At 38.1% G+C, this 72,089-nt stretch overlaps 3 protein-coding genes across 3 annotated transcripts; 2 read left to right on the top strand and 1 right to left on the bottom strand.

The window, feature by feature from the left end:
* The first annotated feature begins 53,248 nt into the window (after nt 1–53,248).
* On the top strand, nt 53,249–56,499 carry LOC113282465. The gene is made up of 3 exons (XM_026531474.1): nt 53,249–53,406; nt 54,864–54,931; nt 55,038–56,499. Exons 1-3 carry the CDS (start codon nt 53,289–53,291, stop codon nt 56,436–56,438), a joined length of 1,587 nt encoding a protein of 528 aa, XP_026387259.1. The 5' UTR covers nt 53,249–53,288; the 3' UTR covers nt 56,439–56,499.
* Nucleotides 56,500–57,793: 1,294 nt separating this feature from the next.
* Nucleotides 57,794–59,134, top strand: LOC113282464. The gene is made up of 3 exons (XM_026531473.1): nt 57,794–58,187; nt 58,306–58,351; nt 58,683–59,134. The coding sequence occupies exons 1-3, from the start codon at nt 57,815–57,817 to the stop codon at nt 58,810–58,812; spliced, it is 549 nt and encodes a 182-aa protein (XP_026387258.1). The 5' UTR covers nt 57,794–57,814; the 3' UTR covers nt 58,813–59,134.
* Nucleotides 59,135–59,246: 112 nt separating this feature from the next.
* Nucleotides 59,247–61,950, bottom strand: LOC113282462 (pentatricopeptide repeat-containing protein At3g46610-like). Its single transcript, XM_026531472.1, has one exon. It carries the CDS (start codon nt 61,610–61,612, stop codon nt 59,447–59,449), a length of 2,166 nt encoding a protein of 721 aa, XP_026387257.1. The 5' UTR covers nt 61,613–61,950; the 3' UTR covers nt 59,247–59,446.
* Nucleotides 61,951–72,089: the final 10,139 nt, after the last annotated feature.

The following is a 72,089-nucleotide window of genomic DNA, read 5'->3' as shown; positions in this document are numbered from 1 at the left end:
CCTAACATTTGAGCAAAGAAGAGTGATATTTACACTAACATAATACTAACAGTTATACTTAAACATGATCATAACCCTAAACAGTGACTAACAGTCTATCATTATCATAGCACAAGATTGAAATTGAAACTAAAATTAAAATCTAACATAACATGAAATTGAAATTAACCCTGACATGAAATTAAAACTAACCCTAACATGTTAAACCATAAAACACAGGAATTTAAACATCACACATGGAATTAAAAAATAACAATTGAAATTGAAATTGAAATTGAAAATTAAAACAAACCTAAATTGAAACTGGAACTAAATTGAATTAAAATTAAAATATCAAAACTGAAATTTAACCCTAATTGGTTACTTGGTTAATCCAAGAACAGTTTTCTACAACACCCCAGCTCTCAATTTATAGTTCTATACATTTTCCCCAAATCCCCCCCCAAAACAGTTGAGGCTAGGGTTAGGGATTACTCACCCAATTTGACACAACCACTCCAGTTTGATGTCGACCCATGCTTCTATTTGTCCTCCTCTACCTCTCCATGCCTTCAATTTCTCTCTAGCACACGTTAATCCATCAACCCATAAACTAGGGTTTAGGTTAGGTAATAAGTTGATGGGATAAAGGGCTAGAAGGATGGGGGAAGCTATCAATCGCGTGTAGGATGATAGGGTGGCAGTGTGTGAGCTCGAGGTGGTTGTGGCAGGGCGTTTGGTGGCGCGGCATGGAGAAGGTGGTGGAGGTGAGGCTGTTGCAGACGGAGGTGAGGGAAGATGGAGTCGATGGAGAAGAGATTAGGTGCTGTTTGGTTTAGGGTATAGGGTTCTGGGTACTCGGGTGTTGAGCGGGTGTAGCGAACTTTGATGAACAGCAAGTAAAGAGCGTTGGATGATCCCATATAGATTGAATCTAACGGCTACGATGGAGAGGTATGTGGTGACCGTTGGATTATGAGATACAACAAAATTGACGACACCAGATGGAGTTAGGTGTTGTAGTGTTAAGCGGAAGTATCTGGGTTTGATGCGCAGGCAAAGAAGCGATCGTTGGATTCAACTACAATCTAATCTGAAGGCTTGGAATTTAGGCGCTGTGGTGTTTGTCAGAGACTTCAGATTTTGATGATCTACGAAGGAGCGACCGTAGGATTTCGATGTAATCCCATCTAACGGATGAGAATGGAAGCGGGTATGTATATAGAAAATGGGTTTGGGTAAGGGTTTTGGGCCTTGGGTATGCCAAGCCCATATCTTCTTTAAGAACAATTCTTCCTTCTTGATCCCATTCCTAGCTTTTTGGACGTGCGCTCCATTCTTTGCGGCTTCCTTGCGTAATTCCTCCCGGCTTTTCACTACTTTTCTGCTCTTTTCGTTCCGCAATTCATCCAAACTTTATTTACAACCTAAAAATGCAAAATTAAGTGAGAAAAATATTTATTCTTGAAAACAATGAAAATACAGAATATGGGATAAAATGTAGAATTACTGCACAAAAGATGAGTTAAATGCCAACAAAAAGGGATAGATATATACATTATTTGGCACTCATCAAATACCCCCAAACCTGAATTTTACTTGTCCTCAAGTAAAACAAAACTAAGGAAATCCTACCTATACCACTGTCGCTGGTTTCTCGAATGCATTTAGCATATGCACTAAGCCTTTTAAACCACTAAGTGTCCCTAGTGGACGAGTTGAAGTCTCGTGAAGGTTTGCTTAGAACGTACCTACAAAGTTCTAGGTCAAAATATAAGCTCAGATTCCATCAAATGTGACATGTGCAAGTCAGTTAAGCTCACAGCAAAATGGAGATGTCAATCTAGCTATCAAGGCACAATCCTAGCACTGATAACAAATAAAGACATGTGATAAGAGTGTAAAGTGTATCTACACATGTGTAAAGAAAGATCTGAAGTTATGACTACTAATCACCAAGAGATAGTTTCTCAGGCTAAGAACCAAGGTCGAAATCTAGCTAGCTGTCCGGACTTTACGAGAATTGTGAATGAGTTGGAGGTATTTCACAATTACTCGCGTTGTACATCAATGGCATACACCCTCCTTGCTTATTACAATGAAACAACAAAATGACTATTTACATGACTCTTATTTACATTGACTACTCTCTTTTATTTTTGGAACAAGAGAGAATGGAATTGATAAATACTTGATTTTTTTGTATTTTTCTGATATTTTTTTTTCTGAATATACATCGTTTTTTTTTTTTTTTTTTTTTTTTTTTTTTTTTTTTTTTGAACAAGGAAACACTTTTGATACATAAGGAAAAAGAAACAAAAAAATTACATGACACTTTGCAAGAGGTAGCCCTTTTTGATGCACCCAGTTAAATTCGATGGTTGTCTTTCTTAATGTAACCTCCACCTTCTATCCCAACCAACCAAAGAACAAGCTAGTCAAGTTTCGTTCAGTATTCTAAAGTGATTGGCAATCGTGACTTCCTATCAAACACCTTGAAGATCGAGGCCATACATGTATTGGTAGATCGTGCGCGTGCAAATTTCTTATCACTATGTGAATTGTGCTAGAATCAGGGTGCCTAAATATCTAGACTAAGACTCCTAATAATTACATATTTGCACAAGAGTCAACATTTCAAGGTAAATGAGCTCCATTTTTATGATTTTTTAATTTTTTAATTTTTTTTTTATTTTTAATTTTGATTTTTCAATTTTATTTTATTTTTTTGGAATTTTTCAATTTTTTCAAAAAGATGGAGTTCTTGTTTTCAATTATAGCATGTTATCAAAGTATCTACTTTTCACCCCCAAACCTAAACTAAACATTGTCCTCAATGTTTCAAAATATGAACAAAATTATAATACAACATATGAAGAGGATCATGTTGAGTAGAGAAAAAGGAAAGAGAATACCCGATTTCGGCGAAAGCAATATTAGAACTCCGTTATTCAAGGCAAGAATCCAACATATGTCAGCCGAGATCATATTGGATTAGCAAAATATATACAAAAGGAACAAAAGGATTTTTTTAAAATTTTTATCTACTGGATTATATACAAAAAATTCACCATACACTAACAATCTAAAGAGTTGAGGATCAACCCAAAAGACAAAGTGTAGAGGTTTCAACAGCTTCACACAAATATAACAAGAAAGACACGCAAGTGAAACTGTGAAACAAAATGAGCTACCCCCAAACCTGGATTTTACAGAAGATATAATTTTGAAAACAAAATCGCGCAGTTTCGGGGGTTCATCATGCACAAGGTCTAGCTCGAAATGAACTGTGCTAGGGACGGGCAAACATGCTATTTCCAACTGTGGTTCCTCAAATGTATTATATTTGGATGAAAAATAGTCCAAGAGGACTTGGGAAGCACACAGTTCCAAACCTAGATTAGGCATTATCAGAAAAATTGGTTTTACAATATCGGTACAAACCAAATCTAGATTGGGTGGAGGGCCATCAGATTGTGACTTATGTAGAAGAATAGGCACATCATTATTAATCAAATCAAAATCTCCTAAATCATCTACACATGTCACATCATGCTTACAATCATCAATCACATTAGCAAGATCACAATCAGAGTCATCAACATCATTAACAGATTTATCCTCGTGTATCGGCTCATCAGGGGAAACATCACATGGAATACTAGAAGACATATCATGCATTAAGGTCGGGGCAGAGACGCCTAATGTATTTGAACCCAAAGGTTCCATAACATTTTCAGTATAGACATGTTCTTCTAACATAACATCATAGTCATCATCATCATCATGATAGGGATTTTGCAATCTAGGATAATTTTCAATCCTAAGGTCGGAGCTATTACAAGAATAAAACTCTAATTCATGGGGGTGACTCATATCGTGGTGTTGTTCCTGTTTCCCTAACGGATTCCCATTGATGGGTTTTCTCTGCAATCTCGGCTAAAAAATTCCATGCATCATCCACAGATTTATCAATAAACTCACCATTACACATTGAATCAACCATGGTTTGAGATTTAAAGTCTAGTCCCTCATAGAGGATGACGACAAGTCTCCACTTCTCAAATCCATGGTGCGGACATCACTCAACAATTCATTAAAACGTTCAAAATAGTGAAAAACAGTTTCCTCATCCAACTGGACAAAACAATTGATACTTTGACGAATAGCGATGGTCCTATGATGTGGAAAGAATTTTCTGAAAAATAGATCTGTGAGTTGGTCCCAAGTGTTGATTGATTGTGGTCTCAAACCGTAAAACCATGTTTTGGCCCTTTCTTTTAGAGAAAATGTGAACAAACGCAATTTCAGAGAGTCTTCGGCCTTATGATCAGGCTGCATAGTACAGCAAATTTGTTCAAACTCTTTTACATGAGTATAGGGGTTCTCAGAATCGAGCCCTCGAAATATAGGAAGTATTTGTATCATGCTTGCATTTATTTCAAAAAGGTCATTGGTTTGAGGTAAGACAATACATGATGATGGAATTTTTATTGTGGGACACATGTATTCATGGAGAGCATTAGGTTGGCCCATTTTGAAAAGACACAAAGCCCACTATTTGGTTTTAATGGGTTTTCAAAAATTTGGTTTTTTATGGGAAAATTTTGGTTTTGATGGGATATATTTGAAAAAGAAAATTTGGTTTAAAAATGGGAGCAAAGTAGAAATTTGGTTTTAAAATTGGGAGCAAAAGAAAATTTTGTTTTTTTTTTTTTTTTTTTTTTTTTTTTTTTTTTAAGAACAATAAAATGAAGAAAATAAAATTTGGTTTTTGAAATGGGAGCACGCCCACTGTTGGTTTTGTGTTTGCTTTGGCCCAGCTAGGTTGAAAACTTTTGGTGAAACTGAGTCCAAAATCTCGGCCTAGAATTTGGGTACTCGGCCCACTAACGAGTTCAACTAGCGTGATCGGTTACAAGCTCAGCTGGGTTTAAACCCAGAATACAAAATACAAGTCCAAATTAAAAAATAAAGAAAAACAAAAATTATTACAAGCCCACAAATTAAAAATGGAAGCCCACAGGTTGGGTTCTCTTAATGGGTTTAGGCTTACCTTTGAAGCACAGCCCAGCTGCTCAGTTTGGTTGCAAAAGCCCAGTTGGGCTTTGGATCATCCTAAGCTTTGGCTTCAACACTCAAGGCCCAGTTGGGCTTTGGTCTTTCTTCTCCTTCAGCAGCTTACAGCCCAGTTGGGCTTTCTCAGTTGCACATCCCAGTTGGGCTTGGTTCTCAGCAACAGAAACTGCAGCAGTAGCAGCAGGCTCGGCAGCAGCACAAGGAGCAGAAGGTCAGCAGCAGCAGCAGCAGGCTCGGCAGCAGCACCAGAAGGTAAACAGCAGCAGCTACAACTACCTGCACACTCAAATGTGTGTGATCAGTACACAAAAAAAAGACAGGCAAAGTGAGCAAAATTGAAGAACTGCAATGTAGTTGTTGCTACCATTAAGTCCCACAGGTGCTCATTCAATGGATTAATTCAACTCAGGAAGAGGCTACTTGGGAGGATGTTGCTACCATTAAGTCACACTTTCGCAACTTTGAGGACAAGGATAATTTCCAGCAGTAGGCAATGTCATAGTCTTTTAGCTTAGTGATGCATACTGTGGTCTGCCCTTATTAATTAAGTGTGTTCTCTTATAACTTGTTAGTCATTGGTCAGTTCAGTAGTTACAATTGCCCGATCAAATAGTGACATGTGTCGACTATCTGATCGTTGTTATTAGGTCTTCACTTCCCTTAAATGTGTAAGAACCTCTTTTGTTTTCATTAATGAAGAAATTATCTGCTGTTTAGCTTTGTAGTGTTAGCTTAGATCTAAATTCTCTAACTCTTGATTCCCAAATTGTACTGAGTACAATACACAACTCAAGTTCAGGGACTGGGTTCACGGACTTAAGTTCCCGGAAGGAGTTCACAAACTCCAGCTGATTTTCTCGGGTCGAGAACTTCCGCCAGTTCGCGGACTGGGTTCGCGAACTGAGTTCACGCCACTATTCCGGTTCTCTTGATCAACAAAGTTCGCAAACTTCGGTTCAAGGAATAAGGACTTATACATATATGTGTTTCCACAACAATGCTTATATCCACCGATGGTTATATAATATAAACTCTCATTTCAATCATTGAAACATTCTCAGAGGACGTTATATAGTTGTTATTCACAAACCATTTTTCATCAGAGCAATTTTCAAAGTGATTGAAACATAACATGACTTTCATCACTAGGTAAAGATGAATTTGGTTAAAGCGAAAGCTTACCAACACATATTTCGAGAAATAGATAGGCGAGATAAACTCGGCTCGAAATACCAAATGTGTATAATCAAAGTCTACATAGCAAAACGACTTTTGTCTCAAGATAGGAGATAAATAGACTTTTGAGTGATAGATAAGTTCAAGTCTCCACATACCTTTTAGTCGATGAAGATCAACCAGTTCCTTGAGTAGTCCTTCGTCTTGTATGATGATTTCCATGGAGTTCTTGAGCTCAACTACACTTTCTATCCTATTCCGAGACCTTAGCTATAGTAGACTAGAAATCAAGACTTATAGTTTCGATCAGTAACATTGACAAACATGCTTGAGATAGCAACGCATGCGAGTTCGACCGAGAAATGCTCTGACAATCTCCCCCTTTGTCAATTTTAGTGACAAAACTATCAATACATATGGAATACAGAAAATAAATAAATTAACTCATGTCTAATCTTCAACATTACTCGAAATCTTCGTCACTTCCAAGTACTCCAATGATCCCAAAGGTTGTAAGTTCAGCATCATCGTTGTTGAAAATCCGTAGCTATAACAACGAGAAAACCAGAGTTCTCAATCATTGTTATACAGTGTCATAGTATCATTATACAACGTCAAAGTTAAATTGTATCATAACTTCAACAACAATACTATGTGATATGTATCACTCCCCCTTAGTCAATACTCCATCTCACATGGAAACCACTCCCCCTTACATAATGATCCGAAAACCATATGTATTTGTAGTGTGAACTACATATTAATTCTCCCCCTTTTTGTCAATAAAATTGGCAAAGGTACAAGAACGGGATCCTAATAAAATTTTCGAAAGAGACATTTCTTGACCAAAAGAAAGTAAATATCAACTTATTTAGATGCAATCATAAAGCCGAAGCTAAATGCATTCATCAAGGAGTTTAAAGATACATAACCCCTATAATATTCCACAGCTGCACTCCCCACAAAAATTTGGCAATTAAGCACAAGTTCAATTAAGAACTCTCCCCCATAAAATGTCATTCCTGAAAGAACAACAAGAGCGACCTTAATTTCGAAAGAAAAGAAGGATTTATTTGGACATAACAAATCACATACAAGTATGAATTTGACTCCAAAATACTCAATTAAATTAACCACAAGAGAATTCATGATTAATTTAACCGAAAATGCTCAACATAAGTGAGCTTATGGAGACTCAAAAAATCAATTAGATTAATCACAAGAGAACCCATAATTAATCTAATCGGAATACACAACCAAACTAATCACAAAAAGTAATCAATTTAATTGGTCATGCTCGTCATAAGAAAACTTACGGAGCAACAACTAAATAACCAAACAAGATGACTAATTTAGTTGAATATGCTCGACATAAAGTACCTCAAGGAGCAACAACTAAGCCAAAACAATGACTCGGTCGATAGAGCTCAATATAAGACACCTTATAGAATAACACAGTATATACACAACAATTGTGGATCGGAGATCGACCTAATACCGTGGAATAAGCAAGGACTCATTCTATTTTCCATCACCATTTGCACAATGACATACAATAGACATAATCCTTGAAAACAAAAGATTTTAACCTATCTTCCATCAATAATTGACATAATAGGCTTAACTTTTGTATTTGTCAAAAGTCCATTCATTCTTTTATCAATATGTGCATATCGACATACGAAAGACTTTACTTTTGACAAGATACGGGACATTCAAGTTCACGGGCGCAAACACACATATCCCATAAACAATTGCAATATATAAAACTATAAAGATTAATACTGCAAAAATCATCTTCCAAACAATTTAGAATTTAAACAAATAAACCTAAAAACATGAAGATGGAAATATTGGACATAGCTATGTGTAATCACAATAATGGCTATTCCAAACTCTAGTTATTCTTCTAAACAAAACAAGAAAATAGAAGATTTACTAGGCAATAAGACCTTTGAAAAATTATTTATCGTCCCCGAACTCCTTGTCGTCAACAGCCATTGGGACATAAGGTTCGATAGGAGTTTATATCAATAAACCTTCTTGGATGATAATGTCGAATCAGGGCCTTCTGAATTTCATGAGTCTTAAACACAAAAGCCTTTATTTGTTGAATCTACTTTCGCATCTCTTTCAACACTTCAAGAACATCAGAGAACTTCTGAGAGTTTGAAGGAACGGCTCTTGGCTTCCTCATATTCCTTCTTTTTCTTTTCAATGTCGGAGCTAACGGAGATTTTTATTTTTCCTTCATGACTGATGGCTTAACAATCATATGAACATCTTTTCCATCAGAAGACATCATGCTTGGAGTATCCATAGACGTATGGGTTTGTGAGAGGAAACCACAATTTAAGCTCAACAAGTAGTCTTGAGATAAAAAAGAGGTTACAGAGAAGGAAAAAGGAATGTAGGGTTACGCAACCTTTTAACAGGTTCGTGTACGCACAACTCTGAACCCTAGAGAGAGTAGAATTATCGAAAATAATCCTTTCTTTTGTTGATAGACATGGGAAACAAAAAAACTAAGAAAAGAAGAAAAAAAAAATTCCTAAAGCCTAGGAGGTACAAAATCATTGTCTCTTTTGATCAGGCACATGAGACAAGATTTACAACAACAACATAATTAAGTTGCGTTGCGGTGAACAACAATTTGTCCACTATTTTCCTCTTGGGAGGAATCCACAGACCTCTGTCTATCAAAACGACTCGACCATATTTTCTTTTCCTTGGAAACTAACTTCTTAAACGAAGATAAAATCTTACATACCTCAACGGTCTTCTGAGCAAGTTTAAGCTTATTTTCTAATTGATTTGCTCTTCGTTGAAGTTTGTTGACGTGCCTCAATTGGTGTTTATACTTGTAACACTTTGAAAGTTCATGACCCCTTAGAGAACAATATGAGCACGTCAATCTTGGATAAAAGTCAGGCTTCAGAGGTGTGCATGCAGCTAGACACATAGTGGAACCTGAAACATTACAAATACAGTTTCCAAAGAATGGGTCAATTTTTTCTTCCAGATTAGTTGGATTTTCTTCTAAAAGAATATCAAGATTGATGTATGTATTGCTACAATTATCAAAATTAATATTTTCACCAAGAAGTGCAACACTTGATTTCTCGTCTTCATTAGAATCATAGTTGTCATACATTTCATCAAGAGTTGCAGCAAGACCTTTGTTCCCAGTGTATTTTCTACGATTTGGGCACTCGTTTGCAAAATGACCAAATCCCTTACACTTAAAGCACTGAGGAATATCCTCGTCATCAGTTTCATTTGTTTCCCTGTTTTTAGGAGGAATACGATTATGAGGTTTAACTGATGCTTTAGACTTATCTCTGGAGAACCGTTTACTTCTCTTCAACAGAAGATCCCTAAACTGTCTTGTGATCATCGAGACTGACTTTTCAAGATCTTCATCTGATGAATCTGTCTCAGAGTGATCATCTTCATAGATATACACTTTTTTACTTTTATCAAGTAATTTTGTGTCCTTTAGTGCTTTGAACGCAACATCCTTAGTTTTGGATGAATGTTCGTGATCAAAGATCTTAAGCTTCCAAACCAGCGTATTTCTGGAGATATTATCAAGGTTATTTCCCTCAACGATGGCATGCTTCTTAGAGTCGTATCTAGATGGCAGCGATCTGAAAATTTTCATCACAATGTCCTTTTCAAAAATAGTCTTACCCAATGAAAAAGATGCATTAACAATTTCGGACACTCTGTGATTAAACTCATCAAATGTATCCTCATCTGCCATACGAAGGTTTTCCCAATCGGAATTTAGGTTTTGAAGCCTAGCTTCCTTTTCACTGGAGTTACCTTCAAATACGGTTTCTAAGATATCCCAAGCTTCTTTAGACTTAGTGCAATTTGACACATGGTGCTGAAGATTTGGGGTAATGGCATGTATAATAGCATTCAAACCGTCAGAATTTTTCTTTGCAGCAAGTATCTCGGCAGGAGTGTATTCACCAATGTCCTTGGGAACGTTTACATTTCCAGCTGCCACAACGGGAGCATTATAGCCATTAACAACATATACCCATGATTGAAAATCACGGGCTTGAAGAAAAGCTCGCATAGCAATTTTCCACCGTAAGTAATTAGAGCCATTGAAGACTGGTGGTATGTTAATAGAGATAGCACCTCTGTCCATAGAGTCAGATCGCTACAAACACAGACTTGTAAGGTCTTAAACGTGTTTGCCTGCTCTGATACCAATTGAAAAAGCGGGGGTCTAACAACCACACCCAATATTTCGCTTAGCAAACTGTATGGAAAAACTCCAATATACTTTCTAGATAATCAACAAGACAGTCAGACTCAATCTAGATAAAAAGTATATCAAAGAGTTTATATCTCAATCTCTCGATTTGATAAATACTCACGCAAATAGAAATTTGCGAGTCTTTATCAAGTACTAGAGAGATAACTTGGATGGTACCAAAGACCAATATCCAAGTGTCAATCAATTTAAATCAACAACCAAAAGGTCGGATATTCTCATTGATTGAACAACGCCCAACCTGTGATATTTCAATTATATAACAAAATATAATGTGGAAAAGAAATAACACAGACACCAGAATTTTGTTAATAAGGAAACCGCAAATGCAGAAAAACCCCGGGACCTAGTCCAAATTGAACACGCACTGTATTAATCCGCTACAGACACTAGCCTACTCCAAACTAGCTTCGGTCTGGACTGTAGTTGAACCCCAATCAATCTCACATTGATCCAAGGTACAGTTATGCTCCTACGTCTCTGATCCCATCAGGATACTGCGCACTTGATTCCCTTAGCTGATCTCACCCACAACTAAGAGTTGCTACGACCCAAAGTCGAAGACTTTAATAAACAAATCTGTATCACACAGAAAAGTCTACGGTAATAGATAAATCTGTCTCCCACGAATATACCTACGAGTTTTGTTCCGTCTTTTGACAAATCAAGGTGAACATGAACCAATTGATAAAACCAGACTTATATACCCAAAGAACAGCTTAGTATTATCAATCACCTCACAATAGTCTTAATCGACACAGTGAAAAAAGATATTGTGGAATCACAAACGATTAAACGAACATGTTTGTGACTACTTTTCTATCTTTCCTATCGGAGATATCAATCTCAAGCCAATCGTTACGATTGTACTCAACACGATAGAATCAGCAAGATCAGATCACACAACTACGAGAAAGTAGTATCGGTCTGGCTTCACAATCCCAATGAAGTCTTTAAGTCGTTAACCTGGTTTAGAGAAGAAACCAACGGTTAAAGGAGAATCGACTCTAGCTTATGCAACTAGTATCACATGTAAGGTATGGGGATTAGGTTTCCCAGTTACTAGAGTTCTCCCTTATATAGTCTTTCAAATCAGGGTTTGCAATCAATGTTAGCTTGGTAACAAAGCATTCAATATTCACCGTTAGATGAAAACCTGATTAGATTCAAGCTAATATTTCTCAACCGTTAGATCGAAAACTTATCTTGTTGTACACAAATGAAATGCACGTTTCTAGGCTTGTGTAACCGTACCCAAACATGTACATTTGTTGGTTCAATAATAGTTAACCAAATGGTTAGCCATATGAGCAATTTCATATCAACCATATTCTTCTTCACCATAACTAGTTCAAATGACTCAAATGCACTAGTTAGAGGGTTGTTCAATTGCTTAGATCTTATGTAACTACATAAGACACAATCGAAGCAAAAACGGTTTGATTCACTCGAATCGGTTCATGAACTTTATATCCACGGTTTGCAAAAGCATTCCTTAGTTTATATAAACATTAGTTCAAGAACAACCGTCTTTAGATATAACCAACTCAAGTTCGCGGACTGGGTTCCCAGACTTAAGTTCCCCGAAGGAGTTCACAAACTCCAGCAGATTTTCTCGGGTCGAGAACTTCCGCCAGTTCGTGGACTGGGTTCGCGGACTGAGTTCACGGACTGAGTTCATGCCACTATTCCGGTTCTCTTGATAAACAAAGTTCGCAAACTTCGGTTCAAGAAATAAGGAATTATACATATATGTGTTTCCACAACAATGATGATATCCACCGATGGTTATATAATCTAAACTCTCATTTCAATTATTGAAACATTCTCAGAGGACGTTATATAGTTGTTATTCACAAACCATTTTTCGTCAGAGCAATTTTTCAAAGTGATTGAAACATAACATGACTTTCGTCACTAGGTAAAGATGAATTTGGTTCAAGCGAAATCTTACCAACACATATTTCGAGAAATAGATAGGCGAGATAAACTCGGCTCAAAATACCAAATGTGTATAATCAAAGTCTATATAGCAAAACGACTTTTGTCTCAAAATAGGAGATAAATAGACTTTTGAGTGATAGATAAGTTCAAGTATCCACATACCTTTTAGTCGATGAAGATCCACCAGTTCCTTGAGTAGTCCTTCGTCTTGTATGATGATTTCCACGGTGTTCTTGAGCTCAACTACACTTTCTATCCTAGTCCGAGACCTTAGCTATAGTAGACTAGAAATCAAGACTTATAGTTTTGATCACTAACATTGACAAACATGCTTGAGATAGCAACGCATGCGAGTTCGAATGAGCAATGCTCTAACATAAGGAATGCATACTTGCAAACCGTGGCTATAAAATTCATGAATTGATTCGAGTGAATCTAATCGTTTTTGCTTCAATTGTGTCTTGTATACTTCTATGAGATCTAAGCAATTGAACAACTCTCTAAATAGTTATCTTGAGTCATTGAACTAGTTATGGTGAAGATGAATATGGTTGATATGAAAGTTGTCATATGGATAACCATTTGGTTAATTAATGTTGAACCAACTAAGTGTACATGTTTGGGTACGGTTACACAAACCTAAATAAACGTGTATTTTATTTGTGTGTAACAAGCTAAGTTCGATCTAACGGTTCAAATATATTAGCTTGAATATAATCAGGTTTTCATCTAACGGTGAATATTGAATGCTTTATTACCAAGGTAACTTATATTGCAAACCCTGATTTGAAAGACTTCATAAAGGAGAATTATATCAACTGGGAAACTTAATCCCCACACCTTCTGTGTGATACTAGTTGTATTAGCTAGAGTCGATTCACCTTTAACCTTAGGTTTCTATCGAGACCCTGTAGGTTAACTACTTGAAGACTTGATTGGGATTGTGAAGTCAGTCCCAACTATTTTTTCTGTAGTTGCGTGATCTGATCTTGTTGTTTCTATCGTATTAAGTACAATCGTAAGATTGTCTTGAGATTGATTTCTCCGATAGGCAAGATATAAAAGAAGTCACAAACATCTTCGTCTCATCGTTTGTGATTCCGCATGCAGTATCTTCTTTCGCTAGTCGATTAAGATTATTGTGAGGTGATTGATAATTCTAGGTTGTTCTTCGGGAATATAAGTCCGGGTTATCAATTGGTTCCTGTTCACCTTGATTTATCAAAAGACGGAACAAAAACACGTAGGTATTTCTGTGGGAGACAGATTTATCTATTACCGTAGACTTTTCTGTGTGACACAGATTTGTTTATTAAAGTCTTCGACTTTGGGTCGTAGCAACTCTTAGTTGTGGGTGAGATCAGCTAAGGGAATCAAGTGCATAGTATCCTGCTGGGATCAGGGACGTAAGGAGCGCAACTGTACCTAGGATCAGTGTGATATTGATTGGGGTTCAACTACAGTCCATACCGAAGTTAGTTTGTAGTAGGCTAGTATCTGTAGCGGCTTAATACAGTGTATGGTCAATCTGGACTAGGTCTCGTGGATTTTCTACATTTGCGGTTTCCTCGTTAACAAAACTTCTGGTGTGTGTGTGTTATTTCTTTTCCGCATTATATTTGGTTATATAATTGAAATATCACAGGTTGTGTGTTTGGTCGATCAATTGGGAAATCCAACCTTTGGTTGTTGATTGAAATTGATTGTTCCTTGAACATTGGTCTTTGGTACCGTTCAAGTGATTTATCTTATATTCAATTAGACTCGCATATTTCTATTTGCTTGAGTAAGTATTGAATCGAGAAAGTGAGGGATAACACTTTGATATACTTTCATTAAGATTGATTCTGACTGTGTAGTTGATTCTCTTAAAAGTATATTGGAGTTTGTCCATACAAATTGCTAAGCGAAATATTGGGTGTGGTTGTTAGACCCCCGGTTTTGCAATTGGTATCAGAGTAGGAAAACACGTTTAAAGACCTTATAAGTCTGTATTTGTAGCGATCTGACTCTATGGACAAGAGTACTATCTCTGATAAACGCATCGCCAGAAATAAAATTTTTGTCTCGAATGTATCTATTAAAGAGAAAGATTCGTCAATCTCAAATATAGACGAACCTATTATTCTGAAGAGACAGACAGACACTGACATGTGTTATTCCGATTACCCTTGAAAAGAGTCTATATCTACTAATGAAAGGGAAACAGCTGAATAGAGTAAACTGATTCCAAATCTTATTAGAATCCAAGCTGATAGATTTAATCAATTGAAAAATCATGTCAATGTTCTTCTTGGTATAGTAAGAGACTGTAAATTCAAAGAAAATACTGAAGATCATTCTTCACGTATGTTACTCGAGGCAAGCCTCAAAAAAGATGCTTTGGAAATTGAACATCGCTTGAGTAAACTCTCAATTCAAGGATGTTCTAATCAGTCTAATATACCATGTACTTCTACCGCGACTGAAGAAGTTCTAGTTCCAAAAGTAAAACCAGAGTCCCTTCCTATCGGAAAAGATGTGTTAGTCACCTCCTCTAATCAAGGATGTTCCACATCACATGGAAGGAAGAAATCTCCAAACGAGGTTGTTAAGACTGCAATATATAATCACTCTTGTGATCAGAAAGTATGTTTCTTTTGCAAGGCAAAAGGTTCTGTTAAACGAAAGGGAAACTCTAGGTTAAATAAAAAATCCTTTATTCAACTTCAACACACCTTAGACTTAATTCTCAAAGGTGTAACTGAAATTCGTATGTCTAAAACAATTGGTTTTCGTACTTATCCTGTGTATGCTACCAGGAAAGTCAGTTCAATGAGTTCCTCGAATGCTCAGAAGCAGAACAGACGTCTTAACAAAAACCGTCTAAGAAAAGATCGGAATTTTTCCTTCTTCAAAAAGGGAGATAATGATACAGTTGATGTGAACAAGGTATCAGGAGAAAAGAGCAAAGATGATGATATAAGAAATAACCTAAAGGAGTTAATTGAAGGTTATAAAGAGATCGTCAACAGACTGTCAACTTCCTTCAGTCAGAATTCTTCTGGTAAGAACTCAAACCTTGTCTCGTATTATGATGACGGTAAGTTTTATGATAATTTCTCACATCAAAAATAATTTTTCCCTAGATTCGAAAGGAAAAAGAGACCCAACCGTAAGCAATGTTCATTTAATGAGATTAGAGCTCATACTTGTGTCAATTAATCAGAAGGATTGAAAACTTACTCATAAAAATCCTGTTGAGTAATATGTGTTAATAATCAGGTATACTATTGGCAAAATTGATTTCTGTTTAGTTGAGCTATTTTCTTATCGTCCATAGCTAAACTATTGTTTGCAGACAACTTTGCTTAAAGTTTTGGTTGTGTATGATGTTGTTCTTTTGTTTTTGTTGCAACTATGTTGTGTGCTCTAAATTATTTCTCTATGGAGATATAAAATTTATTGATCCAAAAGTCTTGTGATAATTTTCACATAGCAGAAATTTTGTCTTGTCGTAAAAAATACGATCGGTTGCGTACCTTTGTTGTTGGGTCAAGATTGTGTTCGTACGAGTACCCGTGTTACTGTCATGAATCAATTTTTAGAAACCCTAAAGTTACCTTCCCTAAGAAACCATTTAAATACCAAAACTCTTGAGTCTCGTACGCATACTGTTAGAGCACTGCTCGGTCAAACTCGCATGCGTTGTTATCTCAAGCATGTTTGTCAATGTTAGTGATCAAAACTATAAGTCTTGATTTCTATTCTCTTATAGCTAAGTCTCGGACTAGGATAGTAAGTGCAGTTGAGCTCAAGGACTTCATGGCGATTCATCATACAAGTAGAAGATCTACTCAAGGAACCGGTGGAACTTCTCGACAAAAAGGTATGTGGAGACTTGAACTTATCTGTCACTCAAAAGTCTATCTATTCTATCTCCTACTCTTTGAGACAAAAGTCGTATGCTATATATATAGACTAGATCATACACATTTGGTATTTCGAGCCGAGTATACCTCGCCTATCTATATCTCGAAATATGTGTTGGTAAGCTTTTCGCTTCGACCAAGTTTATCTTTACCTAGTGACAAAAGTCATGAATGTTTCAATCACTTTGAAAATTGCTTTGACGAGAAATAGTGTAACAACTATATAACGTCCTCTAAGAATGTTTCAATGATTGAAATGAGAGTTTAGATTAAATAACCAATGGATTCCTTGAACCGAAGTTTTCGAACTTTGTTGATCAAGAGAACCGGAAGTATGGCAAGTGCCAAGCCCGCGAACTTCCGAAGTTCTCAAACCCGAGAATTTTTGCTGGAGTTGACAAACTACTTGCATGCGCCAAGTCCGCGAACCCAGTCCGTGAACCGGCGTAATTCTCGAACCCGAGAATTTCTGCTGGAGTTTATAAACTCTATCCGGTGTCTTAAGTCCGCGAACCTAGTCTGCGAAATTGAGAAGGTTATATATCTAAAGATGATTTCTGAACTTAATCTTAAAAGACTAAGGAATGTGTTTGCAAACCGTGGCTATTAAAGTTCATGAACCGACTCGAGTGAATCAAATCATCTTTGCTTCAATTGTGTCTTGTGTAGTTTCATAAGATTTCCTTGCAATTGAACAACTCTCTTAACTAGTTCATTTGAGTCAATTGAACTAGTTATGGTGAAGAAGAACATGGTTGGTATGAAACACTCATATGGCTAACCTCTTTGGGTAGACTATTGTTGAACCAACAATGTACACGTTTGGGTGCGATTAACAATTAAACCTAGAAGCGTACAGTCATTTGTGTATGACAAGCTAAGTTTTTGATCTAACGGTTGAGAAATATTAGCTTGAATCTAAATCAGGTTTTCATCTAACGGTGAATATTGATTTCTTTGTAACTAACGCAAAACCCTTATTTGAAAGGATATATAAAGGAGACATCTAGTATTGTGCAAAACTGATCCCCACACCTTACGTGTGATACTAGTTTGCGTGCTAGAGTCGTTTCTCCTTTAACCTTGGTTTTTCTTCTTCTAAAACCAGGTTAACGACTTAAAGACTTCATTGGGATTGTGAAGCCAGACCGATACTACTTTTATCATAGTTGTGTGATCTGATCTTGCATCTTCTATCGTAACAGTACAATCATATTGATTGGCTTGAGATCGTGAGAGTTCTCCGATATGCAAGATGTAAAAAGTAATCACAAACACCTTCGTCTCATCGTTTGTGATTCCACGACATCTTTTTTCGCTACCATACGATTAAGATTGTTGTGAGGTGATTGATTAATCTAGGCTGTTCTTCGGGAATATAAGACCGGATTATCAATTGGTTCCTGTTTACCTTGATTATTATCAAAATACGGAACAAAAACTTTTAGGGTTTTTCTGTGGGAGACATATTGATCCTTTGATAGACTTGTCTGTGTGAGACAGATTTGTTTATTGTTAAAGCCTGCGATTTTGGTTCGTAGCAACTCTTAGTTGTGGGTGAGATATAGGGGTGTAAATATTACCCGAAAAAACTCAGCCTGCCCGTACCCGCCCAAGCCCGCCTGTACCTGAAATTGCCCAAAGCCTGTTATGGCCCGTTGCGGGCTACCTGGCCTGGCCTGGATTAATTTATTGGGCGGTCTCGGGCTTTGCGGTTAATTATGATTCCCGGCCTGATACCCGGCCTGGTGCCCAGCCTGAAAGGCTTCTATGTGCTATTAATCATTTAATATCCTCTTAAAAAGACTTAAAAGTTACAATTTTATAATTGTCAATTTTTTGTCAAGAAAAATAAAATATATAATTGTTTTTACTTATAATTAACCTTTTCAAAACATTAATGGTAATATATTTTCTTATTAGAAAGTTTATTGTACTCTAATTAATTATTTATTATAGCCTAAAATTAAAAATTTGTCAGTGTAATTTAAATATAAAATAATACTATCACTTTACTTACGATATGTGATGTTGGAAAGGAAAGGATATTGTATTTAATACCGTTCATTTGAAAATTTAAACTTAAAAAAAAAAATCAAAATAGTGGCCTGTCCGGCCCGATCTGGCCTGCCCGTATAAAAAGCGGGCTTTGGGCGGTCTTTGGGTAGCAAATTATCTACTTGTACCCGTCCTGTCCGGCCTGAATTTGTTTACGGGCTCATAAATATTAAGCCTGGCCTGCCCGGCCTGTCTTAGTTTTTGGGTCGGGCGGCCCGGCCTGCCCGAATTTACACCCCTAGTGAGATCAGCTAAGGGAATCAAGTGCGTAGTATCCTGCTGGGATCAGAGGCCTAGGGAGTACAACTGTACCTTGGATTAGTGGGAGACTGATTGGGGTTCAACTATAGTCCAGTCCGAAGTTAGCTTGGAGTAGGCTAGTGTCTGTAGCGGATTAATACAATGTGTATTCAATATGGACTAGGTCTCGGGGTTTTTCTGCATTTGCGGTTTCCTCGTTAACGAAATTCTGGTGTCTGTGTTATTTCAGTTTCCGCATTGTATTTTTTTATCTTTATAATTGAAATAATACAGGTTGTGCGTTAGATCAATCAATTGGAGAATCCGACCTAATGGTTGTTGATTGATATTGATTGACACTTGGATATTGGTCTTTGGTACCGTCCAAGTTATTCCTTGTATTTTATTAGTACTCGTAGTTTCTGTGTGAGGAAATCAAATCAAGAGAGAGATATAAACTCGTTGATATACTTTTACTTGATTGAGTCTTGTTGATTCTCTTAAAAGTACATTCGAGTTTGTCCATACAGATTGCTAAGCGAAATATTGGGTGGTGTTGTTAGACCCCCGCTTTTTCAATTGGTATCAGAGCAGGAAAACACGTTTAAGACCTTAGAAGTCTGTGTTTGTAGCGATCTGACTCTATGGACAGTAGTGCTATCTCAATAAATGCACCACCAGATCTAGGGATTTCAGAATTCTCTTCCATGACTGATTTAATAAAATCTGTAGAAGAAATTCTATCTAAATCTCCACTAGGTTTAAAATCCCTTGAAGTGTTTTCAGGGCTTGAAAAGAAGCTTGAGAGCTTATCGCTTGATGTTGAGTTATACCTCCATAAAGAGCAAGAATCTCTTGACATGCTAAATCAAGTTATGATGAATAATATTCATGTTGAGGTTGATATTGATTTACTAATCAGTGAGAGCAATGCTCGTCCTCTGCGTAATCCAATTAGTTGTGATAAACTAAACGAATTACAAGAGGAGTTTAAATCTCAATTATCTGAGTGTATCACCTCAAAGCATGAATTGATTCGTTGCTCAATTCCTGATACTTCCTATCAAGATAGTGGTATTGTCTTCTTTTATTAAGAATCTAGGACGTCTCTTTTTATCAAAAGAGTTTCCCTTCACAGTACTAAAAACTATCTGCAGAAACTGTTTTTTATAAGTTGGAAAACAAGAAATCAGAAACCCAAATCTTTTTGGGTTCTCTTGAAGTTCTTTGATAGACTTATAAAAACAGTTCCTTGGATGTTTCTCAACACTACAAGATTTAAGAGTTTTTGGAAAGAAACTCTTTCTTGGTGCCATGGTGAGCAAGACATTGTTCACCTCAACACAACTTGTTTGTGTTGAAAGCGCATCCTCACCAAGAAATGCCCTGCTATGTATACGGTGAGGGAAGCACAACAACTGGGGCGCACAGATTATATTTGGTAAGGATGTAGAATTCAATTGGACTTTTTTAAAAAGGTATGTCTATAAACTTGAGAAAGTGTTATGTTTTTATTACTTGTTTGAGTACATATAATGATCTATGTACCTTGTTTATCGTTCATTTCTACCCTAACTTGATCTGTGTTTAAGATTCTTAAATGTTTAGGTTTGAAAACATTAGTTAGGGATGTTTGAACTTCATGGTACACATACCAAGTATGCATAACATCATTTAAAACCAAAATCCAGGGGTTTAAGTTCGCAAACCCCGTCTGCATACTGCTCCAGGATACGAAAATTCGTTTGCAAACCCGTATGCATACTTGACGTCGATATTCAGTAAACTTGTTTTGGCCGTAAATTCTTCGTATGAACTCGGATTGACCTAATTATTTTTTCACTCTCTTCCTCTTTGAATTCTCTTCAAAATGGACATGAGAAACCTTGAATTTGGATGAGTTAAGATTGGTATTTTTCCTGTCTCTTGTTTTTGAGTATTTTGCTCCGTTTCGTTACACTTGTTCCACTTCTCTTGAACTTGGGAACTTGGATTCTTGGAGTACTACTCTTCTAAGCTAATTTGTAGCTTTTACAAGAATGTTGTTGGTGAAACACATAGAAGGAAGTTCAAGAATGGAAAGTAGTACGCAGTGCTACGGAATTCTTGAATATTCACAATCATCCTTTGTGAACTATGGTGCATAGTCGTTATTGACTTTGTATGTTCTTCTTTGTTAAGAAAATCTTTTTATACGCCTTTGGTAGCTATTATTGGTGTAAATCCATGCGAAAAAGATTGATTCTACCCTATAAGGACAAATCATCTTGTATGTGCATTACGAGTTTGTCTTTTTGCCTAGGAAACTTCTTATGAGAATTTATTCTTATTTATGAGAAGGATTACTAGAGTTTGGAATAGCCATTATTGTGATTACACATAGCTATGTCCAACGTTCTCATCTTCATGTTTTTAGATTTATTGGTTTAAATTCTAAATTTGGTTGGAAGATGATTTTTGCAGTATTTAATCTTTATGATTTGTTATATTGCAATTTGTTATGGGATATTGGTGTTTACGTCCGTGAACTATGTTGTCCCATATTTTGTCAAAATTAAAGTCGTTCATGATCGGTATTCGTTTATTGGTTTAAGAATGAATAGACTTTTGGCATATACAAAAGTTAAGCCTATGTTGTCAATCTTTGACGGAAGATAGGCTAAAATATTTTGTATCCAAGGATTATTGCTATTGTATATGCTTGTGCAAAAGAATGAATCCTTGTGTATTCCACGGTATTGATCTTCATTGATCCATCCTTTTTGTATTACCGTGAGACTCCGTAATGTGTCTTATGTTGACACGATACGACAAAGTTGATTATTTTTTATTAGCCTTGTTGGTTGTTCCGTAAGATACTTTATGTTGAGCATATTAGAACTAAATTAGTCATCTTGTTGGTTATTTAGTTATTACTTCACAAGTCTCTCTTGTGTTGAGTATATGAACGATTAAGCCAATCACTCTCTTGTATGGTTAACTTAGTCGTTGCTCCGTAAGTTTACTTAATTATGTTGAGCACAATGAATTAATTGATCACTTTTGTGTTTAATTTGATTATGCATTCCGATTAAATTAATCATGGGTTTACTTATGATTAATTTGATTGAGTTTTTGGATATAAAAATCATTCTCATGGTTTTGGTGTCCAATAAAATCCTTCTTTTCTCTTGAAATTAAGGTCGCTCGTTGTTGTTCTTTCGGGAATGACATCAAATGGGGAGAGTTATTTTGAACTTGTGCTTAATGGTCATATCTTGAGGGGTGTGCGGCTGTGGAATTTTAGAGAGGTTATCTTGTATCTTTAAACTCCTTGATGAATGCTGTTAGCTTCGGCTATATGATTGCATCTAAATAAGATGATGTGTGTTTCTTTCTCTCAGTCATGAAATGTCTCTTACGGAAATTTCATTACGATCCTGTTCTTGTACCTTTGCCAATTTTATTGACAAAAAGGGGGATAATTAATATGTTCACACTACAAATACATATGGTTTTCGGATCATTGTGTAAGGGGGAGTGGTTTTCATGTAAGATGGAGTATTGACTAAGGGGGAGTGATACATATCACCATAGTATTATTGTTGAAGTTGTGATACAATTGGATTTTGACACTATGTAATAATACTATGACACTGTATAACAATGATCGAGACTGATGCTTTCTCATTGTTATAGCTACGGATCTTCAACAACGGTGATGCTAAACTTACAACCTTTGGGATCATTGGAGTACTTGGAAGTGACGAAGATTACGAGGAATGTTGAAGATTATACATGTGGAATAGGATCTACTAAAGTTTCGTTATCTTTTTTGTATTCCATATGTATTGATAGTTTTGTCACTAAAATTGACAAAGAGGGAGATTGTTAGAGCACTGCTCGGTCAAACTCGCATGCGTTGCTATCTCAAGCATGTTTGTCAATGTTAGTGATCAAAACTATAAGTCTTGATTTCTAGTCTCTTATAGCTAAGTCTCGGACTAGGATAGTAAGTGTAGTTGAGCTCAAGGACTTCATGGCGATTCATCATACAAGTAGAAGATCTACTCAAGGAACCGGTTGAACTTCTCGACAAAAAGGTATGTGGAGACTTCAACTTATCTGTCACTCAAAAGTATATCTATTCTATCTCCCACTCTTTGAGACAAAAGGCGTATGCTATATATATAGACTAGATCATACACGTTTGGTATTTCGAGACGAGTATACCTCGCCTATCTATATCTCGAAATATGTGTTGGTGAGCTTTTCGCTTCGACCAAGTTTATCTTTACCTAGTGACGAAAGTCATGAATGTTTCAATCACTTTGAAAATTGCTTTGACGAGAAATAGTGTAACAACTATATAACGTCCTCTAAGAATGTTTCAATGATTGGAATGAGAGTTTAGATTACATAACCAATGGATTCCTTGAACCGAAGTTTTCGAACTTTGTTGATCAAGAGAACCGGAAGTATGGCAAGTGCCAAGTCCGCGAACTGCCGAAGTTCTCAAACCAGAGAATTTTTGCTGGAGTTGACAAACTACTTGCGTGAGCCAAGTCCGCGAACCCAGTCCGCGAACCGGCGTAGTTCTCGAACCCAAGAATTTCTGCTAGAGTTTGTAAACTCTATCTGGTGTCTTAAGTCCGAACCTAATCTGCGAACTTGAGAAGGTTATATATCTAAAGATGATTTCTCAACTTAATCTTAAAAGACTAAGGAATGCCTTTGCAAACCGTGGCTATTAAAGTTCATGAACCAATTCGAGTGAATCAAATCATCTTTGCTTCAATTGTGTCTTGTGTAGTTACATAAGATTTCCTTGCAATTGAACTACTCTCTTAACTAGTTCATTTGATTCAATTGAACTAGTTATGGTGAAGAAGAACATGGTTGGTATGAAACGCTCATATGGTTAACCTCTTTGGGTAGACTAAACCAACAATGTACACGTTTGGGTGCGGTTAACAATTAAACCTAGAAGCGTACAATCATTTGTGTATGACAAGCTAAGTTTTCGATATAACGGTTGAGAAATATTATCTTGAATCTAAATCAGGTTTTCATCTAACGGTGAATATTGATTGCTTTGTAACTAAGGCAAAACCCTGACTTGAAAGGCTATATAAAGAAGACATCTAGTATTGTGCAAAACTAATCCCCACACCTTACGTGTGATACTAGTTTGCATGCTAGATTCGTTTCTCCTTTAACCTTGGGTTTTCTTCTTCTAAAACCAGGTTAACGACTTAAAGACTTCATTGGGATTGTGAAGCCAGACCGATACTACTTTTATCGTAGTTGTGTGATCTGATTATCTTCTATCGTAACAGTATAATCATACTGATTGGCTTGAGATCGTGAGAGTTCTCCGATAGGTAAGTTATAAAAAGTACAAACACCTTCGTCTCATCGTTTGTGATTCCACGACATCTTGTTTCGCTACCATACGATTAAGATTGTTGTATGGTGATTGATTAATCTAGGATGTTCTTCGGGAATATAAGACCGGATTATCAATTGGTTCCTGTTCACCTTGATTATTATCAAAAGACGGAACAAAAACTTTTAGGGTTTTTCTGTGGGAGACAGATTGATCCTTTGATAGATTTGTCTGTGTGAGACAGATTTGTTTATTGTTAAAGCCTGCGATTTTGGGTCGTAGCAACTCTTAGTTGTGGGTGACATCAACTAAGGGAATCAAGTGCGCAGTATCCTGCTGGGATCAGAGGCGTAAGGAGTACAACTGTACCTTGGATCAGTGGGAAACTGATTGGGGTTCAACTATAGTCCAGTCCGAAGTTAGCTTGGAGTAGGCTAGTGTCTGTAGCGGCTTAATACAGTGTGTATTCAATATGGACTAGGTCCCGGGGTTTTTCTGCCTTTGCGGTTTCCTCGTTAATAAAATTTTGGTGTCTGTGTTATTTCAGTTTCCGCATTATATTGTTTTATCTTTATAATTGAAATAATACAGGTTGTGCGTTAGATCAATCAATTGGAGAATCCGACCTAAAATTTGTTGATTGATATTGATTGGCACTTGGATATTGGTCTTTGGTACCATCCAAGTTATTCCTTGTGTTGATTAGTACTCGCAGTTTTTGTTTGATGAAATCAAATCAAGAGAGAGATATAAACTCGTTGATATACTTTTAATTGATGATTGAATCTTGTTGATTCTCTTAAAAGTATATTCGAGTTTGTCCATACAGATTGCTAAGCGAAATATTGGGTGGTGTATTTAGACCCTCGTTTTTTCACATACTATGGAATATTTTTTTTGTGGTTTTTCAAGAATGTCTTCTTCTAACTCTAGCGGTTTTGCAAAAGGTTTTCTTGACAAAGGTATTGGTTTCGAATCCAAGGGAAGGAAGAAAATAACCCTAGTAGAATATGATCATCCTAATGCCTCATGTTACTATGCCTATACACATCAGGATGTTGAGAATGAGGATATGGTTTCCGCTGAACTAGTTCATGATTTTCTTAAATATCTTGAGGAAGCAAAATTGCAGCTCGCTGATACTTTGAAGAGTCTTGATGTGTTAAGAACTGAGTTGAAAAAGGTTACTTCTGACCTTGGTCTCATAAACACACATGTTAAAGATCTTCTCAATGAGGATATCTTCTCTGAAGAAGCAGTAGATGTTGTCAATCACAAGCTCAAAGACCTCAAGGCTCGTGAGGATTCTGAAACGTCTATTTGATTTCAGTTCGTGTTCGGTTTTGATGGTTTAAGAGTCTGTCCTTCTTCTTTAGCTTATTAATTTTATTTTGTCTAATAAATCTTCTGATGAGAATTTTATTTCTTGTGTTTTTTAAGAAGAATAGCTAGAGTTTGGAATAGCCATTATTGTGATTACAATAGTTATATCCAACGTTTTCATCTTTATTGTTTTTAGGTTTATTTGTTTAAATTCTAAAATTGTTTGGAAGATGATTTTTGCATTATTAATCTTTAGAGTGATGATAGACCCACCGAAGAACAACAGTGTGATGTGCATCGAGAGGGGATCGGACGGCCTCAATGTCACTCTCTCTGCATTGGGATAGGGGTGGGGCATGAGTGGGCCCCACCACCCTCTCACGCGGTGCTGCACTTCTTCGGTGTATCTATACTTTCCATAATCTTTATGGTTTTATATATTGCAATGTGTTAGGGATATGTGTGTTTGCGTCCGTGAACTATGATTGTCCCATACTTTGTCAAAATTTAAGTCTTTCACATGTCGATATGCAAGTATTGATAAAAGAATGAATGAACTTTTGACATTACAAAAGTTTTTAAGCCTATTATATATCATTATGCAAATATTAATGGAAGATAGGATGAACTTTTTTTTACGAGGATTATGTCTTTTATATGTCATTATGCAAATATCGATGGAAAATAGAAAGAATCCTTGTCTATTCCGTAGTACTGATCTTCCCTGATCCATATTTTTATGTATATACTGTGCGGCTCCATAAGTTCTCTTATCTTGAGCATTCCCGATTACATTAATCATGGGTTTTCTTGTGGTTAATTTAATTGAGTATTTTGGATTCAAATTCATATTCGTACCAACACATATTTCGAGAGATAGATAGGCGAGATAAACTCGGCTCGAAATTGCAAATGTGTATAATCAAAGTCTATATAGCAAAACGACTTTTGTCTCAAAATATGAGATAGAGTAGATAGACTTTTGAGTGATATATAAGTTCAAGTCTCCACATACCTTTTAGTCGATGAAGATCCACCAGTTCCTTGAGTAGTCCTTCGTCTTGTATGATGATCGTCATGAAGTTCTTGATCTCAACTACACTTTCTATCCTAGTCCGAGACTTAGCTATAGTATACTAGAAATCAAGACTTATAGTTTTGATCACTAACATTGACAAACATGCTTGAGATAGCAACGCATGCGAGTTCGACTGAGCAATGCTCTAATATTAACCAAACACAATAGGATTCACTTATCAAGTAAATAGGAATTAACGTTTGTGTAATTTACTTTAATTATAATAAAACAATTATAATGCGGAAATATAAAGTAAATGACACAACAAGATTTTGTTAACGAGGAAACCGCAAATGCAGAAAAACCCCGGGACCTTGTCCAGAATTCAATACTCTTAGAATTAAGGCGCTACACAAAATTACACCTAACTTCGTATAGTTGAGACCAAGAAACTAAACCTATAGTTCACCTAGTTTCGTCTGTATTCCCACGCCTCCAACCTTAGTCACGTACTTGGAACAATTCCTTTGGTTCGTATTCCAAACAGTAAAGGAACAATAAATCTGTTTGGTATCAAATCTATTCAACCAAGTAATATGAGTCGGACAAAGGCTCTTCTGTTTATCTTAACATAAACTCCTTCGTCAGGTTCTTAGATCTATCTTATATTCAATTACCGAAGTAATCTTTTAAGATTAAGCCAACAATACTATTAATCCGAAGAATTGTGTTGATGCCGATGTACTCAATTAATCAATCCAATCTATCACAAGAATAAACCGATTATTAATTGGATCCTCTTTTACCGAAACAAGTATTGTGCATACCAAAGATTATGAACTCACAAATCAGAAATCTTCAATATCTTCTTCGTCTTCAAATATTCTTAGATCTTCAATAATAACCTGCACACAATCACTTGAATCTCTTGTGATCAATCACACACAGAACGAAGTCTGTTAACAATGGATTGTCACAAGATCGTCTTTAGAACTAACAACAATCTAAAGATCCCTGTCGAAACTCTGAACTAGTATGAGTGAATCTTATATCAGAAGAGAAGATTCTCAAGCATAAACAAACTAGGTGCAATCAAATTTCAACCATCGTTAGTCAATCAAATCAATGAAAACAAAAGATAAACCGCAATTATCTATTTTACCACCAACGATACACGCTAGAGCTTCTCAATCCCAAAGAAGACTTTAAACTGAGCGGCCGTAAGAGATTTCTCTTAATTAGGTTACTCTCCTCTCTGAATAAGCGGCTACACCAATAACAACACAACAAAGAGGAAGCTTGTTGTTACGAAGGATTAGTTTGCTAGAAAGGAAAACTTCAAGTATTTATAGACAAGGAAGTTTGGACACCAAGGAATTTCCAAAACCGAAAATATTCTCAAGATATTCATTAAAGCACAAATTCGGTTTTCATAATTCCTGGAAATGCTCTGTCTAAAAATAATGATCGAAATCTCTCGGAAAATCTCTAATTAGTAAATGCATATTACTAATTCTTATTTCCCTACAAAATGAAGTTAAATACCTTAATTAAAAGATTCTTAACTTATATATGTTTCGATCCTGGGATTCTCTTCCCTTAGCTATTAAGGAATAACTTTGAACAATTAAATAATAAACATTCATAGCACGTGTTCAAAGTATGTCGACATCCTTACTTTGTAAGTTCTCTTTCATACTTACAACCTTGAAACCGATTTGCCACACTTCTAAACAAGTTTAGAATTGGTTTATCTGACTTTCAAGAACTATGCGATTGATCAAATAACATTCAATCACAATCATGGGTTTATCGGTTCTACCAAAACAAGTTTCGGTCCTACCTTCAATGTGAATACTGTGAATAGTCACACTATCTTTCCAAAATTCAGTTGACTAGGTACTAGGATCGGTTCCCCACATATATATGGTATCTAACTTATATGTGTTGCACATGTCCATAGGATCGGTTCCCCTTTGTCTAAAAACGTGTTCCATATGTTCGTAGGATCGGTTCCCCTTTCTGCTATAAACCTTGATGCACCTCATACAAGGATCGGTTCCCCTTTGTTATGTACTGCACCTCTTACTAGGATCGGTTCCCCTTTCCCATATTTGGTCAGACATAAAATCACAAACCCGATCATACCATCTCAGGTGATTACTTAAGATCGGTTTCACTAATAAAAGTCATACCAATACATAAGTCAGGCCTTTGTGAATAGTTCTACCAAGAACACAAACAAGTCATGAACGGTTATACTCAATCACACATATTGGTTGTTCATAAGATATGCAATGAATAACAAAACCAATAACGCCTGGAAATTTCCTTTTCTGTTCACAAACAAGTTTATGACTTACTTCCTTAGAACACATGTAAAACATTCTTCCCTAGGATGAAATCCTCACCTCATACTCATACATAATTACAATAGCATTCAAATGATTATGGCGATGTCTTATATACAAAGTTTAAGGGTTAAGCAATAAACCTCGTATTGTATTCCTTAATACTATATTTATCTAGAGTTCAAATATGCTTCACAGTTTTGTTTTCAATATGCACAATTTAAAAGATACGTTGGGGAATGAAACAGTTCAAGTCAAATATCACTAACCTCAAGTGGAAGGATGATTGTTGTCGTTGTAGATCCTTGCTTCTTCACATCTTCAAGACTTCACAATACTTGTAATGTCTCATATCCTAATACTTTCAAGCTAACCTATACGAAGTTGAATCTAGTACATAATCAAGCGACTCTTAACATGAGTTTTGATTCACTAAAATATGACAACCAAACTTGACATACCAACGCTTGGTGGGTTCAACCGAGCAATGATCTAACAAGAACTCTCTAACTAGAATAACATCTTTGAGCTTTGATAAAGGTCCAATACTATTCATTTTTGAAATACTTATACTTTAGTAATTAGGTCAAAATAGTGTTCACATTAAAACCAATATACCACTATATTTTAGCTCAAAATACATCGTTATGAGCTTCAAGATTTCGAAGTCCTAGACTGTAGTTGCTTAAAATCTAACTACTATATCTAAATAGAGATAAACTTACTACTAGGCTAAAACATAAGATACACTTGAGAAAGAACTTGTACTTCATTAATAGAATCTTCAATTTTGGGTCCAAAACTTTCAGGCTAAGATTACATATTTATAAGCTTAAGGGAGCACCTCATTAATGATTTGGTGCTCCACAAGGGATTATGTTAGCTAAGTTACATACAACCTAGAGTATTTCTAAACATTCTAGAATATTCTTAGACTGGACTTGGGAATGATGCCTTTACATAATACTAGCCTTATGGGTATAGAAGGATATGGAATATGGTACCCATATTTTGCATTTTTTTTCCTTTATTATCCTTAAAAGATGCTCGGGATGGGAGTAGATTACATATGGACATTTCATAGCGTTTGAGTTTTTCAATAGTTTACTCTTCTCCATCGGGTAATGTGTCTTTTCCCTTTTTAAGTTTTCTCCTTCTATTTCCACTTATGGCTCCCTCTTCTTTACCTTATGATATTCCTGTCTTGAGTAAGATTTGCTTTGATGATGTTAATGATGGTGATGGTGATGCATATGATATCGCTCCTTTGGAGAATTTTTATTCAATAGACAACGATTTAAAATTTGTCTAAGGACTGGTATTTCCTCTTTCCTTTTTCTCTCTCCCACTTTTTTTTCTCAACAATCTGAATCAAAAATCCTAACTATTTAATTACTTATTCCTGGTATTATAGAAGCTTCCGAGTCTTTCGATGGTCTAAATGGAACTTGATCTCACGATTTACCGCTTCATTCTGTTAGATACTGAAAAGGAGGGGGTCTAACAACCACACCCAATATTTCGCTTGACAATCTGTATGGAAAAACTCCAATATACTTTCAAGAGAATCAACTAGACATTCAGACTCAATCTTTAGAAAAGTATATCAAAGAGTTTGTATCTCAATTTCTCAATTCAATCCGCAATCAAACAAATAAGAATTTGCGAGCCCGATTGAATAAGAGAAATAACTTGGACGGTATCATAAACCAATATCCAAGTGTCAATCAATTCAATCAACAACCCAAAGTCCGGATTCAAGAACTGATTGAACTTAACGCGCAACCTGTGATATTTCAGTTATATAAACAAATATAATGCGGAAAATAAATAACACAGACACCAGAAATTTTGTTAATGAGGAAACCGCAAATGCAGATAAACCCCGGGACCTAGTCCATATTTTAATACCACATTGTATTAAGCCGCTACAGACACTAGCCTACTACCAATGAAATTCAGACTGGAATGTAGTTCATCCCTAGTCAATCTCACAATGATCAAGGTACAGTTGCGCTCCTTACGTCTCTGAACCCCAGCTGGATTCTATGCACTTGATTCCCTTAACTGATCTCACCCACAACTAAGAGTTGCTACGACCCAAATTCGAAGACTTGATAAAAAAATTTGTCTCACACATAAAAGTCTATTGAGATAGATAAATCTGTCTCCCACAGAAATACTTATAAGTTTTGTTCCGTCTTTTGATAAATCAAGGTGCACAGGAACCAATTGATAAACCAGACTTATATTCCTGAAAAACAGCCTAGTATTTTCAATCACCTCACAATAATCTTAATCGTATGGAAATGAAACAAGATATTGTGGAATCACAAACGATGAGACGAAGATGTCTGTGACTAGTTTTTATCTTGCATATCGGAGATTAAATCTCGAGCAAATCTTAGAGAAGATATTATTCAATACGATAGAAACCGGCAAGATCAGAACACGCAACTACAGAGAAAATAGTTGGGTCTGGCTTCACAATCCCAATGAAATCTTCAAGTCGTTAACCTACAGAGTTTTGGAAAAAACCTAAGGTTAAAGGAGAATCGACTCTATTTGCAACTAGTATCACACATGAGGTGTGGGGATTAGGTTTCCCAGTTGCTAGAGTTCTTCCTTATATAGTTTTCAAATCAGGGTTTGCAATCAATGTTACCTTGGTAACAAAGCATTCAATATTCACCGTTAGATGAAAACCCGATTAGACTCAAGTTAATATCTTTCAATCGTTAGATCGAACTTAGTTTGTTACACACAAATGAAATGTACCTTCATCTAGATATGAGTAACTGTACCTAAACGTGTACACCTTGTTGGATCAACAATAGTTAACCGAAGTTAGCCATATGACCACTTTCATATCAACCTTATTCATCTTAACCACAACTAGTTCAAATGACTCAAATGAAACTAGTTCTAGAGTTTTTCAATTGTTTATATTCTCCTAGAAGTATACAAGACACAATTGAAACAAAATCGGTTTGATTCACTCGAATCGATTCATAAATATTATAGCCAAGTTTTGCAAAAGATTGCATTCCTTATTTCATTAATGCATTGGTTCATGACATAACCGATTTTAGAACATAACTCACTCAAGTATGCAAACGGGTATGCATACTTAAGTAGCCGGACTTGGACTGTGTTTGACAGTACGCAAACGGGTACGCATACTGTCACACATCCAAACTTCAGTTGAAATCAGTAGGCGTACGGGTACGCATACCAAATTTCCCAGACTTTAACTGAGTTCGCAAGTACGCATACCAAGGCTCACGGACTTCATCTGACCTCGCCAGTACGCATACAGGTATACATATTACACCGGTCTTGGATCAATATATATGCAAGTACGCATACTATGTCTATAATCCAATTAAGGTTAAGTGTTCTTAACTCCATTTCAATCATTGAAACATTCTTAGAAGACGAAAATAGTTGTCTCACACAAACTATTATCTTCAAAGAAATTTTCAAGTGATCGAAATGTCAATACGAAATATTCCGAGTCTACATCAAATGACTGTCTCACACAAATCATGTAGGATGTTACCAGGTGATTTTCACATGATCATCTTTTGACTTTCATCAAGAATATAAGATGAACTTGGTTAAAGCGAAAGCCTGCCAACACATATTTCGAGAAATATGTAAGCGAGTTAAACTCGGCTCGAAATATCAAATGTGTATAAATCGAAAACTATATAGTTATACGACTTTTGTTTCAAGTAGGAGATAGAATAGAAATAGACTTTCCGAGTGATAGATGAGTTTTAGTCTCCACATACCTTTTGTTGATGAAGTTCCAAAAGCTCTCCTTAGTAGTTTTTCGTCTTCAATTGATGATCGTCGTGAAGTCTAAAGCTCAACTAGACAATCTATCCTAGTCCGAGACATCTCTATAAGTAGACTAGAAATCAAGACTTATAGTTTTGATCACTAAACTTGACAAACAAGCTTGAGATGGCAACGCTTGCGAGTTCGACCGAGCAGTGCTCTTACAGAACCTCTTCTAAGGTAGATGTCATGATTTTCGATCTTTGTTTTTCGCCTTCTCTTGCAGTAGTTGGTTTGAGTTCTTCTACTGTCATGGATGATATTTCCGTTAATGAGGCCCCTATAGCTGGTGATGATGTGGGTTATCCGCGTTCCTCTGAGATGACTTCTTATAACATTGGTGGTTCCGTTGATATTGATGATGATGTTGTGGAAATTTTTGCTGCTTTCGTTATCCCTTCGACTATTGGTGACGTTTCATTGCCTGCTCCGTTGACAGATGATGAGGGTCAGTTTATTACTGATCTTCTTGGCACTCAACGTACCTATCCCGCCCCTGGTGTTCGTCTTTTCATATTCATAGATACAAAGCTCTATAAATGATATTCGGTGGTGGACTCTGGATGTTGAGTCTGTTTTTTCGTTTAAGTATCTTTGCTCTAGTTTACTTGATCCTCGTGTGCTTAATTTCACATTCTCTTCCCAAATGGGTTTGATGGTGTATTCTCAAGCTGAATCCAGTATGCCTCTTTATTTATATGATCATGTGGATCCATTTGTTGTTTATGCTATCAGCCACCATCATGTGAATCGAGCGTATTTCCAGTATCATCGTAATTTTTTGAGCATTTTTCGTGAGTATCCAAGACATCAACGTGAAGGTCATCTTGGTTACTCCTTTAAGATGTTTAATGAGAAGATTGCGGATTCTCAGGCAGTGCCTTCTCATATTGGTGCTTCCCCCTGGATGATCTTTGTAGGTTCTCATTTGCCTTGTTTAAGATGCTTTTACGCTATCACTAAGTATGGTGATGAGAGTGCTCAGCGAAAGCAGATCTTCATCGTTTGTCCTTAGTTGTACGGTTTGTCTTTTAGTGCTGGAACGCCTTGAGAGTATTCTTCCCGAGCATAGTTTGATCTCTGAGTATCTTCGTTGCAGTCTGTTGTGGAGGCATAATAATGCGTCGATATCTTCTGTTCATGACGCATAATCAGGTATATTATTTATGATGTGTTCTTCATGTTTTGCTTAGTTTTTCCTCCTCTAACTTGTATGCTCCGACTGATCCAGAAACTTCCGCTGTAGTTCCCCGAGAATCTCGTAAGAGACTAGGTTATTTTCCTTTCTTCTTTCTTTCTAGTGGTACTTTATTTGTAATGCATCGGTATTGTTTGATTTTCTTTCCGCAACGTTCAAATGGTTCATTTGGTTAAGCCCGTCGCTGTACTTGATGGCATATCCATTTCCAGCGGTTCTACTGCTGGGAGTTTTTTCTCCGCTGATATTTATGATGTTGCACTCTCTGCTCAGTCATTGCACTCTAGTGCCGTTGATTTAAAGTATGAGATCGGTCTCCTTATGGTTGAGCTTGCCGTTGTGACTTATTTTGGGTAGGCTTGAGGTTATCCAGACCTTCGCATGCTTTTCCACTATCTGGAAGGAGAGGTATGGAATTTTTCTCTGAATTTCGTGAAGTTCTTGTGAACACACAAATCACGAAGGGATCCGAGTGCTTACAATCAATCATCATCAACTAAGGAGATTTGTGATGATGATATCCTAGTGTTGATTCATTGGCTCAAAACCTTCGGGTTTATCATAGCCTCATCTAACGACTCCATGCGAGGCGTTTGCGCACGGGATATAAGTACAAGCAAAGAAAACAAAACGTATAAGTAAAGATCCATGGGGCTAAATAAATATAAAGTGCTGAAATGTAAATAAGACCAAGGTTTACGTGGTTCAGCACTAAGGCCTACGTCCACGGGGTTAGTTGTTTTACTATCTTCTTCACGGTTACACGAATAGTCGAATGACTTTTGGGTTTACATGTTTCTCTCTTCTAAATGATTAACTTACACTTGCAAACTCTCTCTCTCTCCTTACCTTCCTGATTCTTCTGCCCCCCTTTCCTCTTGGTGGAGACGGGGTATTTATAAGGTTAGAATGTGGGACCCATCTCTGATGACCGTTGGAACCTTATCTTCTTGTGTTCTTGCGTCTATCACGCAGAGGTCTGCGTTTGCCCCTTGATCCCGCAGAGGAATCCTCGCTCGTTCCACTGGTTGATCGACACGTACACTGCTCAGAGTGTTTAATGTGGGTAGTTGAGGGGTCTGCTCGTGTCAGACAAGTGTCTTCTGCCCCTGTCACGTCCGTGTCAGCTAACTTTCTCTCCACCGTTGATCCTAGCTTCTCTTTTGGGGATGCGATAAAGTAACTCCTCGGGGTTTATTTGGTGTTTCGTGGCGCATCATGTTTTGATGTTTTGGCCTGCATGCTTTCCACGTATCTTTTTATATACACGTGTCTGATAGTGAGATATATGTGTACACAATTTGCCCCTTTTCTTCGGGCTTGAATGTCTAATGGGTGCCTTGAAGAAAAACTATCGTCGCATATTCTTCTCACTCCTAATAACTTTTCCTAGATACTTGGGCACGTCTTTTATTCGTGCATTAACTGCTTATGTAACGGGCACGTTTCCCATTCCTCCATTAATTTCCTTCTCTTTCTTTCGGGTATATTAAGGAGAGAAAGAAAATTAATTTCATTCTTCCTAAACATTCTCTCAGTTTTCGTTCTTTGTTTTTCAGCCCTTAAATTTTCTGTCTGTCTTCATTGAACCTGTGACCTTAAATTCTCTGTCAGTCTTTATTGAACCTGTGATCTTAAATTCTCTGCACCTTAGCATTAATCACGCCCGCTTCCACTGTTTGTTTCTTCTGCTGCTGTTTTTGCCGGTAAGTTTTTCTTTTCTTTATTTCCACTGTTTTACGCTGTGTTGATTTGTAAATTCTCTGCTACTGTTGTTCCTTGTTTGTGATGAAGAACTTCTTTTTGATGCTTGCATACTAGTTTGCCCCTGTTCTTTATCTTAAATCAAGGAAGCCACTGTTTTGCTTGTATTTGAGTTTTTGAGGGTCTGAATTTTATGGAATTTTGAGCATGTATACTAATTTTAGGGTTTCTGCGTTATCGTGTGTGTATTGCTATTGATGTGGTTTTTTGATCTTTGGTAATGTTTTTGGATGTGTGTAACTTGTTCTTGATTTTAATCTTTTCGCAGCCATGTCTGACCGTCCGCGACTTACTTGTCAGACTCCTGGTTCTGGTCTATCGAGATCTCCTCCGCGTAGAGAATCTCAAGATGATGCTCGTCGGAGTCGAGTTTCTTCTGGAGCGAAGGCCTCGTCTTCTAGGGAAGAGATTCCTCCGACAAATCCTTCTGGTTCCCGAAGAGTCTTCGATCGCGCAGCGTCTCGTCCTCGTGATGATATTAGGAGTACGCAGGCTCCGCCTCGTGCTGTTGCTTTTGACGTTCCTCCTCTACGTTCGTTAGTGCCTGAGCATCATCTGCGGTCCCCTCCAACTTTTAAAGGGAAGAATACGAAGGGTGTAGTTCCGAGGGCTGAATCTTCAAAGAATCCTCCGGTGAAGAGAAAAGCTTCCGAAGCGTTCATTAGATCATCCGGCCCCGCCGAGGAGGATGAGGCTGCCCCCTTGATACGTAGTGTCTCGGTTAGTAAGAAAAAAGTAACCTTCAAGCATATTGATCTCGAAATATTCAAGGAAAAGCATGAGCTCCAAGCCTTCGGGGTTCGTTTCTATGCCTCTGAGGATGATATTACTTATGAGCTTACTCAAAGTATGAGTTCGATGATTTTCATTTGTTAACGACGGTTGGAGCGTTCTAAGCTGGTCTTATGCTGCCGTTGTACAAATCAGGTGATTCCTTCTACTATGACGTGCTCGCTAGTCGTGAAGGCTCTTCCACAAATACTCACAGCCGTTCCGTATCCCAACTATCGGGGAATTATCTCCGCGCCCTGAAGGAGTGCTATCTGCGGAGTAAGAGGGAGACGTCGATGACTTGCTACGTCCCCAATTCCGCGGAGAAGGAATGGTATACTCCTGAGAATTTCAATAACTCCTTCGGTGATTACGTCAATAGTAGGAACCGCAAGCCGTGGAGTGTCAGCCTTCGGAATCTCGCTGCTCCTCGGGGCGAGATTCGTCTGTTAAATGAGGTCAGCGATGCCAAGCTGAAGTATGTTCCTGGCACGGAGGGGTCTAGTCATCGGAAACTCTTCCCAGCGCGCGAGAGGATCAAGCGCTATCATGACTACGAGTGGCACGCCACCGTTATCGAAATAGTTGGTTCGTGGGCTTACGGTTGGATTCCTGGTCCCCGCGGTTGGCGGCCTACCGAGAGTAGTAAGCCACGCGAGTCTCCTCCTGCTCGTTATGGAGATTTCTGTCCCTGGCGTTTGAACTTTGCGGGTATGAATTTTCCTTATGCCCTTGACATCGTAGAGGGAGACGAGGAGGAAGGTTCTTGTGCTATACTTCCACCGAAGAATACCTCAACTGCTCAGGTACGCGGATTCTGGCGGCGCTTCTTCTTTTTAGAAATTCATCTGACGGGAAAAATAATTCTTTTTGTGGTGTTGTTTTTCAGGTGTTGAAGAAGAAAAAGATTAAGCCGAAGCAATCTTCTACTATTGTGATGGGCGAGGCTGAGGCCCAAGAAGAAGTTACTAGTCCAGTGAACGAAGAGTTTGCTGAGGATGAGGAGATTACAGATGGGGAGGAACGTACTGGTACTTCCCCTATCAATGTCGAAGAAGAGGTCTTCGTTGGTCATGTTGGTGATGAAGGAAGGAACAAAGCCGTGGTGGCTGATGGCGTTGTTATTGGGGGCATTTCTGTCCCTGCTGGTGATGTCGTGGATACCCTTCCCGCCTCTCAAGAATTTTCTTTTGATCGGATGTACTCCACGGGGGAGTTCTTTGACGATGCCCTCGATTTTCCCGAGGACTTCTCTTTACTTTCCCCCAATGATAATTGGGATGTTCTTGGTGGTGATGGTAATGGAGACGCTACTGTTGAAGATGGTGGCGCGGAGGAGCATGCCGACATTTGTGCTGAGGGGGCCGTGTCAGAGAAGGGGAAATCGGTCATTGATGCGCCTGCTGATAATCTTCCCCAGTCGCCAACGTCTGAGGGCGAGGACGCCATCATGGATTGGTTCAAGGAAAAGAATCTTCTATTTGTCCGTCATCCTGCCCCTGTTGTTGCTGGGGAAAAGGAATCTACTGCGTATACCCGTCGCATGATGGAGATGTCGTCTAAGGCGCGGGTGTCTGAAGCCTGCGGAAAAAATTTGAGTGTTCCCGAAGCTACCCTTGTGCCAGAGCCTCCTACTTCCGTTGCAGATATGATGGCCATCGCCGACGGGTATCAATATGGCTTTCCGCAGCAGCGTGTCTTGGAGGTAAATTTCCGTACATACTTTTTCGTGACAATCGAATGCTTCGGTGAAATAATGTTTGTCATCTTGATGTGTAGATGATGAGGAGTGAGCATTGTAACCACGTGTTGTATCAGTTCTTCAAAGCGAAATCTCTGAAGCTCGAGGCTAAGCTTCGTCACAGAGAAAAGGAATTATCTGCGACTGAGGTAGAAATAGAAGAACTGAGAAAAAGCCTCAAGGAGAAAGAGAAGCTGGGTGAAGCAGAGGCCGGTCTTCGTTCCGAGCTTGTTGTTGTTCGCGCTGAGTTAGAGCAAACTCGCAGCCAAGTTTCAACTTTCACAGGTTTGGTTCTTCTTCCCTCGCAGTATGTCGTCATTCCTCTATTTCTTAGTTGTTCTGTCTGAGTCTCCCCACCCTATCTCCAGTGGGTGGCGTCCCCGAGCTGATATGGCTTCGAAACGAAAGAGCTCGGCAAAAATCTCGTATTAGAGATCTGGTTGAGAAAATTAAGAGTGAAGCCAAGAAATGGGATGCTCGGGCTGAGGTATGGCGCGCGAGGCATGTTCAGATGGTCGACATGCAAAATCTGTACAACCATGATCGTGCTTTATTTAATGGCACACTGCTGTGGACACGTGATAGTCTGCGGGAAGCCCGTGAGCGTACTTCCTTGCTGGAGTCTAGGATTCAGCTGCTGGAGGAAGAATTACAGAAGGCTCGATCCATTCCTCTTTCAGGGATTAAGGATAATATGCTCTGTCTTTTCAGAGAAAGAGATGATGCCCGTGCCGAAGCCCATGCTCTAAGCAAGGCCCTTGCCGCGTCCCGCGTTGAAGTAGCTCGTCAGGCTGAGTCTGAGAGGAATCTTGAAGTGTGTATGTACAGACTTAGCAAAGGGGTCTCAGAGATAAATAAAGAGGTCGACCATCTTCGTCACATGGACTCGATGAAGCAGGTAGAATTAGATGCTTGTCAATTTACTCTCACCAACCTTCAACTAGACTATAAGAAATTATCCGCGGAATATGACCATCTTGATGAAGCGCGAGATGCGGTTGTTAATGAGTATGAAGAGGCTTCGGCTTGTGTCGAAGGTATAATCCTATTTCATCGAGTGTGACCGTGTTTTTTTTCTGCGCTAACTCCGTGGTGTTGTCTTTTTCAGAGCTCGAGGGACACCTTCGCGTCACAAATGAAAAACTTGAAAAGGCTCAATCTTCCTTAGCGCAGCAGGAAGAACAGACCAATCATTTCAAGAATTTAGCGGCAACCCGCGAGGAGGCCGTTGGTGCTGCTTCTAGAGAAGTAAATCGTCTATCTTCGTTATTATCCCAAGCCCAACAGCGGATAACAGTTATTAAGCACAAGGCTCGTTGTCAATTGGCTGAGGAGACGAACAAGATGCTGGAGAGGATAGAACTTGGCCTAAAGAACGAGCATGGTCTCGTGAAGAACTATCCTCGTCGTCCAGTTCCTTCTGCCTTTCCTGACTCCTCGGGACCTTCTTCTGGTGGGAGCGTCCCTTCAAGTCTTCGGAATAATCCTGCCGATGGGGCAGCAATCTAGGCCGAGACCGCAGCATTTTGTAGGGGCCGCGGCATCATTATTCTTCCCTTTTCGTAATCATGTAACAAGAATATTTTTTGCTGATATCCTGTAAAAGGAATATTTTTTGATGTGTATCCCTGAATTGGCCTTTCACTTTTTGTAATCATCCTTTATGAAATGGATCCTTTTCTTGATATACCTGCAATGTTGGTTTGTTTTTATTTTAAGCATTTGTGAAAAAACAAAGCAAAAGTTTTTAAGTGTTTGAGTGCGATACTGAAGGAAGGTACCTTCGTGCTCGTCTTGAGACCTGTCACCCCGCTGGCGAATCCTGGGCCAGAGGATTCCCAGACGGTGGGGGTCGGGGCAACGTTCTAGGATATGGGATTAAAATATTTACACACCCATTCCGTCGACCCGTTGCTTTAAGATTGGTTGGGTATCTCTTTCTGCTGGGTGCCTTCCCCCTGGTCTTACACTTATGGACACTGATGGGGGAGCCCTGAGAGATTGCAGATTAACTACTTTCCCCAATATTGTCGATAGATTCCGCTGATTTGATAATTTGAAAGCTTGTTTGATTGATAAGTTGAGGCCTGCAATTCCTCTTCCAGAGATAGAAACATGTGGAACGGTTAGGCTCCCTTCTTCTTCTGGTACACTCCAAGCATATTCAAGTCTGCGTTGCTCCTATGAGAAGTATGGTTTGATCCACTTAGCATTCCAAGGATGCCAGAGGACCTCGCCTTTTAGATTACGAAGGTAGTAGGAACCGTTACCCGCAACGTCGTGTATTACAAAAGGTCCTCCCCACGTAGGTGCTAATTTTCCCAATTTCTTTTCTTGCTGATACCGTGGGATTGTTCTCAACACATACTTCCCCTCTACAAAATTCCGCAGCTTTACCTTTTTGTTGTACTCCCTTGCTAGTCTTCGTTGATAATTTTCCATCTTTTGTAATGCGACTTCCCTTCTTCCTTCCAAGTCGTCCAACCTTTCTAACATCATATCTGTTGTGAGGTTTTTCTCCCAAGATTCGGTCTTCGTGGTTGGCATGAGTATTTCCGTAGGTATGACTGCTTCAGCTCCATAAGTTAGAAGAAACGGGGATTCCCCGGTGGCGGATCTTCGTGTTGTCCTGTATGCCCATAACACATTGTGCAGTTGTTCGCACCATCTCCCTTTATGCTCGTCTAATTGTTTTTTCAGTATAAGGGCGAGGGTCTTGTTGGTAGCTTCCGCTTGTCCGTTTCTTTGAGGGTATATGGGGGTGGATTTGTTCTTTCTTATTTTGAAAGTATCGAAGAGCATGTCTATATTTTTCCCCTGTAATTGCTTGCCATTATCAGATACGATTTCAGCGGGTATACCAAATCTGCAAATGATGTTCTGGAATATGAAAGTAAACACATCCACGTCTCTGATCCTGGCCAAGGCCTTAGCCTCCACCCATTTACTGAAGTAGTCCGTGGCTACTATCAAAAATCGTCTTATCCCTGATCCTTCGATGAAAGGCCCGACGATGTCTACGCCCCATTTTGCAAATGGCCACGGGCTATCGATGGAGTTTAACATTGTCGCCGGCGCGTGGATCTTTTTTGCGAAGCGCTGACATTCTTCACATCGTCGGGACATCCTCGCGGCATCCTGTATCATTGTCGGCCAGTAATATCCTTGCGTTTTTGCTTTGTCAGCTAGTGATCTCATGCCGCTATGATTCCCCGCGTCACCATAATGGATATCATTTAGAATTCGATGCCCCTCTTTGCGGGACAAGCAACGTAGTAATGGTCCAAGGAAGGATTTCTTATACAGGACCCCATCCCGAAGATCATATCTTCCCACTTTGGAGAGTATCTTCCTAGCTTGTTTCTGATCCGCAGGTAAGCTTCCTTTTTCGAGAAAGGCATGGATTGTCACTCTCCATTCGTCTTCGTTGCTGAAGTCTTTGTCTTGATTTGCTCTTGACAGGATATCCTCTTCGTCAAAGTAATTATGGATGTCTTCTCCTACCTGGTCTTCGATATTTTCTTCCACTGTATCTTGGTTGGTAGCGAAGGAGAATTGAGATGCAATCGAAGGCTCGTATACCCTTGCCATTTTAATAGCTTCGACATTTTTATCCCTCAGCATGGATGATATATATGCTAGGGAATCCGCGTGCCTGAGGTCCCTTCTGCATAAGTGCCGGAACTTAATGTTCGGGATTTGTGATGCCAATGTTTGGACCAAGGCCATGTAAGCTGAGAGGGTGTCATCGTACACATTATACTCGAGCCCTATTTGCCGTATGACAAGCTGCGAATCACTTGTCAGACTTACATCGGTTATCCCCATCTCTATTATTATACGGAGCGCGTGTACGACAGCTTCGTATTCAACAATGTTGTTGGTATGCTCTTTGAATTCCAATCTAAGTGCCTGTATAATCCTTTCTCCAGTTGGGGTGATAATGACAATGCCTATTCCTGCTCCTTCCTTATTTTTGGATCCGTCGACGAAGACTTCCCATTGTCTTTGACTCGCAGGTTCGAGGATATCCATTGGATCCTTGTTTTCTTCCTCGGCTTCTGGTATTCCCTTAATCTCTTCGTTGTTGTCAAGGGGGAGGTCTGCTAAGAAATCCGCCAGAACTTGGGACTTCCGAGAATGTTGAATTTCATGAATGATGTTGAATTGATCCAGATGGGTGTTCCATTTGGCTATTCGGCCCACCTTTCCCGCGCTTTTGAGGACTGCTTCCAATGGTGCTTTGCATGGGACCCTGACGAGGTGAGTTAGGAAGTAGGTTCTCAGTTTTTGGGTAGCCCATACCAGTGCGAGGATGAGTTATTCAATCTTAGTATAATTTCTTTCCGCAGAATTGAGGGTCTTGCTGATGTAATAGATAGGTTGTTCTATCTTTGTATTGGTTTTGACTAATACCGCGCTGACTGCGTCCTCTGTTGCTGCTATGTATAGTGCCAAAACCTCGTCAGGGTCTGGCTTCTGCAGGATCGGGATTGAGGCTAGGTGTTCTTTGATTTTTTGGAATGCTTCTTCGCATTCAGCGGTCCATTCGAACCTGCTCCCTTTTTTGAGAATATTGAAGAAATGTTTGCATTTGTCTGAAGACCGTGCAATAAATCTTCCCAACGCTGCTATAGATCCATTGAGCTTCTGTACTTTCTTTAAATTCTTTGGGGACGGCATCTCTACTATGGCTTGAATCTTTGGTGGGTCTACCTCGATGCCCCTTTTTGTTACCATATACCCGAGGAACTTCCCCGAGGTGACACCGAAAGTACATTTCTCCGGATTCACTTTCATGTGATGCTGTCTCATTGCTTTGAAGATATTCCTCAGGTTATGGTGGTGATCTTTACGCAGCTTGCTTTTGACGAGCATGTCGTCAACGTAGAATTCTAGGGTTCCTCCAATCCATGGCTTGAAGATATCATCGACCATCCTTTGGTATGTTGCCCCTGCGTTTCGAAGTCCGAAAGGCATTCTAGTATAGCAATAAAGGCCATGTGGGGTGTAGAACGCTGTGTGTGGCTGATCTTCTTCTGCCAGGGCTACTTGGTTGTAACCAGAATATCCGTCCATGAACGACAGCTCTTCGTACCCTTCCACTGCTTCAACCAGTTGATCTATGCTCGGCAGGGGATAGCTGTCCTTTGGACATGCCTTGTTGAGATTAGTAAAGTCGATGCATATTCTAACCCCTCCATTTTTCTTAGGAACAATGACCATGTTGGAGATCCAGGTAGGATACTTGACTTCCTTGATAAATCCTGCGTCTAGTAGTTTCCGAAGTTCTGTTTCTACTGCCTCATGATACTCTGGAGCTACTTTTCGTATTTTCTGCCTGAACGGGGGCGTGCCCGGTTTGATGCGTAGTTCATGTTGGATTACTTTTGGGTCAATCCTCGGCATATCTCCTAGCTTCCAGGCGAACACATCCGCGTATTCCTTAAGTAATTTGGTTAAGGAATGCTCCCTTTCTTCGTCCATTATGGTCCCGATTTTGATCATCTTCGGGTTTTCTTCCGTTCCTATGTTGATTTCCTTTACGGGCTCCACTGGTGTGAACACAGGCTTCGGGTTTCCGAGGGCTGGGATGTTCTTTAATTTCTATTTAGCGTGTTTCTGTTCTTCGCTGGTTGTTGAAGTACTTGTTTCTGTGCTTAGGACATTATCATCTTTCGTCAAGCCCTTCCCTGTAGTTTCCTTGAGGAACAGGTCTATGGCCTTCTCTTTCGCCGTTTCTTGATTTTTTACTCTTCGGATTTTTCGCTGCTCTTCTTGCTCGTTGTTGATATGATCCTGAGTGCCCTGGCACTCTCGTGTAGTGATCCGATCTCCCTTGATTTCCATTACTCCCTCAGGTGTTGGAAATATGAGATATTGGTGGTACGTTGCCGCAACTCCTTTGAGCTTATGTATCCATTTTCGTCCAATAATAGCGTTGTAGGGGGAAGGGGTGTCCACCACACTGAATCGGGTTTCCAGTTTCATGGGCCCTGCGTTAACCTGCAACACGATGTCTCCCAAGGGCTTCGTGGCTGCTCCATTGAATCCATAGATGGTGTGATAAGAGGTCATTAACTGTTCATCATGGAGCTTCATCTGTTTGAATGCATCGTAAAATAGGACGTTTACGGAGCTTCCCCCGTCTATGAGGATCTTTTTGAGGTTACATCCAGCTACTGGTAGTGTTAGGACCAAGGGATCGTTATGGTCTTCCATATCTTCTTCGATATCCTCGGCATCGAAGATGATAGGAGATTCCATCCATTCTTCGTGTTCGTTCACCACTATCCCCTCGACCTTATATAATTCGCAGCGGTCTTCGAATTGCTTCCGTAACCTCTTTCCTATCTGCGCTGTAAGTGAGGGTCCTGTGGCTTCAGAACACGAGATTGTGTTGATTGTTCGGTTTCCTTCCGGAAGTTGGACTGGTTTGGTTCGCTTAGATCTGTCCTCGGTAACATCCTTTCGTACGTAATGTTTGAGCTCTCCCGCATCAATTAATTTTTGGATCATTATTTTAAGGTTCTTGCACTTTTCGGTCTGGTGTCCGTTGAAACAGTGATATTCACAGTAATCTTTAGACTTCTCGGATCTCGGAGGCTGCTTTCCCTTAGACCATGGCCACTCCAAGTTTTCCCTCCCTTTGATCTCTCGTAGGATACGAGCATAGCTAGCGTTGAGTTTCGTGTAAACTTGATCTTCGAATTTTCGGTCACCTGCTCTTCGTTCATCCCTTCGTTCCTTCCTATCTTCGTGAGGTCTCTCCCCTGAGCAACTCCTTTTGGCCCCATTGGTTTGTTCCGATGAATTGGTGCGATGAGACCTCTGCGGATATGCCCTCGGGTTTTCCCGTTGAATTTCTTCAAGTCGAGCATGCTTTTCGATAATTATTCGAAGATCTCCCTCTGTCTTAGGCACGCTCCCATGAATTTCAACAAATAGGGGACTCATTCGGTCTAAGCCCCATTTGTAGCAATTGATGCTTACCACTGGGTCCACGCTACCTATGGCTTGGCAGATCTTGTGCCATCTGTTAGTGTACTCCCTCGTGGTTTCCTTGTATCCAATCGCTAGTGAAAAGAGCTTATCCATTCCGGTGTTTACAGTCTTGTTGTACATATACGTTCTTAAGAATTTCTCTGCGAGTTGGTCGTATGAGTGGATAGAATTTGGTGGCAGATTATCGAACCATGATAACGCCGATCCCTTCAGGCTTGACGGGAAGTATCTGCAGAGTACGGCGTCGTTCTGACCCCATCTAGCTAAGACACGGTTGTAGTACCGAATATGTGCAGCAGGGTCGCTGGATCCATCATAGCATTCGAACGTTGGGACAGGGCATTTCAGTGGAATAGGGGTGTTGGCCAAGCGATGAGTTAAGGGCGTGGAGTTAGATTCTCTCATGACTTCTTCTAACCTCCCCCCGCCTTGTTTATTTTTTAATTGCCTGATCTCGGCCATCATCTCATCTCGTAGTTCTTCCATTGCGCGGTGGTGCCCTAAATTCTTCTGTTCGTTACCGTCTGACTCTCCATCGTCATAATCCGGGTCAGATACGCTACTTCCCCTTGTCGCGTCTTCATTAGCCGCTATAACGACTCTATAGTCTCGGTTTGGCTCTGGTGCTTTGGATTTTGCTTCATCAAGTTGTTGGCTGGTCTTCGTGCTTAGAGCAATCCGCTCCTTTAAATCTTGATTTTCTCTGGCCAACAGGGCTACAGCATCTGCGTAAACTTGCTGGCTCTTCTTCAGTTCCTCAAGCTCAGCCATCAGTCGGTGTGATTGGTTGGACCCCTGATTGGGGGTCCCAGTGCGTGCTACGACAGCCATGGTGCCTCCCTCCTCCATGGTCTGCACTAAAGGTGGAAGGGGTTCAGCTTCGGTCGCTGGCATTTCCAAATTGGTTAGTTGACGAAATACATTCTTCCTGGAGAGGATTAATACATGCAAGTTATAATATACGGGTTAAAGTTTTACTAAAGGAGATCCTTAGTATAAAAACTACGAAAAACCCCCCAGAGAGACGGGTTCGCATGAGATTTAAAGAAAATCGTAAATCCGCGGATTAGAACAATAAATCCTATCGAACATAAAAGGTGGGTTTTTAACACAATACAATTAACAAATGATCTATACGGTCCGAGCTGATAAATCAGAGAAATCATATGCCAATTTAAAATGAAATCACAGGATAAGATAAATCTTTTACCGGGACGAAGTCCCTGTTTCTAGCGCCAAATTGTAAACACACAAATCACGAAGGGATCCGAGTGCTCACAATCAATCATCATCAACTAAGGAGATTTGTGATGATGATATCCTAGTATTGATTCATTGGCTCAAAACCTTCGGGTTTATCATAGCCTCATCTAACGACTCCATGCGAGGCGTTTGCGCACGAGATATAAGTACAAGCAAAGAAAACAAAACGTATAAGTAAAGATCCATGGGGCTAAATAAATATAAAGTGCTGAAATGTAAATAAGACCAAGGTTTACGTGGTTCAGCACTAAGGCCTACGTCCACGGGGTTAGTTGTTTTACTATCTTCTTCACGGTTACACGAATAGTCGAATGACTTTTGGGTTTACATGTTTCTCTCTTCTAAATGATTAACTTACACTTGCAAACTCTCTCCCTCTCCTTCCCTTCCTGATTCTTCTGCCCCCCTTTCCTCTTGGTGGAGACGGGGTATTTATAAGGTTAGAATGTGGGACCCATCTCTGATGACCGTTGGAACCTTATCTTCTTGTGTTCTTGCGTCTATCACGCAGAGGTCTGCGTTTTCCCCTTGATCCCGCAGAGGCATCCTCGCTCGTTCCACAGGTTGATCGACACGTACACTGCTCAGAGTGTTTAATGTGGGTAGTTGAGGGGTCTGCTCGTGTCAGACAAGTGTCTTCTGCCCCTGTCACGTCCGTGTCAGCTAACTTTCTCTCCACCGTTGATCCTAGCTTCTCTTTTGGGGATGCGATAAAGTAACTCCTCGGGGTTTATTTGGTGTTTCGTGGCGCATCATGTTTTGATGTTTTGGCCTGCATGGTTTCCACGTATCTTTTTATATACACGTGTCTGATAGTGAGATATATGTGTACACAGTTCTCTTTTGCTTTGTGAATCATCCTGATCTTTCTCTTGCTCCAGATTCATAGAGAATTGAAATATTTTGGAATTTTTGTTCACCTTAAATTTGATGCATAAATGGATGTCATTTTTTTTATATGAATGACATGCTTCTTTGTAAAGCGACTGCGTTAGAATTCTCAAAGCGCTCATGCTTTTGACTTTTATTATAAAGCTAAGCTATTTTGTACACAGTATTACTATGTGGTTACTCTCGCTGTTTGTAATGGATCATGATATCCCCTAGAATAATCAAAAAAAAAAGTCACCCATTCCTCGTGGTGATCTTGTTTTTATGTCGCTCTGTCCATTCCAACGACCCGTCCAGTCATTACCATAAGTAAAAATTACTACCACATCCATTTTCAAATTTTGCACAATGTGAAACCCACGGAAAAAAAAATACAGGCGCGCACACATCTCAAAATTTTCGCAGACCCAGAATTTTTAGAATTTTGTTTTTCGCTTTTTAACAGTCTTCTCTTATCTGTATCTCTTTCGTTTTGATTTTCATTACAAAACCTCTCCCCGATTCGATGGGTACTCACCATGGATCCAAACCTCTCCCTGAAGCCGAGAAGAAGAAGGAAGAACAGAGTGAATTGCTGGCGGCCTGAAATTCCATTGAAATTGGTTGGTAGTTGTTATTAGTTGAGTAATGAATGGAAGAGTTACAGATACAAAAGCTTTAGTGGGGGTTAGACTGAGGTTCTGGTGTCGATACTTATTCTTGCTGGGAACAATTTGTCACCAACCTAGCAGTGATTTTAGAAGGTATTTATAAAGGGGATCTGTTGCAGTGATTTTAGTGGGTTCTGTTGGTTCGATTTGGAGGAGATTTAGCTTGTTCTTCAGTGAACTTCAGCTGGAAACAAGTCGTTATTGTGACTGATTATATAGACGCATTGAATGGGTTTTGTGTTGTTGAATTAATGGTTGTGGTGTTTGTTTTCCAAAGGGGTTAGGACACATTTCAGAAGTATAACAAAATGGAACTGTAATGCTAATTCAAGAGAATGAATCTGGGTGAGTTTGGAAGCTATAGAAGGTTGAAGCTACAACAAGATGAGTATATCATACAACCTTTTCGATTAAATGCCTGAACCGCTTCTGCTTAAGTTGTTTGCAGCTGCTAGCAATGGTTTGATGGTTGTGCAATGGGGATGTTTAGCACTGGCTAGTTGGTGTTCTCGACGCCAACTGAGAAGAGAGGAAGTATATGCGGAAGTACAATTTGTATGAGTAGTTTGAGAAGAAATATGAAATTGTTGCTATAACTAAAGTGGTGAGAACTGTTGCCAGGGAAGTGTGAACGTGATTGAAGAGTCCTGACTCAATTTAGTAGCATTCATGAAGAAACGAAGAAAAAGAAGAATTTAATGCTTTTGAATTTTCGGATTTATGTCCGTTCTGAATAGACCACAAAGTAACTTGGGCTATTTTGTTGCAATAATGGGGCTTCGGTATTCTTACTTGCTGATTTAACGCTCAGCAAACAGGGAAACGTGGAGATATGGCATCTTAACTTAGGCTGTTTTGTTGTTCATTATCGTGTGCACTCAAGCTTCTCCCAGTAAAAAGGTCAACCGAATAAAGAACTGTCTTACTTCTCTCGGCAGAACATGAAGTGGGTAAACATAGAATTTTTATTCCTTGTTAAATAACGTTTTCCAATATGAAGTCCACTAGTAGATAAAGGACGTGTCGCCACTTACTCCACTCATTTTTGCATGAGTTATAAAGACGCCGCATCTTATTTCCTATAGCAGTAAAAAGAAAGCAAATGGTTTTAAGCACCATTCTTAGATTGCTCATGAAGGCAGCATCTCTCCGAAATTGTGATTGTGGTGAATTGAGAAGGGTGTTAGCGCAAGCAGGTGAAGAATTAAGAAGAAGAGAAAGAAATGCATGAATGATGGATTTGATGATTGCATGGGTTTTGAAATGAATTATTGGTGTTGGTTTTGAGCTGGGCAGTAACAGAAGTAACATCAGTGCTGGTTTGTTGGTTTTGAGCTGGGCAGTAGCAGAAGTGGTGATATGTGTTTGGTTTAAAAAGGTGTTGCATGCACTGATGTTTGCATTGCAGAGAAGAATGGAGTCGGGCTGGATTTCCGACAATAATATCCGTAGATAAGAGAAGAAACATGAACAATGTACCCCACTAATTCTTGTCAGTGGGGGTACATTCTTCATGTTTCTTCTCTTATCTACATAAATGGTGGATTGCGATAGTGTTACTGAACTCGATTGTACTAGTATGCAATAATTATCTGTTATGCATCTAAAAATGTTGTCATGTACCTATAATAATATCTGCATAACATGTTATGCAGTCGTGAAAATGGATGCATAACCTATTATGCATCTACAAAATTTGTTACATAACTTGTTATGCACTCCAGAAAACGGTTGCATAACACGTTATGCAACAACTTTTTTGTCACTATTGAAACCAACAAAAACAAAGACTGCATAACTTGTCATGCACCTACAATAATATCTGCATAACAGGTTATGCATCGCAAAAATGGATGCATAACTTGTTATGCATCTGAAAATATGGCTTCATAATGCATTATGCATCGAAAAAATTGTTGCACAATCTTTTATGCATCGAGAAAATAGATGCATAATGCCTTATACATCAATTTTTTATGTAGTTACGCACTAATACTGTGGCTACATAACTTGTTATACATGCATAATTTGTTATGCAGTGGAGAAAATGGTTGCATAATTCGTTATGCGTCTGCAGAATGTGTTATGCATCTTTTTTGGTGGCTGCATAATGGTTATGTATCAAGTTTTCGAAAATTTTGCCTAAAATGATGATCACCTCCGATTTTTTCGTGAAAAACAAAATTTTGATATTCTTGTTTGTACTCATTGCGTAGCTCTCTTAAAAAGATTTCCAACAATATAAAATTTGTAAAATTCCAAGGCGTGGATTTTTAGACATGTTATATCCAAGTTGCGTTGCCAATTATACCCCTGATGCATAACCCGTCATGAGGATGCATAATCCGTCATGCAGATATTTTTAATAATTTCATATAATTATGGGTGTCACATAATTAAAAATTAATTGTGGGCTTGACAATGAGAGTATTATTATTTTTGGGCCTGCGCCTAATTTTTCCATAAGTGAAAAGGCTTTTAGAATGACCGACATTCGACAATAACTTAGAAGTGGGCTTTCCTGTCGTTTTATCCCGCCGCTTCATACAAGGTCGATGGGCGATTAAAACACAGACGTTCATTGAAACCTATTTTGAGGCATACTGAATTTTTTTGAGGCATACCAAATAATGCCAAAATAGAGCCACTAAATAAAAAACAACATCACCCCTTATTCACCCTTTTTGATAATGACGTAACTACCCTTATATAATTAGTGTTAATGATTATGATTATATTTGATTAATTAGGAATTTTAAGGATTGATTAAAAAACAAATTATTAGTGGTAAATTAGTGAAGAAACCTGATTTATGTGAGAGAGTTGGGGGTTTTTGAGAGGAAGAAGAAGAAGTGAGAAAAAAACTTGGGTTTTTAAATTTTAGTGATTAAAAGTGACCAAAATGTGTGATTCAAATCAGAGGTAGACTTCTATACGAGGTTTAATGTCCTTTTTATAAGTTGAATCTGTTAAAAAATTGAATTTTTAAAACCCAGATCTACTGACCAGATGAACGGTTCGGATGATAACTTGTCAGCCGAACCTCTTTTTTTTTTGAAAATATACCTAGGTTCGGCTAACAACTTGTGAGCCGAACCTAGGTATATTTTCAATAAACAGAGGTTCGGCTGACAAGTTATCAGCCGAACTTCACTCTGCAACTGACGAATTTTAGGTTCCGCTGATTTGAACAAAATCTAGAAAGTCGCATCAGCCGAACATAGTGTTTCTCTAAATCATACACTAGGTTCGGCTTAAAATTGATATTCCAAGATCAGCCGAACTTATCTTCTGAAAATCTAAAACGAAGAAGAAGGCTAGGTTCGTCTGATTCGAACAAAATCTAGCAAAGTCGCATCAGCCGAACATAGTGCTTCTCTAAATCATATACTAGGTTCGGCCCAAAATTAATATTCCAATATCAGCCGAACTGATATTCTGAAAACCTAATTCCATCTTTGATATCATATTCTATCGATCAAACAAAATAAAATCAATCAAAAACAAGATGGATTTGTTACAAATACATTCTAAAGCAGTTGAGATTTGGATTTCGCACTCCAACATCGCTCACTTTCGATTCGTGTTTCCTTTGCTTGATTAATTGCTTGATTGAATTGGAGTCCAAGATGTTTAAGTTTAAAGGTTATTTTTATTTTTGATTTTAGGTTTTTTGAGGATAAGGGCACTCTAGTAATTAAAATTGTTTAAGGATACATAAGTAATTGCACTACTTTTAGACACCCCTTATAAACCCACCCTAGATGGGATAATGAATGAGTATGCCTCAAAAAAAACCAGTATGCCTCAAAACAGGATTCATTGTGCCACCGGCAATCAGTCTGTCGTGTAATGATACAAAAAGCCCATGAATTCCCATACTGGACTTGTCGGTTTCCAGCCTCAAAATAAGAACGGTTTTTTGGGGACCAGCCTTTTTTTTTTGGGGGGGGGGACCATTGTTTTATTTTGGGTAAGACATTAGAAGTAATTCTAGGTCACCCCTTATCTAAATATTTATATTAATACCAAAATTATCCTCCTGATTATTTTTGTATAATGATTAGTTAGTGTGATTAATCATTGATTAAGGTTAAATTAATAGATTGTTTTTTTTAAGTAGAATTATTGAGTGCCTAAAGTGATAGAAGAAGAAGAAGATGGAGAAAAAATTTATTTTAAGATGGGTGAATATGGAGAAAAAAACATCCTCTGGATACCGAAGTATGCTTGTAACTTAGTGAATGTTGTTATAAATGGCCTAAAATATCTTCAAAATCAAAATTGTAACAAAAAAATTTCAACCAGGTCAACAAAGTTCGGTTAGATTATATGAAGAACATGTAACCGAACTTTCTGCAAATGCAGTTCGGTTAATAAATCCAAAATCACAGGCAACCGAACTAGAGCTTTAATGGAGTTTTTGTTTGTTCGGCTAGCTGATGAAAAATCAAATGTAACCGAACTACTATGCTTGAGTTTACAGAGTTTGTTCGGTTCAGTCGACTCGACCACGTTGTAACCGAACTTTAAACAACAGAGTTCGGTAAGTTCGCAAAAAAAAAATTTTTTGCGATTAAACCGAACTCAACATTTGGCTATACAGAGAAGAGTTCGGTTTTGAATTATTTTTGCGAGTTAACCGAACTCATTATGTAGGTTTTCTGTGTAAAGTTCGGTTAGGATTTTTTTTTGCGATTAAACTGAACTCAACATTTGGCTATATAGAGAAGAGTTCGGTTTTGAAATTATTTTTGCGACTCAACCGAACTCAGGTGTTCGGTTAGGCAAAAAAAAAATTCTTATCCGAACTGTTCTTCGTGTTCTTCATTTTTAAAAGTTCGGTTGTAAAACTAGGGTTTTTTTCAAAATTATCCTAACTGAACTTACTACTGTAACCTCCAAATTCAACATATTTTGATGACTACGGCTCAAAATTTCAATCAAAAACGAATTAGAAGTAATGGGTTTGTGGGAAAATATTTATGGATAGGTTTATTTACAAAAGATTGATTAATCGACGATGAAAACTCAATGAATCGACGACGATGAAAATTTGATGATTTTGATTAGATTTGTATACGATCAGGTTTAGATGATCATATATTGATGAAGAAGAGAAGAAGAAAAATTGTAGAATAAAGGAAGAAGAAGTTGTAGATTAGTTATAATTTTAATTAGGTAAAAGGGTAAACTAGTCATCTCCATCTTTTGGGACACCCCTTATAATTATAGGTAAGGTGGCCTAATCATGGTCCCCTCGAAAAAAAACCCATGGTCCCAAAAAAAAAAAATGATTCCAAGATAATAACAATAAAAGCCCGTTGTAGGATCCACATCTTCCTATAAAACCTTTTCAAAAACCCAGAATCCCTTTCTCTTCCTCTCTGTAGCATTGAAGTTCCGTGTCTGCTCTCCATGGCGAAACCAAATTCCACCATTGAATCAACAAATCACACAATCTTCATTGAAACAAATCTCAATACCCATCTTGTTTTAATTATTACGAATAATGATACTGTGTTTGATCTCAAACGTAAGTTTATTTGTACTTTCCTACTTCTAAATGTCGAACTTTTTTTATGTTTTTTGATATTCTGATTATGTTTAACTCGTTAGCGTTTCGTAAGTTTGATATAGGGTTTGTTTGAAAACCTCAATTTTTCCAGAAAGGTTGGTTTTTGTTCATGTTATTACAGTATATATGTATTTCGTTATTTGTTTTTCGCTCTGTGCAGTATCAATTTGTATTGTTATGCGAGTTTAAGGGTACCAAGAGTCTCCTTTCATGTATATTTGAAGTTCGGATACGAATTTTGTCCGAGATTTTCGACATAACATTTGATACCATTTGATTTGCAGTACACAGTGACTATTCAATTTTATTTTTTAAAGATATCAGTATTGTTTTGTTTATGACTAGTAAAAAAGAGATAAATGTTCAGTTGTTGATATCCATTTTAAGACTAGAAAAATCGAGATAAAGTTGATGGTAACAATTGCCAAGGGAATATATCAAAGGCATAAGTTCAGACTAATGGTGCAGATATAATAACATTATGCAAGCTTAATATTTACTTAGATGAGCTGATAGGTATCAGTGAAGTGTAAACCATCCCATTTGCTTGCTATTTCTTTCCCTATGTTCACCACTCTTGCAATTATCAATGTGCCCAAGAGAAAATTCCCTTTCCTTGAGGATTGACCAACACTCACTTGGTGTTAGCTGTTTCAAATGGTGTGCTGGCATATTGGTTATGGTTATATGATGCTTCTTAGAGTCATTTTACAGACTTAAGTTTTGGAGAGAACGAACAAGCGAATCAACCAGCTACATAGCAACTGATTTAGCTAATTATTGGGTTGCAATGGGCGGTTAGTTGAAGAACTAAATATGGGTATGGTAGGTTATGAAATCATAAGCAATTCTTCAGAGCTCAAACTACACTAAAGTATGTCGTGAATAGTTGAGATGATGGTGATGAAAACAGAAACAGTATGTAGTTTACGAGAAAGACATCTAGCCTGATGTGTGATATATTTATCTGTGAATTTTCATACTAAGACCTGATGTTATTTTCTTGATAGATATAAATCCTAGGCTAAATACTTGGATATCCGCTCTCCTTCAACTTTTACAAATTATGTTTTTTAGGTGGGTCAGTCACTATTTTTCATTCCCTTGCGCTGTATGATCTCTAACTTATTTTGCCGTAATGATCATGTCCTTGTACTCTGGATGCTATTTTACTGTACAAACTCTGAGCTTGCACTTACTTTATCTACATTTCAGTTGAAGTCAGATTGTCAAATGACTCAAATCTTTTTATGGGAGTATGAGTTCTCAAAAGTGAAACCTAACTGTACAGAATTATTGTGAACAAGAAAGTAGGCTGTCATGTACTGTAGAATCTGTAGTCACTCATTTTGAAGATACCTGCTAGGGATGCATTATTATATTAACAATAACATCATTATGGTTTTGTTGTGCAGAAAAAATAATGTCTGAACATCCTCGTTGCTTTCCAATGCATGGCAAGGTAGAAGTTAAAGCTATTAAGGTACGTGTAGTAATCATGTGTGATCTTATTATTGGTTATTACATGGTTGTCCAAACCCTGTCATTTTCATTGAGAATTCTGAGTTTTAGTTTTCTGATTTTTGTAGGTAAGGCGCAAAAAATGTTTTTACCATGTATCGGATTCAATGTTTGTTAAAAGTGTATTCGATAGAGTTAACAGAACATGGTTTCTTTATGTGGATGCCGTTAGCGAAGTGGTATCTGGAAAAAACCCACTTTATTTACAACCTGGTTCTAGTGGTCTACCAAAACTAATGTTGGATGGACCTTCAGCTGAAAAAGAAAAAACTAACATCCAAGTTGAGCATCAGTGCATTAAGGTTTCAGGGTTTGAGTCAAACATCGGAATAGCGAATCATGTTATTTTGAACGATGGTCAGTTAGTACAGGGTGATATGGGTGGAAAGGTGTCAAACAAATTGGATGTAGGAGTAGAAATCTTAAGTTCTGAACTGATTAAAAGTTCCGATGATACTAAGGAGAGGTTTATTTCTGAAAAAAGGAAACGATGTGATCCAATTAGCACAGAAAATGAAGTCCCAGAAATACACGCTGAACACGAGAAAGATGAATCTATAAACGTTAAGGGTGGCATGGATGAAAATATATTGGGTGAAGCTCCACTACTAAATTCTCCTGCAAAGAAAAAACAAAGAAAAGTAAAGAAAAGCGAAGATGTTTCTAAGAACGTTAAAGGTCCTTCAGAAGAAGCTTGGCTACCAGTTCCTGCTGTGAAGAATGATAAGATTTTCGATGCTTTGCATGACCCCATTGGAGAATCAATGAAAGAGACTGATGCCGAGACGCGTCTGCATAGTAAAGAAGCATTTGTACCAGAAAACTTGTTAAATGAGAAATCATTGGGGGATGAACAACAAGTCACAATTGGTTTATTAGTCAAACCGGCGGAGAGTTTGGCCAGTGGGAAAAGGACAATAAAAAAGAAATCGTCAAGTTTTCAAATTGAGGCAACTTCTCCAATTGACACAGAAAATGAAGTCCTACAAATGCTTAATGAACACAATAAAGGCGGATTGGTAGATTCTTTAGATGACCCTGTTGGAGAATCTATGAAAGTGATTGATGCCGGGACACCTGATGAAGTGGCATCCAAACCAGAAAACTTGATACATGAGAAACCGTTGGGGGATGATGAACAACAAGTTACCACTGCTGGTTTACCAATCAAACTGGGGGAGAGTTTAGTCAGGGAGAAGCGGAAGAAAAATAAGAAGTCGGCAAGTGCTCGAAATGAGGTTTCTAAAGTTGACACCAAAACGGAAGTCCTACAATTGCATAAGGAACACAAGATAGATGGATTCATAGATTCTCTACATGACCCTGTTGAAGAATCTACGAAAGAGATTGATGCTGGGACACCTGATAAAGTGACATCCAAACGAGAAAACTTGATACGTGATAAACTGTTGGAGGATGAATTACAAGTTACAAGTGCGGTTTACCAATTAAACGGGGGGAGAATCTAGTCAGGGAGAAGGGAAAGAAGAAAAGTAAATCAGCAAGTGTTCGAAATGAGGTTTCTACAGCTGACACAAACATGAAGTCCCAGAAATACATATTGAACACAAGAAAGACGAATTCATAAATTCTTTACATGGCCCCGATGAAGAAATATGAAAGAGATTGATGCTGGGACACCTCTGCACAAAGACATATCAAAACTAAACAAAACTTCTTACTTGATAAACCATTGGGATGAACAACAGGTCACAAGATCTGCAGTCAAACCGGTGGAGAGTTTAGTCAGTGAGAAGAGGAAAAGGAAACTGGCAAGTTTTCGAGAAGTGAATGTGTAGCAACACCATCTGAAGAAATAAATTTGAAGCATAAGTTATTGGACGCTTCTGTAGATACAGAGACTAAGGATATTGCTAATACAAGAAAGAAGAAGAAGAGGACAACCAAGACTTCTGATGCTGAAACCTGCTTGCCATCTGCAGGAGCAGAAAATGATGATAGCACAAGAGATATCGTTCCTGTAACATCTGAGCCTGAAAAAGCTTTAGATACGAGAAAAGCAGGTAAAAGCTTGCCTCCAACTGGAAAGTCAAGAACGTCAAAAAAGAGAACTACTGATGCTCCATCTCTATGCCTCGAGAAGGGATCTGATAAGGACTGTGGGATTGGGGACAACACTTTTGTCATGGAGTCTTTGAAGACTAAACACTCTAACTCAAAGAATTATGCAGAACTACCAGAGGAACAAAAAGTTGGTCTCTAGGCACATCACTCCTTCAACTGATGAAAACAGGAAACAGGAGAACACCCCGTTAAAAAGGGTGAAAAAATCAAGAATAGGGAAGGCAAAGTCTGATAGCAATTCATCTAGATATGTGCCTGAAGTTGGTAAATCTGGTGGGATTGCTATTGACTCCCTGTTTCAAGTTTCAGAGAACTATGAATCCTTACAAATGCCACCAGACATTCTCGAGCATGATGTGGGGAAAGGCCTCTTGAAGAAAATTATGAGTCTGATGTAAATGGTAGCACAAATGCAGGAACCAAATCTCTGCTGTTGAGGGTGATGACATTGATTTCAGTGAGTACTTTTTGCCTAAAGACCACCAGAAATTTGTTGCTCCTGCCAAAGGGACTGAAATTAAACCATCAGACAAGAGCTTGAAAGTTGGTCAGGAGAAAACCTCTTGCACAAAAGAACTCTGATGGTGGCGCCTCGGGCGCGGTTCCAGTATTAAAGGGTGGGCAAAACAACCCTGCACCACAACCTAATATGAAGGCTACTGTTAAGGTTGGTGAAACTCCTGTCGAAGTGTCAAAGAAGAAGGTAGTTAGTGCATCTGGGAATGCTACCCTTTGAAGAAGGTAGTTAGTGCATCTGCGAATGCTACCCCGGTTATTTCTCATCTGGATCGTTCTTCTAGAGTTAACCTTGCCCAAAAGAAGATTAATGTTTCCTTGGCAGAATCAAGTTCTAATACCGAAAGTACGGTGGACAGGGTTAATAAAAATAAGGAGGGGTGTTGTTCCACAATCCCATGCAAAAGTAAGAATTCCTCTTTCAGATCAAATTGGTAAAGTGTTGAATGCTTCAAGCAGTCAGAGGAGTTTGTTAAGTAGCGTAAAACCTATTTTCAAGGAAAGTAGTGGTGAAAGTTCTCAAGATGAAGGTGATGAAGTAAACAATTCAGAGGCCAGCACCCAAACTCCCTCAGATTCGTCCTCATCTGGATCATCAACCGGGGAGGATTCACCAGGTAATGCTAATTTAGTAATTTTTAGTTATTTTAAAATGTTTAGTTGGTACATCATCAGGATGTCATTGTTATCGTGCAGCTAATTTTGGTTTATCTGTTAATTGTTATTTTTTTACAGGACCTTCTGGTGGTAGAAGGATGGATAGTGATGTGACTACACCAAAGTAAGTAGCTGTGTACATAATGTTTCTCTATCTGTGGACTAAGGTAGAAAAATTATGAGGAAGAATATATAACTATGAGAAACAATTGTGTTGGTATAAACTTGCATTGGTTATTTGGTTTCACTAGTGTTGAATCTCCGTAAAAAAGGGTAAAATTCGTGAAAAGAATAGGTTCTCTGAAATCTGCCAAATTCTTATCTTTACAAAGGTAGCTCTGAATAATTTCATCTGTTGATAATGAGTCATCATGCTACTTTTGTTATATAATAGAACTAATGCAGTTTTCCTTGTGCTTAGGATAAATCTCCCTGAAAGTGTTTGTCCTGTGCAGATGTAAGGAGAAAATAAGCTTGGATTCAATCTTTAAAAGGTCGAAGAGCTACAAGAAGGCAAGAGACATCGCTTCCCAGTCTCAAGCTGAGGATCCTGCACCAGACATTGTGCTGGATAGTCAGGTTTAATTTGAAACCCATTAATGGGGTAACTCACTAAATCTGGTGAGTGGTGATGCTCATTCTTTCCTGCTGCCTTGTCGGAAAGAAACTGGAAATTGAGAAAGCAGTTACTTTTGCTTGTTGATTGTACCAATTCTACTTTGCATTTTTGTTAGATGACTGCCTTTTCATATACCTATTTCACTTTGAAGCATTCTTGGATATGAGCTGGGACAACCCTAACCAATCCAGTGTTGTTGTTGTGCCTCTTTAAATCATTAACTTATATATTCCATTTTGGAGCAATCTTGAATTGAGCTGGAAGCCTGGATCAGCCCCTATTAATCAATCCCGGGTTTATGTTTTTGCCTCTTTAAAGCATTAATTTATACAGTATTTTTGTTAAATAGTTGCAGGCAACTTTGACAGCAATAGATGTCATGAATGCTCGATTGATTTTTAAAATCTAGGCAAGATTTTCCCATTTATATAAGCAGTAAACAAGAAAGAAGGTCCAGAAAGTTTTACATGAGCTATTACTGCATACATTGTTTTCCTCGTTATCTCTTGTATCTTTACAGCAATATGCTTCTGCACCATTTTACAATATCATCTCACCAGAACTGATCCAAAATATTTCCATATTACAAAAGGCTGCCAGTTACTCTTGGTCTCCTTGTAACTGTGGAGGTTGAAGTTCTTCTTTCTCGAATGGTTTACTTCTCCGAGGAAGATCAGCCAGGTTGCAGAATTCAGACAAATGTTTTCTATTTTTTACGTGTTTTTTCTTCTCTGGAGGCCTTGGTCCTAAATTAGCTATATCTATAGTTGCACCATAATTCGTAGCCGATTCCAACACCGCATCATAAGCCTTAGAAGATAGAATCAACTCCTCACTGAGAGCCCTCAAGTACAACTCATAAGCTAATCTAGGTTTAGCATCTATCGCAAGAGCTTCAATCAGCATTTCGTACGTTATCTCATTTGGTGGGATATTCCAAATTTTCATTCGATGAAACCAATCAAAGGCAGTGCTCCCCATACCATTCCGTGCACAACCACTAATTATTGCATTAAAAGTAACAACAGTTGGTTCAATCCCTGATTTTACCATCTCCCTCATCACAGACTCGACAGTATCAGATTTTCCTTGACCTATATAAACTGAGGCAATAATGGTATAAGCATACAAATTTGGTTGAATACCAACCTTGATCATATGATCCCATACTTGAATTGCCTCTTCGTAGAGCTTCCCTTTCTCAAGAGCACTGAGCAATGCTCCGTAGGAAAGGATTGTTGGTTTTTCACCATTTTCCACCATTCTATGGAAAATGTGCACTGCAGCTGAAGTTTCTGCGGCCTTAGAACAGGCCACAAGAACTGCATTCCATTCTCTACTTCCTGCTTTCAAGCCTTTTTCTTCCATCTTGTTAAGTAATCTAACACCCCATCTCCAAATTCCTCTCTTCCTAGCAGCAGTTAATAGAATGTTGAAATGAGAAATTACAAGCTCATTTGATAAGTTATTAGGCTTTGGTCCTTTATCCAACAAGTCCTCATAGACTTCTAGCGCCGCCCACCACTTTTTCGCCTTCCCCAACAACCAAATTACATGGTTACATACAGATAAGCTAATTCCCGTTCCCCCCTCTCTTATTCTGTTGTACAACTCCCTCGCCACAATGTAATGGCCTTCCTGTGTACATGCCCAAACGAGTTTCTCATGGTCTACACGTCCAGGTTTCAGTCCTGCACCATCCATGCTTGTAAGAAGATCCATCACATCTTTAGTTAAGTGAACTCCTTTCACAAGCCACCGTCGCATAACTTGGTAGCATATTCGAACTATGAAGTTTTCAAACTTAATAATTTCACTATCCCAATCATCATCCGTATCTTTTCCTATCTCCCCATTCTGATACCTCTCTTTCACTTCAACAAAAAACTTCAGAGCTCCATTACCGTCTTCCATTCTTCGATAAGCCAACAATGCTGTTGAATAAGTCACAGGAGTTGGCCGTAAACCCATATTTTGCATCACCTGAAGTACGTTAAGTGCCTCTTTAGATCGTCCTTGCTCTAAATGAATTGCCATTAAAATGTTATACGTCACAATATTAGGAATCACCCCTTCATCTTCCATATCTTTCACAACCATCTCCATTAAACCAAACTCATGAGATTGCTTCAATGCACCGAGTAGACTGTTATATATATAAAGGTTAGGATATATAGTACCATCAGTCTCTATCTTCTTTCTCTTAAGCCATTCGTAAACAGCCATTACAATATCCACTTTTTTATCCACACCTAAACCTCTTAGCATAGATGAATACACATTAAGCGGTAGGTCTGCAAAATCCTTAAGTACTACTTCAACTTCATCTGCAGTTTTGGCAAACTCTAAACTCAAACCCAACGCTCTAACATCCACCTTTTTACTCTTCTCCTCAACTAATTCACTATTATCTTCTTTCTCTTTACCAACATATTCCTTGTTGTCTGTCGGTTCATTGCTGCCGTCAAAAGGAATCTCTTTCACAACATCAATCCCATCACTCAAAATCACCTCATCTGCACTATCTTTATCACTCCCTATTGCTTCTTTCTCTAAAGCTAAAGCTAAAGGAATACTACAAGAACCAAAAGAATTCCCCCTCTTTGGTTGACAAATAAGATATAATTTCACTTTAGACGAAAACCCACACATAGGATTCCAACAATGAAACCCATTGCTAACTTCAATTGCACTCAAACAATAAACTCTCTTTCTTCTTGTTCTTGAAATACCACTTAATGGCAGCAGGACACTTAAAGCTTGCATTTTTTGTACACACTATTCATACATTAAAACAAAAACCCATTTCTGGAAATCCCAATGAACTCCAGGAAGAAAATTTAATCCCACAGAAAAAAAAAGAAAGAGAAATTCTAGAATGAAGTTAATTACAAACCGTTGTTGTTGTATTTTGCTGTTTGGTACTGTTTTTGAAGTGTTTTCTTAGTGATATACAAGTTGCGAAGAGTTCGTACCTTGACCCTGAGGAGAGATTATGGAGAAGAAATGTACAGAGTTTGGTTTGTGGAATCCAATTGAAGGATTTCTCAACGACGCCGAGTTTTGTTACTTACCGTTCAAATGAAAATTGGGACGATAAGAGCATATGAAAACTACTATAACCCACTACTTGGGTTCAATATAGAGAAGCCTCGGTAAAATGGATCCTTCACTATCAACTCCCTTTCACATTTTAATAGAACCGTTTTTTGGGATCATGGTTTTCTGTGGGATCATGATTTTATTTTGGGTAAGACGTTGGAAATAAATCTAAGTTACCCCTTATCTAGATATTTATATTAATACCTAAATTACCTTCCTGATTAATTTGGGTAATGATTAGTTAGTGTTAATAATAGTTAGTGTAATGATTAATAAAATGATTAAGTTAAAGATAATTAGTGAGATTAAAAAGTCAGATGTTTTTTTTAAAAGAAGTAGAATTATTGAGAGAGTAAAGTTAGAGAAGATGAAGAAGGAAAACATGAACAACGATGGATTTTACCAACCACAATCGGAGGAAGAGTATTTGGGTACCCAGGTATGCTTCAAACTTAGATAATGTTGGTTGAATTGCTCCAAATTTTTAAAAAACTGTAAATTTTTAGAGTAGATTTGGGCTTGTTCGGTTACCTTATGTGAAGAACAGGTTACCGAACTCATCTGAAAGTGTAGTTCGGTTAGTTTTTCCAAACACGCAGGTTACCGAACTCGCTCTTTAATGGAGGTTTTTAGTCGTTCGGTAACAGACATGTTACCGAACTTTGTTTATAGGATTTACAGAGTAATGTTCGGTTGGTTCGCAAACTCTAACCCAACAACATATCTAACCGAACTCCACATGTATGCAATTAGTGAAGAGTTCGGTTTGTTAAGATTTTTGCGAACAAACCGAACATAGTGGGACAAGTTCGGTTAAATTGAAACTCAACATAGTAGGCAAAATAGCACAGTTCGGTTACATTGGATTTTTTTTCTTCTTTTTGTAATATAGGTAGAGTTCGGTAACTAGATAGTTTTAGAAATTTTTGCGAACCAACCGAACAAAGTAGGCAAAGTTCGGTTAAAACAGTTCGGTTACATTGGTTTTTTTTTTTTTTTTGGTATTATGGGTAGAGTTCGGTTACTAACTAGTTTTAGAATTTTTTGGGAACCAACCGAACACAATATATTGGTTCAATGAGGAGTTCAGTTAAAACTATTTTTTGCGAACCAACCGAACTCAGAGTTCGGTTACGAAAAATTAAATTCGTGATAACCGAAGTGTTCTTCGTGTTCTTGGTTTCAAAATGTTCGGTTACAAAACTAGTTTTTTTAAAATTGTTCCTAACCGAACATGCCACTTTAACTTCCATTTAAACCATATTTTGATGATTTCTACTCAATTTTCCCAATCAAAGAACGAATTAAAAAGATTGATGGGTTTTTCAATCGAACGAGGAACGTCAAGGAAAGAGAGAAGAAGAAGAGAATAATTCTTTTTTTTCAGAACTAAAAAATTTCAATTCCCCTCCTGTGTTTTCTTTTTGATTTTGATATTGGTTAATAAATTCATTTAGATTAGATGTATATGATTAGATTTATATAGTTATTAAGTTAATTAATTTAAATTAAAGTAAAGGGTAAATGTGTATTTACCTAACTTTAGGACACCCCTTATAAGTATAGGGAGGTTGGGATAATAAGACCATGGTCCCTAAAAACTGGTTCTTTTAATATTTCTAAGCCCAGAACTTTAGAATTCAGGGCTTAACAATAAGAATATTATCCATAATAATTCTAACTAGTACAACCATTGCCACGGTGGGAGGACCGATCGAAGAAGAATCTAAAGATGGGGTTTGTCTGCGACTACTTTCGCCCCGTTTCAGAAAAAGTGATACTTTTTCTGAAACGGGGCGAAAGTATCACTTTTTCTGAGACGATGCGAAAGTATCACTTTTCCGGAAAGGAATGAATGTATCATTTTTCCTGAAACGGAATGTGAAAGTATCACTTTTCCAGAAACGGAAAATTAGTCGATCCATAATCAAAATATGGTTGCATGATGTGTTATGCATCCTTTCTGGTGGTTTGCGTAATGGGAATGCATTCAATTTTCGAGAATTGTGCCTAAAGTGAAAGTATCACTTTTCTTGAAACGGAGGGAGTACATCAATTTATTAGTTGCAACGGAAAATTAGTTAATGCATAAACCAAAATATGACCACATAAAGTATTATGTATCCTTTGTACTCTAAATTTTCTAAAATTGATATACATTTAATTTTCTAAAATTGTGCCTAAAATGATAAATACCTCCGAATTTTTCGTAAAAACTCTAAATTTGATATTGTTATTTGTACTCGTTGCGTAAATTTTTTTATAACCTTTCCAACGAGATAAATTTTGTAAAATTCCAAGGCACGGATTTTTAAATATATTATATTAAAGTTTGCTTTCCAATTATACCCATAAAAATAGGATGCATAAGAAGTTATTGGGCCGATCGACCGGAGGATCCGTAGGGAGAGAGTCCCTTTTATGGCCACTTTTGTGTCAATTGAAACCTAACAAAAATGTTCAATTAAAAAAAAAGATTGGATTTCTCCCGTTTCCAGTGAACTGACCAGAATACCTTTATACTTAAAAACCACTTCCTTCATTATCCTTACCTCTATTTATTTCACTGACACTCCCGTTCACCGACACCGCCTTTAATAACAGCACCTGATTTCTTTGCCTACCACCAACCATCACCATCATCGTCACAACCTCTGCCACAACTAGAACCACCACCTCCGGCGTCGCCACAACCACCACCTCCAGCGACACTTCCACCACCACTATTAACCCCAGCAAAACGCCATCACCACCATTACATTCCTACAGCACCATCAATTTAGCACCACCGTTACTTTTGCAACGGAAAAAGCGGGGGTTAACAACCACACCCAATATTTCGCTTAGCAATCTGTATGGACAAACTCTAATATACTTTCGAATGAATCAACTAGACATCAGAATCAATCTCAAGAAAAGTATATCCAAGAGTTGTATCTCAATTTCTCAATTCAATCCGCAATCAAACAAATAGGAATTTGCGAGCCCGATTGAATATAAGAGAAATAACTTGAACGGTACCAAAGACCAATGTTCAAGGATCAATCAATTTCAATCAACAACCAAAGGTTGGATTTACCAATTGATCGATTCAACGCATAACCTGTGATATTTCAATTATATAACAAAATATAATGCGGAAAAGAAATAACACAGACACCAGAAGTTTTGTTAACGAGGAAACCGAAAATGCAAAAAAACCTCGGGACCTAGTCCAGATTTGAACAACACACTGTATTAAGCCGCTACAGACACTAGCCTACTCCAAGTTAACTTCGGACTGCAATGTAGTTGAGCCCTAATCAATCTCACACTGATCAAGGTACAGTTGCGCTCCTTACGTCTATGAATCCCAGCAGGACTCGACGCACTTGATTCCCTTGGTTGATCTCACACACAACTAAGAGTTGCTACGACCCAAAGTCGAAGACTTGATAAACAAATCTGTATCACACAGGAAAACATATTGTATAGATAAATTTGTCTCAATACACAGATAAACCTATGAGTTTTGCTCCGTCTTTTGATAAATTAAGGTGAACAGGAACCAATTGATAAACCAGACTTATATTCCCGAAGAACAACCTAGTATTATCAATCACCTCACAATAATCTTAATCGATTAACGAAACAAGATATTGTGGAATCACAACCGATGAGACGAAGATGTTTGTGACTACTTTTTATCTTGCCTATCGGAGAATCGGAGAATCAATCTCGAGCAAATCTTAGAGAAGATAGTACTCAATACGATAGTACAGGGAAAGATCAAAACACGCAACTACAAAGAAAATAGTTGTGTCTGGCTTCATAATCCCAATGAAGTCTTCAAGTCGTTAACCTACAGGGTTTCGTGAAAAACCTAAGGTTAAAGGAGAATCGACTCTAGTCGCAACTAGTATCACACCGGAGGTGTGAGGATTAGGTTTCCCAGTTTCTAGAGAACCCATGATTAATTTAATCGGAAATTCTCAACATAAGAAAACTTACGGAGCTGCACAGTATTTACACAAAGATGTGGATCAGGGAAAGGCCAATACTGCGGAATATTCAAAGATTCATTCTATTTTTCATCATTATTTGCATAGAGACATATAATAGACTTAATCTTTATAGAGTTCATCCTATCTTCCATCAATATTTGCATAATGACATAATAGGCTTAACTTTTGTTTGTCAAAAGTTCATTCAATTTTTTATTAATATTTGCATAATGACATATGAAAGACTTAACTTTTGACCACGTATCGGACAATTATAGTTCACAGACGCAAACACACATATCCCATAACAAGTTGCAATATATAAAGGGAAAAATATCGTTTGGTCCTTTTTTAGGTGGTCCCAAGTCAGTTTGGTCCTTTCATAAATCACCTTTTCCATTTGGTCCATAATTATTTAAAATTATTAAATGGACCAAAGTACCCTTCCGTGTTAATTCCTACTTATTTTTTGTAACAGTTCATTCTTTCTGATGAACTCTGGAGTTCATTCCTTCAAATGAACACCTAATGAAACCAAACTAAATTTCCTACTTATTTTTTGTAGCAGTTCATTCTGTCTGATGAACTCCGGAGTTCATTCCTTCAAATGAACACCTAATAAAACCAAACTAAATTTCCTACTTATTTTTTGTAGCAGTTCATTCTGTATGGTGAACTCCAGAGTTCATTCCTTCAAATGAACTACTAATAAAACCAAACGGAATTTCCTACTTATTTTTTGTGCGGAGTTCATTCTGTCTGATGAACTCCGGAGTTCATTCCTTCAAATGAACACCTAGTAATTCAACACGAGTTCATTCTAGAAATGAACTTCGTCACAAACCAGAGTTCATTCCAGAAATGAACTTCGTCATCTTCATCTTCATCTTCTTCATCATCTTCATTGTCTCTGTCATCATCATCAACAAACACAGACGAAAAAACATCAAAATCTTCATCACAAACCAGAGTTCATTCCAGAAATGAACTTCGTCATCTTCATCTTCTTCATCAGCAGCAACAACTCATCTTCATCGTCTCGATCATCAGAAGCAACAAACAGAGACGAAAAAACATCAAAATCTTCATCACAAACCAGAGTTCATTCCACAAATGAAATTCGTCATCTTCATCTTCTTCATCAGCAGCAGCAACTCATCTTCATCGTCTCCATCATCAACAGCAACAACAGGGACAAAAAACATAAAAATCTTCATCATAAACCAGAGTTCATTCCGGAAATGAACTTCGCCATATTCATCTTCTTCATCAGCAACAACAACTCATCTTCATCGTCTCCATCATCAGCAGCAACAACAGAGACGAAACAACACCCAAAATCTTCATCATAAATTCTCGTTGTCGTCTTCATCGTCTCCACCATTTTCAACAACAACAAAAACAACAAATAGAAAAAAATATAAATCTTCATCGTTCATCATCTTTGTTAGAACATAGCTCGGTCAACCTCGCATGCGTTGCTATCTCAAGCATGTTTCTCAATGTTAGTGATCAAAACTATAAGTCTTGATTTCTAGCCTACATAGCTAAGTCTCGGACTAGGATAGAAAAGTGTAGTTGAGCTCAAGGACTTCATGGCGATTCATCATACAACGACAAAGATCTATACAAGGAACTGTGGAACTTCATCAACAAAAAGGTATGTGGAGACTTGAACTTATCTATCACTCAAAAGTCTATCTCTTTTATCTCCTACTTCTTATGAGACAAAAGTCTTATGCTATATAAACTAGATCATACACATTTGACATTTCGAGCTGAGCATTCATTGCTTATCTTTTATCTCGAAATCGTGTGTTGGTAAAACGTTTCGCTTTGATCAAGTTTATCTTCACCTAGTGACGAAAGTCGTGAAAAGTTTCAATCACTTTGAGAATTGCTCTGACGTGAATCGGTCTGTGAATAACGGCTACATAGCATCCTCTGAGAATGTCTCAATGATTGAAATGAGAGTTTAGATTACATAACCATGTATTCCTTGAACCGAAGTTTTCGAACTTTGTTGATCAAGAGAAATCGGGAGGATTGTGGAATAGGCTTTCCAAGTACGCGAACTGTCGGAAGTTCTCGACCGAGAATTTCTGCTGGATTTTCCAAAACTCGTTTGTGTGCTAAGTCCGCGAACTGGGGGAAGTTCTCTTTCCGAGGATTTCTGCTGAGTTTGGAAAACTCAACCGATTAACTTAAGTCCGCGAACTTGTTTGTGAACTTAACAGGTTATGATCTAAAGATGTGCTCTAAACATGAAACATTAAATTACTAAGGAATGCTTTATGCAAACCATAGCTATAATGTTCATGAGCCGATTCAATCGAATCGAATCATCTTTGTTTCAATGGTGTCTTGTGTAGTTACATAAGATCTCATAGCAATTGAACAACTCTTTAACTAGTTCATTTGAGTCAATTGAACTAGTTATGGTGAAGAAGACCAAGGTTAATATGAAATGCTCATATGGTTAACCTTTTGGGTTACTATGTTGAACCAACATACACGTACACATTTGGGCATGGTTTTCACGAACCCAGTAAACGTCTACCCAAGTGTGTGTGACAAGCTAAGTTTTCGATCTAACAGTTGAGAAATATTAACTTGAATCTAAATCAGGTTTTCATCTAACAGTGAATAAGGATTGCTTTGTAACTAAGGCAAAACCCTGATCTGAAGGCTATATAAAGGAGACATCTAGAATTGTGAAAAACTAATCCCCACACGTCTGTGTGCTACTAGTGCGCCCGCTAGAGTCGATCTTCATTAACCTTTGGTTTTCTTCTCTAAAATCTAGTTAAGGACTTAAAGACTTCATTGGAATTGTGAAGCCAGACCGATACTACTTTATCGTAGTTGTGTGATCTGATCTTGCATCTTCTATCTTACGAGTACAATCGATTGATTGGCTTGAGATCGTGAGAGTTCTACGATAGGCAAGATAAAGAAGTCACAAACATCTTCGTCTCACTATTTGTGATTCCTCGACAATCCGCTTGTGTAGTCAGGAAGGATTGTAGAGAGGTGATTGATTAATCTAGGCTGTTCTTCGGGAATATAAGACCGGATTATCAATTGGTTCCTGTTCACCTTGATTTTATATCAAAATACAGAACAAAACCTAGGGTTTATCTGTGGGAGATAGATTTATCCTTCGGTAGACTTTTCTGTGTGAGACAGATCTGTTCATTTCAAGTCTGTGATTTTGGGTTGCAGCAACTCTTGGTTGTGGGTGAGATCAGCTAAGGGAATCAAGTGCGCAGTATCCTGCTGGGATCATAGGCGTAGGAGTACGACTGTACCTTGGATCGGTGGGAGACTGATTGGGGTTTAACTATAGTCCAGTCCGAAGTTAGCTTGCAGTAGGCTAGTGTGTGTAGCGGCTTAATACAGTGTGTATTCAATCTGGACTAGGTCCGGGGTTTTTCTGCATTTGCGGTTTGCTCGTTAACAAAATTTCTGGTGTCTGTGTTATTTCTTTTCTGCATTATATTTTATATAATTGAAATAATACAGGTTGTGCGTTCGTGATCATCAATTGGAAATCAACCTTTGGTTGTTGATTGATATTGATTGATCCTTGGACATTGGTCTTTGGTACCGTCCAAGTATTCCTTGTATTTGATAAAGACTCGCTATTGTTTTTAGCTTGAGTAAAAATCAAATCAAGAGAGAGATATTAACTCCTTGAGATACTTTTATCTAGATTGAGTCTGACTGTCTAGTTGATTCTCTAGCAAAGTATTTCGGAGTTAGTCCATACAGATTGCTAAGCGAAATATTGGGTGGTGTTGTTAGACCCCCGCTTTTTCAATTGGTATCAGAGCAGGAAAACACGTTTAAGACCTCATAAGTCTGTGTTTGTAGCGATCTGACTCTATGGACAAGAGTACTATCTCTGATAACGCAACATCAGTTCAGAGTTATTCAGATAAGCTTCAGAGATCTGAAACCTTTGAGAAAAACTCCTCCTCGTCTCCTTCTGCCAAATCTGCATTCAACTAGAAAAAATCTCTTGATAAACAGTTGGATGATCTTTCAGATGACAGTGATTCAGAAGAAGAACAGAGCGTTGATGAGGAAGTTTCTCAATACATCATGTTGTTTAATCGTGAATTAAAAGAAACAAAGACAACTGCTTCTTTGAGAAAATTCATGGGTCCTCTCTGTCAAGAAAACGGAAAATTCAGAAAACTCTTCAAGGGTTATGATGGTGGATACAAACTATTACAATATAACGTTAAAGATCATGAAGAAGAGTTTCGCTAAAAAAAAACTGAATGCTATAATCTTCTTCGTAACCTCGGTGTGTTAAAAGAAAGGCTTGACGAAACTGAAGCATATGAATCTCAGCGTAAATGGTTAAAGGACAAAGAACATCAGTTTCTTACCAAAGAAAAATCCTTGAAAACTGAACTTGCGGCTGCGCTTGAGAAGGTAAAGTCTCTGGAGGAAGATCTGAAGAGATTCAACACTAGGTCTACAAAGCTATCATCTATGCTTGGAGCATGTAAAGAACATCGTGATACACGTGGTTTTGGCTATAGAGGTATAGATATTCCAAGCACAGGTAAGATCAACTTTTTTAGAGCTGTTAATAATTCTTCATGTGAAAGACCTGTGTCATCTTGCAAGAACAAGGATTCTACTCCAACAAAGTCTTCTAGTAAGAGAACCACTGAATATAAATCCTTTCACTGCTATTTCTGCGGGAACAAAGGACACTCTGAGCAAAGGTGTCGTCTTCGGAAAAGGAATGAAAAACTTCGTAACATTCTTACATGGATGTCTAAAGAAGTTGTTAAACATGTATCACAGATTGGCAGAATCAAATACTTTCGCTATCAAGGGATGAAGTGTGATAAAGTTGATCCTTGCCATGTTCCTTCGAAGGATTTCTACAAAGGAAGAAAAAAGAATGGCAAAAGTCTAACGGATCTGTTAAATCAGTCTGAAAATAGAAAAATGAACATAAGGAAGAAAAGGTCAGGTTCCTCTAATTCTCTCAAAAAGGACTGTGAATCCAAGACTTCCAATTCAGACTTCTTACATGTCAACAATCGAGTATCTGATCTGAAGATTCACATAAACAGACTAAGACGGAATATCAAGAAAACATGGAATGCTGTTAACCCGGGTACTTCTAAATCTTCTCTTGATAATACTTCTTCAACTAAACCAGGTAGTTTGTTAAATACCGATGAAAAGGAAAAAGAAGAAGTAAACAATGATGAGCAAGATGCTCATCTTATTACACCCTGACATGTTCATGTTGCATCTCTTTTTAATTTTTGTCCTGTTAAAAAGGGATGCTCTTGATTCTCAGGATTTTTCGTCTTGAGAAAGCTGTCAGGATTGTACTGCATTCGTTGTTACTTTATTCCGTTTGCTCCTCAACATCCATGTCTTTTATTTTGGGCTTCCTGGTCTATCATAGGCCCGTTTCTCTAGTACATGCACCAACCCTCACGAACGTCATGTTTCCTAGGGTTTGATGGAATTCCTTATATATATTGTGTTCCAAAGGTGAAAAAATATTTTCTAAAAGTCTTTTTGGTGCACAATGGAGGGAAGCAACAAGGGTGATGATGTTGTGCTATGTCCTATTGATATCTCATGCTTTCATGCCCTTGATCATGAAAACGAAGACAAACTGCCAGTTCAGATTTCTTCACAACTGGTAGGAAATCTTCTCGCAGACTTTAAGGTCGTTCGCGAACAACTTGGTATCGCAACACGGAATCTAGACTACCTAAAAGACGAACTAAGGAAGGAAACTGAGGAACTCGTTCTTGTTCAATCCCTGGTTGCAGACAGGATTTAGCTTTTCGTCTTATCTTGGTTCTAGTTTTTTGCCTAGTATGTCTTCTTTTTGGATTAGTTTGAAGAATAATTAGTGCTTTGAATAGCGATGGTTGTGATTACACATAGCTATTTTTGTTTTCATCTTCTTATGTTATTTTTTAGGTTTATTGGTATTAAATTATAAAAATATTTGGAGGATGATGTTTATTGCAGTATTTTAATGGTTTGTGATATTGCAATATTTTTATGGGATATGTATTTTTTACGTCCGTGAACTTGAAGGTCCCATATTGCAGTCAAAAGTAAAGTCGTTCATGAATCGGTATTCGTATTGATGAAAGGAC

This window comes from Papaver somniferum, chromosome 5 (genome assembly GCF_003573695.1).
Source record: "Papaver somniferum cultivar HN1 chromosome 5, ASM357369v1, whole genome shotgun sequence".
NCBI classification, from domain to species: domain Eukaryota; kingdom Viridiplantae; phylum Streptophyta; class Magnoliopsida; order Ranunculales; family Papaveraceae; genus Papaver; species Papaver somniferum.
The sequence above is the reverse complement of the archived record's forward strand: the minus strand, read 5'-3'. Positions and strand labels throughout refer to the sequence as shown.

Bases quoted from the DNA above. Each gene is read 5' to 3' on its own strand.
- LOC113282465 (XM_026531474.1), top strand. From the start codon at position 53,289: ATGGCGAAACCAAATTCCACCATTGAATCAACAAATCACACAATCTTC. The intron at 53,407-54,863 runs GTAAGTTTATTT...TTTGTTGTGCAG, and splicing joins TACTGTGTTTGATCTCAAAC to AAAAAATAATGTCTGAACAT. The intron at 54,932-55,037 runs GTACGTGTAGTA...TGATTTTTGTAG, and splicing joins TAGAAGTTAAAGCTATTAAG to GTAAGGCGCAAAAAATGTTT.
- LOC113282464 (XM_026531473.1), top strand. From the start codon at position 57,815: ATGCTACCCCGGTTATTTCTCATCTGGATCGTTCTTCTAGAGTTAACC. The intron at 58,188-58,305 runs GTAATGCTAATT...ATTTTTTTACAG, and splicing joins AACCGGGGAGGATTCACCAG to GACCTTCTGGTGGTAGAAGG. The intron at 58,352-58,682 runs GTAAGTAGCTGT...TGTCCTGTGCAG, and splicing joins AGTGATGTGACTACACCAAA to ATGTAAGGAGAAAATAAGCT.
- LOC113282462 (XM_026531472.1), bottom strand. From the start codon at position 61,612: ATGCAAGCTTTAAGTGTCCTGCTGCCATTAAGTGGTATTTCAAGAACA.